This window comes from Muscardinus avellanarius (genome assembly GCF_963383645.1).
Source record: "Muscardinus avellanarius genome assembly, chromosome: 10".
Classification (NCBI taxonomy): Eukaryota; Metazoa; Chordata; class Mammalia; order Rodentia; family Gliridae; genus Muscardinus; species Muscardinus avellanarius.
Genome location: NC_137796.1, coordinates 54,485,744 through 54,554,706, shown reverse-complemented (window position 1 = coordinate 54,554,706; position 68,963 = coordinate 54,485,744). Strand labels below are relative to the sequence as shown.

Sequence of the window (68,963 nt, the reverse complement as noted above, 5' to 3'; positions counted from 1 at the left end):
TGGTGATAGAAATGGTAGGTATGGCTTGAGGAAGCTTGACCATAGGGCCCTAATACCTGTTGTGAGGGGCCTTGAAGCTCTGCATCGTAGCAAAGGGGTTTCCGGCCCTTGAGGCTCCTCCGCCTCCACTGAACTCAAAAGAATCCTGGGGGCCCGAAGCCTACTTTGGGGACAAATGTTTGCGGTGGATGGGACAACTGGGGCGGTTAGGATGGATATGCCTTGTGAGGCCCTATTGTGAGGAGACAGATACTGGGGTTTACGTACTGAACTTGGAAGCCGAGTGTAGTGGCAGCTACTTGGGAGGCTGTGGCAGGAGGATCCCTTGAGCCTGGAAGTTCAGAACAGGTGAGCCTGGCCAACACAGCAGACCCTCTTGTACTTGGGAGGCTGAGACAGGAAGATTGCAGGTTCGAGGCTAGCCTCGGCAAGTAGTGAGACTCTCATCAACCTAGTGAGACCCTGTTTCAAAATAAAAATAAAATAGAGATGGGGTTATAGCTTGGAGATGGAATGCCCCTGGGTTCAACCCCCAGGTCCCACAAAAGTAAATGAATAAACAAACAAATAGAATAGGGCTGGGAGTGTAGCTCAGAGGTGAAATGTGCCCAATCTCCCCCCCACACACACAGAGATACTGTATTTGGGGTGACTGGAATTTCTCCTGCTGCTTGCTGGGTGTTTGGGAGCCAGGTCCCAGTGTAGACCGTACAAGAGGAGCTCTGGACAGCTTCCGTAGCGCACACTTACTGGGAGTGGGGGGAGTTACCAATGTTCACACGGTATTGACGGTTGATATTTAAATCAGAAGTGACTTCCTACACAGTGGTACACACCTGTAATCCTAGAATTTGGTAGGCTGAGACAGGAGGATCACAGGTTTGCAGCCAGCCTCAGCAACCTCATGAGGCCCTCTGCAACTTAGCGAGACTCTGTTTCAAAATAAAAAAATAAAGCCAGATGTGGTGGTGCATGTATGTAATTCCAGTACTTGGAAGGCTGAGACAGGAGGATCACAGATTCATGACCAGCCTCAGCTAAGTAGTGAGGCCCTCTGCAACTTAGTGAGACCCTGTTTCAAAATAAAGAATAAAGCCGGGCGTGGTGGCGCACGCTTGTAATCCCCGCGCTTGGGAGGCTGAGACAGGAGGATCGCGCAGGTTCGAAGCCAGCCTCAGTTGTTTAGTGAGGCACTCAGCAACTTAGTGAGACCCTATTTCCAAATACAATATAAAATGGGTCTGGAAGTATAGCCCGGAAGTAGAAAGCCTCTGGGTTCCACCCCCAATACCACAAATAAAGAATAAAAAATAGAGCTGGGGATGTAATTCAGAGGTAGAATGCTCCTGGGTTCAATCCCCAGTAACACAAAAAATTAATTAAAAATACAATTGGTGGCCAACTCCAATTTACCTCAAGCTTATGAGTAGCTGAGGTAAACAGCTGCCTAGTTTAAGGGCACCTGACTTGTGTTCCCAGATGTTTAAGTTGTACTGATCAAATCTGGAGTCCAAAAGCCAATTGTCAAATTCCACGGTGGCCACTGTGGCGGGTCCTGTGTTCAGTGGGCTGATTGTCAGCAGGGGTCTCCAGGGAACAGGGTGTGTCGTTCTTGTAAGGGTTTGGAGGAAAGTATTTAAGAGGCGGAGACTAGATGCCCGGTTTGGGAGCTACTGATTATGAGTCCTAATACTCTGATATAATTTGGAGGTCACTGAGCCTCAAAACCTAGCTTCTAGCTGGGCATGGTGGTGCATGCTTGTAATCCCAGTACTTGAGAGGCTGAGACAGGAGGATGGCAGTTTCACAGCCAACCTCAGCTATTTAGTGAGGCCCTCTGCCACTTAGTGAGACCCTGTTTCAAAAGTAAAGAATAGCCTGGAGTAGTGGCGTGCACGTGTAATCCCAGCATTCGGGAGGCTGAGACCGGAGGATCGTGGTTCATGGACAGCTTCAGCTACTTAGTGAGGCCCTCTGCAACTTAGTGAGACCCTGTTTCAAAATAAAGAATAAAAAAAGGGCTGTGGGTGCAGCTTGGAGGTGAAATGCCCCTGGGTTCCATCCCCAGTACCATGAAAGAAAGAAGAAAGAAGAAAGAAGAAAGGAAGGAAGGAAGGAAGGAAGGAAGAAAGAAAAAGGCTGGAGGTGTAGCTTGGAGGTAGAATGCCCCTGGGCTCAATCCCCAGTTAAAACAAAACAAACAAACAAACAAACAAAAAACAACCTAGTTGCTAAGGTTTGAGGTGAGCTGTTGCTGGGGTTCCTTGTGACTGGTTTAGGAGTGATGGAGTTTGGAGCATTATTGCCTAGTGTGTGTGGGGGTCTCTGAGGCTAGTCCCAGATGCCTAGTTTGGGATGACTCACTTGAAGGCTCAAATCCTGATGACCACAGATGTCTCGATGAAGGACGCTTAATTTGGGGGTCTTGATACCCAGCTCTTTGTGGTACTGGGGATGGAACCCAGGGGCATTCTACCTCTGAGCTACATCTAAGCCTTATTTTATTTTTATTTTGAAACAGGGTCTCACTAAGTTGCTGAGAGCCTCATGAAGTTGCCAGGGCTGGTCTTGAGCCTGTAATCCTCCTGTCTCAGCCTCCCAAGCCTTACATGTGTGGGCCACCATGCCCAGCTCCTTGGTGTGGTGTCTAGTTCTCGGTTTGGGGGGGGGGTGCTGACCTCTAGGTTCAGATGCCGAAGTTAGAGTTTACCAAGTGGGATGCACAAATGCTTATTTTAGGGATGTATTGGCTTTTCATCACTGTGACCAAACATCTGAGAAAATCAACTTAAAGGAAGGCTAAGTTCAACTCATGGTTTCAGTCCACAGTCCTTGGCTCTGCTATTTCTGCAGCGGGGCATCATGGTGGCGGGGCATGGCGGGGCAAAACTGGTCACCTCATGGTAGCCAGGAAGGAGGGAGAGGGAGAGAATGGGCTGGAGACACGATACAGTCTTAAGAGGTACAACCCCAAGGACCTGCTTCATCTGACTAGCTCCAACTAGACCCTACCTTCTAAATTTCTCCCAATAGCCCATTAATTAAGACTCTATCCACTAATGAGATTAGAGTCTTCGTGATCCCATCACCTCTTTTACTTAGGGGAATTCTGCCTCTAAGCTATACCTCCAGCTCTATTTTATTTTTTATTTGGCAACAGGGTCTCACAAAGTTGCTGAGAGTCTCACTAAATTGCAAATACTGGCATCGAACCTGTGATCCTCCTGTCTCAGCCTCTCAAGTACTGGGATTATAGGTATGCACTACCACACCCAGCTTCAAGTAGCTCTGAACACTGCTACCTTGGGGACCGAACCTTCAACACTCGCGCTTTTAGGGAACATTTCAGATCCAAACCATAACAAGGGGTGCCGGGCCTGGGGCCCAGCTGTCTCGTTTAGAGGCATCTGAAGGTCAGATGTCTGTTGTTGAAGGCTGTGGTGGTGAGCGGGTAAGAGGTCACTGTCCTGGGGATTGGGGGTCCCGATGTCTATTGTAGTGTGATGGTGGCTTGAATCCACATACATGCTGGGGGTGAATGAACCCCTGGACCAACAAATCTTGGGGTGACTGAGCATCCCTGCTGCCATAATGGTGGGCTGAGATGCAGAAGCCTAGTCTAAGGGGTTGAGGCACCTGAGGGATGTGATTGTGGGAGTCCTCACCCCTAGTTTCTGGAGTCACTGGCTTAGTCTAGGGGTACACAGGTGTTGTTTGGGGGTTAAGTCCAAAATTAAGATGTGGGCAGGGAGCACCCCTTGGAACACTCCAGAGCAGGTGTCCTCGCCCACTTCGTACAGCTTCTGGCTGCGCCCTGCATCCTCTGGCCTCATTTTCTTTTTTTTCTCCTCTTTTTTTTTCTTTTTCTTTTTCCTTTTTTTCCTCTTTTTTTTCTTGTTTTTTTTCCCTTTTTTTCTTTTTTTTTGGGGGGTGGGGATGAAACTCAGGGTTATTTGACCTCTGAGCTACACCCCCTGCCCTATTTTTTATTCTTTTTTTTTTTTTTTTTTTTTTGGTACTGGGGTTCCTGGAAGCCCTTCTACCTCCGGGCTACACTCCCAGACCTATTTTTACATTTTTATTTGGAAACAGGGTCTCCTAAGCCAGCGCGAGTGGCTGGCTTCAAACCTGCGCGATCCTCCTGTCTCTGCCTCCCAAGCGCGGGGATTACAAGCGTGCGCCACCACGCCCGGCTTTATTCTTTATTTTGAAACGGGGTCTCACTAAATTGCAGAGGGCCTCACTAAGTAGCTGAGGCTGTCCGCGAACCATGATCCTCCTGTCTCAGCCTCCCGAATGCTAGGATTACACGTGCGCGCCACCACGCCCGGCTTCTGGCCTCATTTTCACATGACTGGCTACTCTTCTCTCTGTCCCTGTCTTCTCTTCTCTTCCTTACCAGGACACACTGCAGTGAAGGTAGGTTCCAACAAAAGAATCCAGGGTGGTCTAATCTCAAGGGCCTTCCCTTAATTTTATCTGCAAAGACCCTGCTGTGGTTTAGGTCTGGAATATCCCCCAAAGCTTCATGTGTTTTTGTTTGATTGGTTGTTTGGGGGGGGGGGTTTGTGGGTTTTTTTTTTTTTTTTTTTTTTTTTTGTGTGTGTGTGTGTGTGGTACTGGGGTTCCTGGAAGCCCTTCTACCTCCGGGCTACACTCCCAGACCTATTTTATACTTTTTTATTTTTGGAAACAGGGTCTCTTAAGCCAGCAGGGCTGGCTTCGAACCAGCGCGATCCTCCTGTCTCTGCCTCCCAAGCGCGGGGATTACAAGCGTGTGCCACCACACCCGGCAAGCCTCATGTGTTAAAAGCTTGGTCTTCAGCCAGGCGCAGTGGCACACACCTGTAATCTCAATACTTGGGAGGCTGAGACAGCAGGATCACAGGTTTCAGGACAGCTTCAGGAACTTAGTGAGACTCTTATCAACTTAGCAAGACCCTGATTCAAAATAAAAAGGGCTGGAGCCAGGCGTGGTGGCCCACACTTGTAATCCCAGTATTTGGGAGGCTGAGACAGGAGGGTCTGGGTTTGAGGACAGCCTCAGCTACTTAGTGAGGCCCTTTGCAACTATTGAGACTCTGTTTCAAAATAAAGAATAAAAAAATAGAGCTAGGGGTGTACCTTGGAGGTAGAATGCCCCTGGGTTCCATCCTCAGTACCAGGAGAGAGAGAGAGAGAGAGAGAGAGAGAGAGAGAGAGAGAGAGAGAGAGAGAGAGAGAGAGAGAGAAGAAGAAGAAGAAGAAGAAGAAGAAGAAGAAGAAGAAGAAGAAGAAGAAGAAGAAGAAGAAGGAGGAGGAGGAGGAGGAGGAGGAGGAGGAGGAGGAGGAGGAGGAAGAAGAAGGAAAAGGAGAAGGAGAAGGAGAAGGAGAAGGAGAAGGAGAAGGAGAAGGAGAAGGAGAAGGAGAAGGAGAAGGGAGAAGGGAGAAGGGAGAGAGGAGAGGGGAGAGGGGAGAGGGGAGAGGGGAGAGGGGAGAGGAGAGAGGAGAAGAGAGTATATCTTAGAGGTAGGATGCCCTCGGGTTCAATCTCCAACACCACACACACACACACACACACACACACACACACACACACACACACAAATTTGTCCCCATAGGCAGCAGTGTTCAGAGGTGGGACCATTGGGAAGTGACTGGACCATGAGGGCTCCGACCTCATCAATGGATTAATCTATTCAGAGGTTCATAATCTGTGGTACTGGAGACTGAACCCAGAGCATTCTCCTACTGAGCTACACTACCGGCCTTTTTTATTAATTTACTTTTTTGGTACTGGGGATTGAGTCAAGGAACATTCTACTTCTGAGCCACACCTCCAGTCCTGTTTTATATTTTATTTTGAAATAGGGTCTTGCTGAGCTGGGCATGATGGTACATTGCTTGTAATCCCAGTACTTGGGAGGCTGAGACAGGAGATTGCATGTTTCAGGACAGCCTCGGCAAAGAGACTCTCATCAACTTAGTGAGACCCTGTTTCAAAATAAAAATAAAATAGACCTGGGGGTGTGGCTTGGAGGTAGAATGTTCCTGGTTTCCATCCTCAAAATAAAAAAAATAAATAAATAAAGGAAGAAAGAAAGGAAGGAAGAAAAAAGAAAGAAAGAAGAAAAGAAAAGAAATAGGGTCTTGCTAGCCAGGCTTAATGGATCATGCTTGTATCCCAGTACTTAGGAGACTGAGACAGGAGGATCCCAGGTTCGCAGCCAGCCTCAGCTAATTAGTGAGACCTTCTGCAACTTAGTGAGACCCTGTTTCAAAAAGAAAGAATAAAAAAACAGGACTAGGGGTGTAGCTCAGAGGTAGAATGCCCCTGGGTTCAAACCCCAGTTCTGCAAAAAAAAAAAAAAAAAAAAAAAAAAAGGAAGAAAGAGAGAAAAAGAAAGGAAGAAAGAAAGAAAGAAAGAAAGAGGGTCTTGCTAAGTTGCTGAGAGTCTAACTAAATTGATGAGACCAACCTCAAACCTGTGAGACTCCCAAGTACTAGGCACGTACTATGACCCTCAACCAGCCCTATTTATTTATTTATTTATTTATTTATTTATTTATTTATGGTGGTAGTAGGGTTTGAACCCAGAGGCATTCTACCTCAGAGCTACACCCCAGCCCTATTTTTATTTATTTAAAAACAGGGTCTCAGCCGGGCATGGTGTCACATACTTTTAATCCCAGTACTTGGAAGGCTGAGAGAAAGATTGAAGGTTCACAGCCAGCCTTAGCTGCTTAATGAGGCCCTTCGCAACTTAGTGAGACCCTGTTTCAAAATAAAGAATAAAAAATAGAGCTGGGGTCAGGCATGGTGGTGCATGTTTGTAATTCCATCATTCGGGAGGCTGAGACAGAAGGATCACTGTTCACGGACAGCCTCTGCTACTTAGTGAGGCCCTTTGCAACTCAGTGAGACCCTGTTTTAAAATAAAGAATAAAAAATAGGGCTGGGGGTATAGATTGGAGGTAGAATACCCCTGGGTTCCATCCCCAGTACCACACATACACACATACACACACACACACACACACACACACACACACACACACACACACACACACAATAGAGCTGGAGGAGTAGCTTGAAGGTAGAATGCCTCTGGGTTCAATCCCCAGACTGCAAATAAAATAACATAAGACTAAAACAAAACAAAACAGGGTCTCACTAGGTTGATGAGAGTCTCACTACTTGCTGAGGTTGTTCTGGAACCTGTGATCCTCCTATCTCAGCCTCCCAAGTACTGGGATTACAGGCGTGTGCCACCTAGCCTGCTAACCTCTTTATTTTGAAACAAGAATTCACTGAGTAAACTAAGTGTGGTGGTACACACTTGTAATACCAGTACTTGGGAGGCTAAGATAGGAGGGTTGAAGGTTCATGGCCAGCTTCAGCTACTTAGTGAGGCCCTTTGCAATTTAGTGAGACCCTCTTCCCAAATAAAGAATAAAAAATATATATAGGGCTGGGGGTGAGCCCAGAGGTAGAAAGCCTCTGGGTTCAATCCCCGATATGGAAAAAAAAGAAACCAAAAAAAAAAAAAAAAAAAAAAAAACCTCACTAAGTTACCCCACACTGTCCTCAAACCTGTGATCTTCCTGTCTCAGCCTCCTAAATACTGGGATTACAGGTGTGCACCACCGCACCCAGCTGGGGTTCCTAATTTGATGGACCACTAGGAAGATGGACAGTATAGGAAGCTGTACCTAACAGAAGGGTCCTGTGGGTGCGCCCATGAGGACTGTATCTTCATCCAGCTTCTCTCTCCCCCTCACTTTCCTCCCTCTCTCCTGGCTGCCAAGAGCTGAGCAACTTCCCTCCTCTACTTCCTGCCACTGTGACGTTTCTGCCTTGGAGCCAGCCGAGTATGGACTGAAACCCTGAGCCAACATGAATTTTTCCTCCTTTAAGTTGTTTTTGTCAGATATTTTGGTCGCAGTGACAAACAGAGGATTGCTATCAATGGATCAAGCCACAGAGGTCAGAGGCCTCACGACCACATCATTTCCCCGAAGCCCCCCTCTGTGGGGATGGAACCCAGGGGCATTCTACCTCTGAGCTACACCCTCAGACCTATTTTTATTCTTTATTTTGAAACAGGTTCTCACTAAGTTGCAGAGGGCCTCATTAAGTAGCTGAGACTGTCTACGAACCGCGATCCTCCTGTCTCAGTCTCCCGAATGCTGGGATTACAAGTGTGCACCACCACACCTGGTTAGGACCAAGCCTTTAACACTTGTACTTTGGGGATCACTCCAGATCCAAACCATAACAGACCCTTTTCCTGATTAAAAAAAAAAATCACATTAGCAGATTATGAGGTTAAGACATGGACAGCTGGGCATGGTGGCACACACCTATCGTCCTAGTACTTGGGAGGCTGAGACAGGAGGATTGCAGGTGTGAGCACAGCCTCAGCTACTTAGCAAGATCCTGTTTAAAAATAAGAAATAAGCCAAGTGTGGTGGAGCTTGCTTATAATCCCAATACTTAGGAGGCTGAGACAGGAGGATCACAGAATGGAGGACAGCCTCAGCAAATAGACTTTCCTTAACCTAGCGAGACCCTGTTTCAAAATAAAAGTAAAATAGGGCTGGAGGCATAACTCAGAGGTAGAATGGCCCTGGTTTTACTCCCCAGTGCTACAAAAATGAAATAAAATTAATAGGGCTGAGGATGGATCTCAGAGGTAGAATGCCTCTGGGTTCAAACCCCAGTACAGAAGAAAACAGGAAGATATGGACATATCTTTTGAGAGGGCCACCATTCCACCTGCTAAGGGTACCTGAGGCAGGCACCCTAAATTCCAAGTGTGAAAGTCTCTGTCTCTGTCTCTCTTTGGCAGTAGTGAGGATGAGCAAATCTACCTGATTGTGGGGTTCCTGAAATTTGAATTGGGATGACTGACCTTAAAGGTTAGCTCCAGATGCCTGATTTCAGGGTCCTTGACTTGCCTCATGAGGGCCTCTATCCAGTTCTAAGGGGGTTTTCATGGGTATGGAGATCACTGAGGTTTGATGCTGCAGTCCTAACTTTGAGGGTATCTGAGGTTGGGAGGCTAGATGCTGAGCTTGTGGGGTAACAGTCAGTTCTCAACTCAGGAGTGTGAGCATTTGAGGTGAAACTCAGATGTGTGCATTAAAGGCGGCTGATGCTGGAGTCCAGATGCCCAGATGGAGAAGCTATTAAAACTGCTATATATATATATATTTGTGTGTGTGTGTGTGGTACTGGGGTTCCTGGAAGCCCTTCTACCTCTGGGCTACACTCCCAGACCTATTTTATACTTTTTGTTTGGAAACAGGGTCTCTTAAGCCAGCGCGCATGGCTTAAGAACCTGCGCGATCCTCCTGTCTCCGCCTCCCAAGCGCGGGGATTACAAGCTTGCGCCACCACGCCCGGCATAAAACTGCTATTTGAACACCTAGTTAGGGTGTTAGTGCTCAAGTCCAGATGCAAGGCTGGGGTGATGGTAGATGACGGGTACCAGGATGACCTGCTGGGGGATCTTGGTTTAGTGGCAACAACAATGGAGCCAGATGCCCAGTTTTGGGGAGTCCTAAACTGGATTGGGCTTAATTCTAATTTTGAATGAAACCTGGAGATACAGTTGTCAAGCTTGGGGTCACTCAGTGTAGGAGCGATTGAGGAAAGCTCAATCCCATTTTCTAGTTTGAGTATGTGGGGAAGGGGGGTTTACATGCTTAGTGGGGTGATGAGGCCCATTTGTCCAGAATATGGGTGGTTTACCTTGGGGTCCGGATGTCTGCTTAGGGTTCAATGAGGAAAGCCTAGTTTAAGTTTGCCAACTTTGGGGTGTCTGCTTCCTAATTTGGGAGTGACCTAGTTTGGGGATGACTCATGACGTTACTGGTATTTGTTTTGTGGTGGCTAAGGCCCATTTCCCTTATCCTATGAGTGTCTTGGCCTGGAAGCCAAGGTGTTAGGTGATGAATGGGACCAGAGCCCAGCCTCTTTTGGGGGGGGGTGTCACGGGCCAGACTGGGGGTACCATCCTTGGCATTTCTGAGTCTGAGTAGCATTCATGTGACCTGGGATGACCTAGCCAGAGAGCCTAGGCCTGATTGCGGGGGAGCTTTCCAAGGGGGGCGGAGTGGGGGTTCCTGTGCCCGGCCTGTGGGTATCTACACACCTTCTTTAGAGGATCTGACACCTGGGCTAGGATTCCTAGAGACCTGACTCCCGCGTCTGGTGGGTTTTGGGGGTCGTTCCACCTCTAGAGCTGCCCAAGACTGTGGCCCCCGGGGGGCCACCAGGGGACAAGACATTTTGGGGTGACCCTGGCGGGGGCCGCGGGCCGGCGCGGGGGCGGTGGAGCCGGCTGCGCCCGGGGCTGGCGGCCTCGGAGGTTCCCGCGGGAAGCGGAGCGCGGCGGGGCGGCCGGCGGCGGGAGGGCGAGCGCGAGTGACAGCAGAGGAAGAAAAATGGGCCGAGAAATCAGAGTGGACGCGCGGGGGGCGCGAGTCCGGGAGCGGGCGGCGGGGGGCGCCGCTGCCTCGGGGGACGCGCGAGCCCCGCGCCCCCGCCGCGTCCCGCCGCAGCCCCGGCCGCCCTGCTCCGAGGGTCTGCACCGCCCCCCCCCAGCCCCGGCCGCCCTGCTCCGAGGGTCTGCATCGCCCCCCACCCCCCAGCCCCGGCCGCCCTGCTCCGAGGGTCTGTACCGCCCCCCCAGCCCTGGCCGCCCTGCTCCGAGGGTCTGTACCGCCCCCCCCAGCCCTGGCCGCCCTGCTCCGAGGGTCTGCACCGCCCCCCCCAGCCCCGGCCGCCCTGCTCCGAGGGTCTGCATCGCCCCCCCACCCCCCAGCCCGGGCCGCCCTGCTCCGAGGGTCTGCACCGTCCCCCGCCCGGCCTGCGTCCTCCGCCAGCCGTCGGCCGCCCCGTCCAGCTCGGCCCGCGGCCGCCCCCTCCGCCCCGACCCCACCCGGCCCCCCAGGGCCCCCGGTGCCGGGCTCGGGTTCGGAGCGGAAATGGGGCGCGGGCGGCGGGGGAGGGGCGGCCGGGGGCGGCGGCCAATGGAGCGGGAAGCAGGACAAATGAGGCCCGGCCCGCGCGGCCGACAGGCCCCTCCATCTTCCCATTAGCGCCTAATGGCCCCCCCGCCGCCGCCTGATGAAGATTTATCGGCCCCGGAACCCGCCCCCGCCCGGCCGCCGCCCGGCCCCGCCCCGCCGCGGGCACCTGATGAAGCCGTCACCCCAGACGGCCAGCCCGCGGCAGCCTGGAGGGAGCTGAGGAAGGGGGCTGACACCAATCCGGGGGCCCCCAACAGCGCACCCTCCATAGTTAGCTCCGGGGCACGCGTGGGAGAGGGGCCCGCAGAGGCAAACCGAGGCAGGGTTGTTGGACATCTGACTAGGGATAGAGCTGGGGCTCAGGGTGGGGGAAATGGGGTCAGGGGAAGGAGGCCTGGGTCTGAGGGAGGAGGGCTGGAGCCTGGGGTTCTGGGTCTGAGGGAGGAGGGAAGAGGGCTGGGGCCTGAGGTTCTGGGTCTGAGGGAGGAGCGCTGGGGCTGGACCCCTGGGTCTGAGGGAGGAGGGCTGGGCCTGGGCCACTGGGTCTGATGGAGGCGGGCTGGGCCTGGGCCTCTGGGTCTGAGGGAGGAGGGCTGGGTCTGGACCCCTGGGTCTGAACCCTTGGGTCTGAGGGAGGAGGGCTGGGGCCTGGGGTTCTGGGTCTGAGGGAGGAGGGCTGGAGTCTGGGGTTCTGGGTCTGAGGGAGGAGGGCTGGGGCTGGACCTCTGGGTCTGAACCCTTGGGTCTGAGGGAGGAGGGCTGGGGCCTGGGGTTCTGGGTCTGAGGGAGGAGGGCTGGAGTCTGGGGTTCTGGATCTGAGAGAGGAGGGCTGGGGTCTGGGGTTCTGGGTCTGAAGGAGGAGTTCTGGGGTTCTGGGTCTGAGGGAGGAGGGCTGGGGCTGGACCCCTGAGTCTGAACTGTTGGGACTGAGGGAGGAGGGCTTGGGTCTGGGGTTCTGGGTCTGAGGGAGGAGAGATAGGGTCTGGGCCGCTGGGTCTGAGGGAGGAGGGCTCTGGCCTGGACTCCTAGGTGGGAAAGGAGGACTGGGGGTTGGACTCTGGAGTTTTATGGGTGAGTGGAGGCTAGAGGCCTTGTTTCTTGGGTCCTGGAAGAAGCTAAGTCTGGAAGCCCATATCCTGGGCCCTAGACTGGGAGCTTGGCATTGGGGGGCTGGGTTGGGAGGCCCCTGATTGATTTCTGTTTACCGGCTGTCCCCGCAGGCGGAAGAGCGAATCGCGCCCCATCCATCAACAGGCTCGCAGCCTCCCTAATAAAAACATTTTACTCCTAAATGATCTCGAACTAATTAACTCAAAGTGTTAATTAAAGTTTGCGCAGACAGCATTGTCATCAGGGAGGGCGGTGGATCCATCTTCCTGAGAGAGAGAGAGACAGGGTTTGGGGGGGCACCTGGGGGAGGGCTCCCCCACTCCCCACTGGCTGAGCCCCGTCCTTGGCTCTGCCCCAGCATCCCCTCAGCCTTCCCTTTCGCTGCTCTCTTTGCTTCGGTCCCCACTTTTAGAGTTTTTCTCTTCTGTGTTTGGTCGGTTTCTCTCGGGTCTCTGTCACTGTGTCATTCTGTCTGAGTTTGTGGCTGTCTCTTTCTCTTCTCTTGCCAGCAGAGACCTCTTTCTCCCCATTGTTCCTCCCTCCCACAATGGCTTTGTGTCTGAGTGTGCTTTGGGCTTGTGTGCGGGGACACATGTATGTGTGTCAGAGTTTGTACAAGGGCACATACGTCAAAGGATATTGTGATATGTGTGGATGTATCAGAATTTGTGTGTGCATGTGTGTTTGAGTCCAGGGATGTGTGGACATACGTTGGACACACACGTGTTGGCGCTGTGTGTGTCAGGTGTGTATACCTGGGGATGCATGAGCCCAGGGCCTCCTGTATAGGCATGTGCATCTGGGTGTGGGCAACCAGTGTGATAGGCAGGCGGTGGAACTCCACCCAGGTATCCTGAGACAGCAGGGACCTCGGGCTGCTGCCGGCCCCTCTCAGCATTGCCCAGGGGAAGGCAGGAGCTGAGGCTACAGATGCACTAGGTAAGTGATCAGGTTCAAGTTCATTTGGCCTGTCTGCCTCCCCTCTGCTTCAGCCGGAAGCCTGAGGGGCAAGGGAGCTGGGGCCAGGACAGGCCACCAGGCCATGGGCATCAGTGGGGTGGCTGGCTGGGCGGCCCCGGTGTGAGCTCATACATCAGGGCTGACAGGCTCCGAAAGCCCCGGAATTAAAACCTAAATCGAATATTGATCACCCGCTCCGGCCGTGGCGCCCACGATGCCCCCCTCCCCAGCGCCTCCGCTTGCTCCCTGCTCCCGGCTGGGGCGGGCGGGTGGGCGTCTCAGGCCTTCCCTGTCTTTCTGTCTTCCTCACCTCTCTCCCCAGCTTCTCTCCACTCTGGCTTTCTGGTGACTCATCTTGGGCCCCAGCCAGTGACCAGAGACAGAGAGAGAGGAGAGACGCAGGGACCCAGAGACTTGCCGGTGCTCAGACAGGCCCAGTAAAACATAGACCTACAGAGAGACCCAGAACAAGCAATGCGCTTATAAACCCAGACTGGCAGGTACCCACAAATGCAGACATCGGTCACACACAGTCACACCCTGAAAGTCATTCTGATGCAGATCCACGCCACATAAAAACCCACATACAGAGCTGGGTGTGGTGGCGCGCCTGTAATCCCAGTCCTTGGGAGGCTGTGAGAGTAGGATTGCAGGTTTGAGGACAGCCTCAGCAAGTAGTGAGACTCAGCAACCTAGTGAGACCCTGGTTCAAATAAAAATAAAATAGGGATGGGGTATAACTCAGAGGTAGACTGTTCAATCTTGGTACAATCACACACACACACACACACACACACACACACACACACACACAGGATGGGCATAGAGAACATGACACTCAGGCCAGGCACTCAGGGGGAGTGCCCAACTGTAAGCCCAGCCTCTCAAGAGGCTGAGACAGGAGGATTGCAACTTTGTAAAATCTTGTCTCAAAATGAAAATAAAAAGGGCTAGGATGTAGTTCACTGGCAGTGCTGGCCTAGCATGTGGGAGGCCTAGGGTTCAAACCCCAATTAACACAGGCCCATAAGTGATGCAGACTCAAGCAGATGGATGGATACCTACAGGCCACAGAATTAAAGTCACACACAGGGTCACATAGGCACAGGGGTAAAATGAGAGACAGTCACAAAGCAGGTTACACCCACATGGGCAGAGAAAGACAGAAGTACACAGCCACCCAGGCAGACAGACACTGAGCTCCCGAGTGGCAAAGGACATACCTGCAATCCCTGTCACACATTTCCATTCACCCTGACATAACAGCCACCTCCTTCTTGTTCATATCACAAACACCACCCAACTCCTGGACTCAGAACCTTAGAAAGACACCCTGCACAGGGAAGAGGCTCCCCTACGTCACCCCCAACACTGGGAGTCTCTTCCACGCCCCTAAGTTCTGGGACTGGTCCAGAAAGAGAGCTGAGCCCCAGGGGGGACAAAAAGGGCTTCCCATTCTAAGAGAGGTGGGGACAGCACCAAGGTCATGCTGCCTAGACAGGCCACGAAGCTGAGGCCCCTGTCTCTGAGACCACCTGTGGGATGGAGGCCAGAGGTGGGAAGGACCTCCCTGGGCCATGATGGCTGGGGTGGTCAGAGTGGGCAGGGGTGCTGCCCCGCCCCGCCCCCACCCGGAGGCTTCCCTGCTGGGGCGGGCAGCAGCCGAGGCGGGAGGTGGCGGCTGCCGAGGAGAAGATGAATCTTTCATGAGTGATTTGCGGCCGCCTCTTCTCGTCCCGTGTTGTTTAATGTTTCAATTTGGGCGAAAGCAAAACATTCAATCAGGCGGATTAAGTGCGTAATGCGTCTCATCGCTCAATCTGTCGCCTCCGCCGGGCAGCCCGCCGGGTGGGGGGGCCGGGAGGGGGTGGCAGGCAGAGACCCCAGCCGGAGGAGCCCCATCCTCAGCTCTTCTCCTAAGCGTTGCCACAGGAGCCCCTCGGTCCAGGGCCCCGGTCTAGCCTCACCCCCACATCCAGCCAGCGCCCATCTCTCCATGTGACTTCTCTGGATCTTCCTGTCCACCTGCCACCTCTGCCCGTTTTTCTGTGTATCCGCCTGTCTTCCTCCATCCACCTCTTCCCGTGTCTGCCTCTCTCCTCAGCTCTGCCCACCTGTCCTTTTCTCTCTGTTGTCTGTACCTCTGGATCGCTGCCTGCCTGTCTCCTAGGTCTCCTCTCTTCTCTAGATCTATCCCTGTGTTACCCGCCTGTCCTGGCCCTGGTCTCTGCAGCCCAGCCTCTGCACCCTTCCACGCTGCCTGTGGGTGGGCTTTCTCTGCCCTGTCTTCCCCGTCCTTCTGTACTTCTACCCTGTCTCCACGCCCTGTCTCTGTCTCTTCTTTTTCAGCCAGGCCTTCAGTCATCTATCCACCGTAGCCTGACCCGCTGTCGCCTTTCTCTGCTCCCTGATCATTCCTGCCCCATCTGTGTCCACCTGGCCTCTGTCCATCTCTCCTTCCTTCAGTCTCTGTCTCTGTCTCCCTCCCTGTCTCTGCTCCCCCTTGGGTCAGCACCTCTGGCTTCCTTCATCTGTCCTTCCTTTTCCCTTGGCCGGCTCAAATCCCGAGTCCACTAGGGGGCAGCAGGTACAGGCTTTTCTATTAGGGAGGCCAGGAGCTTCCCGGCCAGCACCATGGCCTGGCTGCAGACTTGCCAGGATGCAGACTATGCCACTTACCTGATGTCCAGGACTCCAAGCCTCCTCCTTCAGACCCAAGGGCCCATCCCCCAGCCCTCCTCCCTCAGACACAGGAGTTCAGCCCCTAACCCTCCTCCCTCAGATGCAGGGGTCCAGGCCCAGTCCTCCTCCCTCAGACCCAGGGGTTCATCTCCTAACCCTCCTCCCTCAGACTCAGAGTCCAGGCCCAGCCCTCCTCCCTCAGACCCAGTGCTTCATCTCCTAATCCTCCTCCCTCAAACTCAGGGGTCCAGGCCCAGCCTTCCTCCCTCAGACTCAGAGTCCAGCCCCCAACCCTCCTCCCTCAGACCCAGGGCTTCATCTCCTAATCCTCCTCCCTCAAACTCAGGGGTCCAGGCCCAGCCTTCCTCCCTCAGACTCAGAGTCCAGCCCCCAACCCTCCTCCCTCAGACCCAGGGGTCCAGGCCCAGCCCTCCTCCCTCAGATGCAGGGGTCCAGGCCCAGCCCTCCTCCCTCAGAAACAGGAGTTCAGCCCCTAACTCTCCTCCCTCAGACCCAGGGGTTCATCTCCTAATCCTCCTCCCTCAAACCCAGGGGTCCAGGCCCAGCCTTCCTCCCTCAGACTCAGAGTCCAGCCCCCAACCCTCCTCCCTCAGACCCAGGGGTCCAGGCCCAGCCCTCCTCCCTCAGATGCAGGGGTCCAGGCCCAGCCCTCCTCCCTCAGACACAGGAGTTCAGCCCCTAACTCTCCTCCCTCAGACCCAGGGGTTCATCTCCTAATCCTCCTCCCTCAAACCCAGGGGTCCAGGCCCAGCCTTCCTCCCTCAGACTCAGAGTCCAGCCCCCAACCCTCCTCCCTTAGACCCGGGGTCTAGACCCCAGCCCTCCTCCCTCAGTCCCAAGGGTCCAGGATCCAGTCCTCCTCCTTCAGACCCAGGGGTCCAGACCCAGCCCTCCTCTCTCAGATCCAGGAGTCCAGACCCAAGCCTCCTCCCCCAGGCCCAGGGGTACAGGCTCCAACCCTCCTCCCTCAGATCCAGACCCTTGCCTCCCTCCTTCAGACCCAGGGGTCCAGGCCCCAGCCCTCTTCCCCCAGACCCAGAGCTCCAGACCCCAGCCCTCTTCCCTCAGACCCAGGGCCCCAGGCTCAGCCCTCCTCCCTCAGACCCAGGAGTCCAGACCCCAGCCCTCCTCCCTCAGACAGAGGGGTCCAGGCCCAGCCTCCTCCCTCAGACCTAGAGGTCCAGAACCCAGCCTTACTCCCTTAAAACCTCCACCTCATCCATCCTTCTCCAGTAGACCCAAGGGTCTAGGCCCTCCACCTTCAGACTCAGGAGTCCATCCTCCAGCCCTCTTCCCTTAGACCCAGGGGTCCTGGTCTCCCATCCATCCTCCTTCCTCAGACCCAAGGATCCTCTCCTGGAGAGCCCCCATCCCATCTTTCTTCCTCCTTGCAGCCTGAGACCTGCTCAGGGATAAATGGAGATTTCAGCTGGGGGACTGACAGGCACTAACCAGAAACGTTGTCACCACTGCCTGCTGCTGAGACCCATGGGGCTGCCAGGCCAGGGCCCCACAGCTTGTGCAGGCGCAGGAAAGGGACACACACAGATGGCCTCCAGGAAGCACACAGCAATGGAATTCAGCCAACACGCAAGCACAAGAGACTCCAACACAGGAGTGCACCAGAGGTCAGACACAGACTGACCCTAGCCCACAACCCAGTCACCCTCCAGCCGCCAGGGACACACACACACACACACACACACACACACACACACACACACACACTTGCTTTGCTTTCACCCATCTGAATTACTTTGGGGGACAGCATGGGTAGGACAGGAGGTCTCCCCAGACCCCCAGCTCTGCGTTTGCCCTCAGCCCCGACCTCTATCCCTCTGCCCTCTTGGGGCGCCTCACCTCCTCCCTCCCTCGCCTGCCCTTCCCTGGCTCCTGGGCCCCGCTCCCCTCCCCTTTCCTTCCTCTGGGGCTCTGGTTCCCCCAACCCCTAAGTTTCTCACTGTCTGTCCCGTGGCCCGTCCCTTTCTCCTGCCTCTGTCTCTAGCTCTCTGAGTTTGTCTTTGTCCGTTTCTTTGCACCTCTGTGGCAAGTCCCCAACGGATTTTCCTCTGAGACATTCCCAATTTGTCGCGGTGCTGCACTTTCTTAGTATCTGTCTGTCTGTCTTATCTTGTCTCTGGATCTTTGAGTCTCTGGGTCTCTGTCTCCATTTAACTCCAGGCTTTACTGCCTCCAAGTTTTCCTCTCTCTCCCTCCCTCCTTCTCTCCTTTCCTCCCCCATCTCTGTGTTTCTCTTCTCTCCATCCCTCCCTCTACCTCCCGTCTCTGTCTCTCTGTCCATCCATCTCTCTCCCTCCCAGCCCCTCCCTCCCTCCCCCTCTCTCCCTCTCTGTCTCACTCTTCGCCTCTCTCTTTTCTCTCTCAAGTGTTTTCAATTTTATTCTGAGTGGAATTAACTACCCCTGATGTCAAATTGCCGCCGAAATCGATAATAATATCTTTACAAAAGAGGATATTCTTCTCTCGGAGAACGGCCTCTGAAAAATGGAAAATTTAGTCGAAATTGATTCATTACTTGACACTTTATAGAACGGCTGCGTATTGATCGCACCTGTCATGTCCCATCTCCCCTAATCGAAGCTGAAGGCCGGCTCCGATGCCTGCTATTTTTCATAATTCCACCGCGGCCGACAGCTCCACAAACACCGCCGCTCGCTCAGCCTCCGCCTCCCGCGCTGGCCGCCACCGCGCGCCCTCGGCCTGGCCCTGGCCTCCCTGGCCGGTGGCGCTGCCGAGACCTCTGTCCATCTGTCCACCGATCCCTCGCATGCCCTCTGTCTGTCTGTCCTCCTTCATCTGAGGCCACTCTCACTGCTGTCTGTCCGTCCTCTGGGGCCCCAACCCCAGCCCTAAGTCTGTCTGTTGGTCTTTTTCCTGGTACCCCCTCCCCATAGGTCCACCAATCTCCTCAACACCCTCACCTATCCTTTCCCAGGAAACTACCCCCCCCCCGAACAGGCACCTGATCCCCCTCCCACACACCCCAGGCACCCCACGGCTGTCTGTCCACCAGCCCAGAACTTCTTCCCTGTCTTCATCCTTCCCCCAGCTTCCAGGGACCCTCCCAGTCTGTCCTCTTGGGCCAGGGTGTGAGGGGGCTGTTTCTGCCTGCTATGCAACCCCCAGCAGACTCCATCCCCCTCCCCATTCCCTTTAATCTCCCAACATCCACGTTCTGGCCTGGCCCTGTTCCAGCTGGTTCCCAGCCTTGGCACCCCAGGAGCCCAGGGCTCTATCTCAGCCTCCCTCCACCCCTCATCTTCCCCCTGGGCCTGGATGTGCCCTGGGGGGCCCAGAGGAGAAGCAGATACAGACCCTGCCCTCCGGGAGCCTTGAGCCCACGGGATGGGGAGGTCAGATTGAGCCTGAGGACGCAGGGTGGGGTGGACTCTGTCCTAGGAGATGGGTCTCCACCACAGAGGGGGTGCAGAACTGGTATAGGGGAGGTGCTTGCCCCGAGAGCTCTAGGCATATGTGGTGTTGGGCCTGGATATTCACCAGGTAGGATAGCTGGGTGGTTGAAAACATAGAACCCCACCCCATGTCAGGCTGCCTGCTTCCAACACCAACTAGCTGTGTAAGAGTGGGCATGTGACTTCTGTGCCCCAGTTTCCTCATTGGTTAAATGGGGCCGACACTAATAATGGCACCTATCTCATAGGTTGTTGCTGAGGACCGGGTTGAACTGTCTAGTGTAGGCCAGCTGCGGTGCAGGGCACTGAGACCCCTGGAGTCTCATTGCTGTGAGGACAGTGACAACCGTGTCGTACACGCCCATTCAGCCGCCCCTGTGCTCTGGGGCTTCCAGAAGGCTGTGGGGGTGGGGAGGTGGGTTCTTGGGGTGAGAAGTCACCTCACCCCCACTCTGATTTCACCTTCAGTCACCTTTAGCGCCAAGCAGCTGCTCCCGGAAGCACTTTCGAGGCGTTAAAAGCACGCTCAGGGATGCAGTAGCCCTCCAAGGGGTTCTCTCACCCCTTGGGGGTCTGGAGTCCAGTGGATTTTTACAGACCGGGGATGTTCTCTCTCCTTCATGGGTAATAAAGCCAGTCCCTTGGGCGCTGCAGGCTGGGGAGGGTGTCTCCTCTCGCTCTCTCTCCTCCCTCTCTCTCCTAGGGGGCATTAAACACCCCGAGGGCGTCCTCTCTCCGCGGGGTATTAACTACAGTTTTCTGTTCCTGCAGCCTCCCTGGGGATGTTAACTACAGCTTAATGATCCCCCTCCTGCGAGAGGCTTCCTTCAGTCAAGTGAGTGTCAGCGCTACTGCTAATGAGTGAGTGCTGGGGAGCCGGCCCTGAGCGGGCACCACGCCCCACCCAGGAACGGGCGAGGCCGAGGCTCGCCTTTACTGAGCACCTACTATGCGCCTTACCCACCACTACGCACTCCTAGATTTGCCTTTTCAAGGATGCTCCCGGCCCTCCAGGGGCTCTGAGAGCAAACTACCCACAGATGCACAGCATAGAAGGTGTTACAGAAAGAAGAGGGGTGCCCGGGGCGGAGGGGACAGCAGGCCGAGGGTGTTCAGAATGAAGGGATGGGTGCTGATCGCCTCCCAGGGGTGTGACGTGCTGGTTAACGGGCCTTGGCCTCCAAGAGCATCAGAGCTCTCCTGGGCATACTTCAGATCCTGATTAGGCATTGTAAAACTGCTCCAAGGTGTTAGGTACAGTCTAAGGGGCTTTCCCACCTCTCCTGGGGATAACTTAGTGATAGTGTTAAACCCTCTTGACTGGTGTTCTCCTAAGGGGTCTACCGTTCCAAGGGCTTTCTGCTTAACTAGAAGGGTGTGTGTGCGCGCGCGCGCGTGTGTGTGTGCGTGTGCGTGTGTGTGTGTGTGTGTGTGTGTGTGTGTTCCTGTCTTCCCAGAGGGTGTCCCCCTTATGGGGAGGTGGTTATCTACAGGGTGATATCTACAGTTGGACAACAATCTTCTCTTCTCCGGTGTCTTCCCAGAGCGCAGGGCAGAGCCAGTCTTACAGTTCAGCCCAGTCGTGTTCTCCATGCCCTGGAGTTCTAGCTTTCCGGAAGGGTAGAGCCTGCAGATCCGGGAGTAACATTTACCCAGAGGGTGTCTAGTACCGATGAGGAGGGAGTCCTACACTACAGACAGTTCTAGAATCACCTCCATGGCCGTCAAGGCCATGCCCTGGATGGCCTTGGGGATTCTCCCTGGAAGCAGGTGGGTGTCCCAGACACGCTGAACCCCCGGGACCAGGAGTCTCCCAGGGGGAGTCAAACATAGCCCAGCAAAATGCACTGCATACGGGCTTCTTGCTGGCTCTTCCAGGGCTCCACACAGTCTAATGAGAAAAGGCAGAGATAAGTGTATGGATTCTTGTTTTCTAGCAGAATCCTTAGTATTTTAATAAGATTCTGAAGTAGCAAAGCCCACAGCAAGTGTGTGCTTGCTTGCTTGAATTCTTGGATGACTGCTGCAGCAGTTTCATCCGCTCAGCCCCACTAGGATGTCCTTTCCACTATTGCCCATTTTGCAGATGAGGAAACTGAGGTCCAAGGATGTTGAGAGATTAGCCCAGGGCGGTGGCCAGTGGCAGCAGAGATGGACCCTCCCAGCTCTGCAGAGCTGAAATTCTCTTCTGGCTCCTCAGCACATTGGCTTTGGCACCTGGGGGCCGGTGGGGCTCGTGAGATCCCACACAGGTGTCTGGCCACAGCTGGGCCACTTTGCCCAAGCTGTCTTGCCCGAAACACACAGGCTCCTCGGGAGAGAGGCAGGTGGCCCCAGGGACTGTCCAAGAGAGGACCACCTTTCCCCAAATGCTGCACTGGGGCTTGGGGGAGCAAAATGGAGGGGGGGGAGGAAAAGGAGAAAGAGAGGAAGCGTGGGGGAAGGGGGCAAGCGAGGGAATGGGATGGTGGGCAAGGAGGGGCAAGGTCAGGCTGGGCCAGGAGGTCCCACGGGGCTCTGAACTGCTCTCAGGTCCAGAGGCCGGTCGATATTTACTTATTTCAGTGGGAGCGCAGCGGGCAGGCTGGGCCCTTCCCTGTCGTGTGTGTCTGTGCGTGTGCCTGGGATCCGTGGGGTGTGAAGGGGCTATGGGTGTGCCTGCCTCCGTTCTATGATCGCCATGTGTCGCTGGTGGGTCAGTGGACCCAGAGGTGACTGTGAGCTGGGTACATATGTGTGCAGGCTGTGTCAGTTTCCCCGTGGGCATGCGTGTCTGGGCATGGTTCACGTTTCCACTTTATTACCTTATCCGCGTGTGCGGCCTGGACCAGGCGTGTGTGTGTGTGTGTGTGTGTGTGTGTGTGTGTGTGTGTGTCTGTGCACTTCAGCGTGTACCTCACGTGCTCGCCGGGCTGGCCCTGTGTGTGTGTCTGTGTCCGCGTGTCCCCGAGTCGGCTTTCCAGGCTGTGCTCGCGCGGGCCGTGTCCCAGGCCGGTCCCAGCTCTGCGTGTCCTGCAGGGTCCAGGCCACCTCGTCGCAGGCTCGACCTCGCGCCTGTCCGCCTGTCCGTGCGTCCTCGGCAGGGGCGGGGGAGGGAAGGGAGAGGAAGGGGTGTCCTGGCCCCCGCCCCACCCCCACTCTCCCAGTCCCGGGGATCGAACCTTATTTAGAGTCGCGATTCGACATCTGTTTTCAAATTTGATCAGCTCTGAACTTTATTTTCCGAGTTTGAGGAAAATTATATTCCATCGATCGCGCTCCCGCCCCCTCCCCCGCACCGCCCGCCGCCGCCGCCGCCTCCATATATCTGCGCGTGGAGCGGAGCGGGGCCGGCGGCCGGGAGGGCGGGAGGCGCGGAGGAGGAGGAGGAGGAGGAGGAGGAGGAGGAGGAGGAGGAGGCGGCGGCGGAGGCTGGGCCGCCGGGTCCCGCTCCCCGCGTCCCGGCCCCTCTTGGCGCGCCTCTGCTCCCGGGGTCTCTCCGCCTCTCGCCGTCTCTGTCTCCCTGTCTCTGGGTCTCTCTCCATCGCGGTGTCTCAGGGACTCCCCGCCCTCGCCCTCTGGGTCTCGGGCTCGGCGGACTCCGGGCATCCCTCCCCCGCCCCGCCCGGGGCCCCCTCCCCAGGACGCCGCGGGGCCATGGCTGCGGGATCCGAACTTTAAACACTTCTCTCCGGACGGGAGCGAAAGCGCAAAGCCCAGAAAGTGAGTGCGCGGGCCGGCGCGGGGCGGGGTGGGGGCGGGGCTCCTGCCCGCGGCGGGGGAGGGAGGGTCCCCGGAGACCCCCGGGCCGCCCCGAGCCCGCGGCGGGCCGGGAGGTGGGCAGCGCGGGAGGAGCGGCCTCGGGATGGCCGGCGGGTGGGCGCGGGCGGCGCGCGGGCGCGGGGAGCTGGGGTCCAGGCACTCGAGCCTGAATATTTGGGAATGGGCTGGATACTTGGGGCGAGGGTCCGAGTGGGGTTTTAGGAATCAGGGTTGAAGACTTGGATATTTGGGATCTGGGGGCTCAGAGACAAGAGACTGGGTATTTGGAGCCAAAGTCCTAGTAGGTATTTGGGATTGGGAGCTGGCTCCTGGGGGTCAGGACTAGGGCGCCGATGCGTCCCCATGGGGATCAGCGTGGAAGCTTGGTTTCAGAGGACCAGGCGGTCTGGATTTGGGGCTGGAGTTCAAGGCTGAGGGTCTCCAAATTTGGATATTTGGGGTTTGGATATTTGGCTGAGGGTCTGTGAGGAGAACATTTGGAACAGTCCTGGGGTCTGCACAATTTGGGCAGGGAGTGTAGGGGCCTGACCTTTGCAGGGGGTGCGGAGTCGCTGTGGGACACTCTTCTATCATTCCACCACGGTCACAGGGCCCTGCTGGACCACGTCTGGCAGCTCTCCCTGGCTGGTCTCTCCTCACTGTCTTGCTGTCTCTGTTTCTTAAGGAATCTCTAACTCGCAGGAGATACACCTCTCTCTCTCTCTGTCTCTCTCTCTCTCTCTCTCTCTCTCTCTCTCTCAGCATTTCTATCTCTTTGGGTCCAACTCTTAAAACTATCTCTCCTTAAATCTGTGTACCTGTCTCTTCCTATATCTCTTTCTCCCTCAGCATCTCTCTGTCTCTGCCTCTCTCTGTCTCTTACTATCTCTCTGTCTCTGTCTCTCCCAGTATCTCTGTCTCTGTCTTCCCCTCGCTGGTTTCCGCTCAGATTAAGCCGGGGACCTAATTCCAGGCCCAGGATCGAATTTTCTGGCAACAAAGGGAAATAGCGAATCGATCGGTCGCTCCGGAGATTAAGAGACAAGCGGCGCGCGGATCTATCACGGCTAAACGGCCCCCCCGCCCGCTCCCCCCGCCCTGCCAGCCCGCCGAGGCCCAGACGCACTCCGCATCGCCAAGCAGCCTCAGGAGCCGGGGCCTCGCCGCCGAGCTAACTCCACCCAGGGCTGCGGCCATAGAAGGGACCAAGCGCTGCAACTGGCCCCCAGGGAGGGGAAGACAGGGGAGCGAGAGAAATTCAGGCGACAACCCCCTCTGCCAGAGTCACACTGCACACACCTGTGGCCTCAGGTAATAACTTCACCACACCTGTCTTTCAACACACCTGTCACGTCCCTGTTGTCTCCTCAGCTCCCACATCTGGACCTCCAGGTAACAGTAAAGTCTCCTTACACCTGTCCCTTGACCGATCTGCTCTTGTAGGTAACACGTGTTCATCTCACCTGCCCTCAGGTAACATGTCACCCCCCCACAAAACCTGCCCCAGGGATGCCAATAACAGTGTCTTTCAATTAACACGTCTGTTCTTACCTGCCCTCCAAGGAACACTTGTTTTCCAAACTCTTTCCTTCCACTGGAATCCCTACATCTATCGTGTGTGTGTGTGTGTGTGTGTGTGTGTGTGTGTGTGTGTGTTACTGGGGGTGGAACCCAGGGCCCTTTCTACCTCCGGGCTATACTCCCAGACCTATTTTATATTTTATTTGGAAACAGGGTCTCACTAAGTTGCCAAGAGCCTCACTAAGTAGCCGAGGCTGGCTTCGAACCTGTGCAATCCTCCTGTCTCAGCCCCCCAAGCGTGGGGATGATGAGCATGCGCCCGGCTTACATCTATCTTTTCATAGCACACTGTTCCCCTCCTACATGCACTGGCACCATCTCACCTGTCCCCTGAAGCTCTCAGTTCACTTGTTTCCCTTTTAGTCCACCCGGTATACACACACCTACCTTTCTTTGCACATATCACACGCCCATCCTCCTAACCTGTGCCTCCAGTTAAAGCCTGCCCCCTATCTGCCCTTCCAGAGCACCTTCCCTGCACCGCACACCCTCGCGCTCCATCTCCCATCTTTGTATGTCATCAGTGCCCCTGCTGCCAGCTGAGTCCCCACACCATCTTTGCCATTTGTCCCAGACCACAGGGGCACCATGCCCGCCTGTCTCCTAACCCCAAACACAGCCTCGACACTCGCCGTTCATGTGCACATGGGTCTTGGGGGTCAAACGTATCCATGTCCGTCTCAAGAGTTACACCTGTGCCACCCACAGCTGCTCACCTGTGCCCCACTCCTTCCTCTCTGCCTCTGCCTCCCTGGGGCCCTCACTACAACACAGTGCTTCATGCTGTTTCTGTTCCCTCACACCTGTCCCTCAGGTACTACCTACCCACTTCTTCTCTCAAATGAATACCGATTACCCACGTGTCTCACCTCCTCTTCCCTTGCCGCCCAAGGTCACACCATTCCTTACCTGCTTACCTCAGGAACGCCAGCTCCAGCACCACATCTATTCACTCATTTCTTCAGCAAACAGGTACTGAGACTGGAGGGTCATGGGTTCACCGCCAGCCTCAGCAACTTAGTGAGACCTTGTCTCAAAGTTAAAAATAAAATAGGGCCAGGGGTGTAGCACAGAGGGAGAGTGCCCCTGGGTTCAATCCCCAGTACCGCGCACACACACACACACACACACACACACACACACACACGGTACTGAGGCCTCCACACACCTGCCTACACTATCCTTAACCCTTTCGTTGTGCATCCCTGCACTGCCAGGCCTGGCTTCCCTGACCTGTCCCCCTGCTTCTGGACAGGCCCCTGTCCCACAGACATGCACCTGGCTCCCTGTGCTGGCCCCACCTCTCTCCTCTTCTTCCCCCAAACGTCCTGGTGACTGCCATCCCTTCATGAACATTGTGGGTACCCTGAGCCCCCGGCAGAGCACCAACCACCTCGTCTTCAGCTCTTCTCAGCTTCACTATCTGCCCTTGCAGCCTGTTTCCCACACCTTAAAGGCAAACCTTCAGCTATGTCACACCTGTCTCCAGCCTGCTCTGTTCCAGAGGCACCTGTCCCTTGTCACGGTGTATGTCTCCAACCAGCTAATGCACTTCTTGGTGAGCGTGAGCAATGCCTGTAGGTGTTGTGGGTGTGTGTGTGTGTGTGTGTGTGTGTGTGTGTGTGTGTTGCTGGGGGTTGAACCTAGAGGTATTCTATCTCCAAGCTACACCCCCAGCCCTATTTTATTTTTATTTGGAAAGAAGGTGTCACTAAGTTGTGGAGGGCTTCACTAAGTAACTGACACCGGCCATGCACTTGTGATCCTCCTGTCTCCGCCTCCCAAATACTGGGATTACAAGTGTGCACTACCACGCCCGGCTTTAATTTTTATTTTAAAACAAGGTCTTGCTAGGTTGATGAGAGTCTCACTACTTGCTGAGGCTGTCCTCGAACCTGTGATCCTCCTGTCTCAGCCTCTCAAGTACTGAGATGACAAGCATGCACCACCATGCCGGGCTCTGTAGTTTTTTTTTAAACACACATGACACCTGTGCAGCAGATACACATGTTCCCCAGCCTGCTTCATCACACACACACACCCATGCATGCCAATGGCGACGATGACAGCTACTAATTTCAACACTGTCTCTGCAACTGGACATCCATTGTTTCACTCATCCTCATGGGATCCTATGAGGCAGTTTGCGTAGTTACCCACAGAGAAGGAAACTGAGCCCAGAGAAGTGAAGCAATTCCTTTGAGATCCCAGAAACTCGGAGCAGTTAGAGAGCTGAGTCAAACAAAGGCCTCCTAACTTCAGAGACTGTCTTCCCCAGCATCCAGGTGTCCTTGCTTCCCACACCTGCCCATCAGGCCATCCTTCTTCCATGGACATAGTTGTCCACCCGGTCACCTTGGCAACCCTTGCTGCTTTGCCACCAGGGCCTCCCAGCCTCACGCTCCGCCCCCACTGCTGCCCCCGTGTGGCTGCCACTGGCAGCGACTCCTGGGGCCTCAGCCCCTGCCCCCACCCGCCTCTGGAACTGCCCCTCTACGTGGCTAGTGCCCTTCCTCCCTTTTATTCCCTTTCTCTGCATCTGCCTTTGTCTCTACCTGCCAGTCTCTCCTGCTACAGCTTCTGTTGTCTCTGAATCCCAGTCTCAATCTCTCTGTAGCTCTGTCTCTCACACTCACCCTGTCCTCATCTCTTTGTTCTCTGTATTTTTTTATCCTCCCTTCTTTTTTGGGGTACTGGGTATTGAACTCAAGGGGTGTTCTACTTCTGAGTTACACTCCCAGCCCTATTTTTATTATTATTATTTTTGTGTGTATGCCTTTGGTACTAGGGATGGAACCCAGGGGCCTTCTACCTCCGGGCTACACCCCCAGATCTATTTTATATTTTATTTGGAAACGGTCTCACTAAGTTGCTGAGCGCCTCAATAAACTGCTGAGGCTGGCTTTGAACCTGTGCGATCCTCCTGTCTCAGCCTCCCAAGTACTGGGATTACAAGCGTGAGCCACCACGCCCAGCTTTTATTATTATTTTGAAACAGGATCTTGTTAAGTTGCTGAGGCTGGCCTCAAACCTGTGATCCTCCTTTCTCAGTCTCCTGAGTGCTAGGATCACAGGTGTGCCCCCCCCCATTTCTCTCTTCCTCACATGTCTGTATAGCGCTTTCTAGCCCCCTGGCTCACGTCTCTGTGTCTTCTACCCTCTGTCTCATCCTCTCTGTGTTTCTTTTCTCCTTTTTTAAAATTGCTGTTTCTTGCTTTCCCTTCTGACAGCAGATATTGGGTGGCTTGAAGTCAGACTGGTGGCCATTCAGGTGAGGCTTCATTCACCCTTGTGGGACTTTGGCTAAGTTACTTGCCCTGAATGAGTCTCAGTTTCCACATCTGTGAAATGGGTGTCATGGCAGTGGTGAGGATGGGGTGCTGAGCCTAGGTCAGATAGGGGCTGGACTCGCCTCTGTGGGTCCCCTTTTGGCCGCGCCTCTTCCTGGGGGGCCTCTGCCTGGCCTGGCCACCAGGGAATGAGTGTGTGGTGGGGGAAATGGAGGGAGGTGGACAGGGGCGCCCCAGCCGGCAAGGCCTGGGCATGGGACCCGGTGTGGGGCTGGGGACAGGGATCGATCCGCCTCGGCGGCAGTGCGCGGGCCAGGATTGCATCTTGTCACAATAATTTATTGCTCTCATCCCGTCTGATCGATGGCGCTGAATTAGCACCGCGCCTGATGCCCCTGGAGCCCTGAGCCTCCCCCAGCCCAGGCCGGACCCTGGCCCTTGTGGGATCCCCTGCAGCCCAGGCACCCAGCTCCAGCCGGCCCAGGCCCTCACCGCCCCTGCGCTCTGGCCCTGCCTGTCTCCTTTCCTGCTTCCTTTAGGTTTCTCCCCCCTGTTCCTTTGACTTCTTGGCCCTCTGGTTTGCCCTCTTGGGTCTTTGGCTCCATTTCTGTTCCCCACCCTCTGTCACCCACCCTCTGTCACCCACTTACTCCCTTTTGCCCCCTCTTCCTGTCTCCCTGTGTCCCAGGTCTCAGTCCCTCTAGCTGTCTGCTGCACCCTACCCCCCCCCCCCCCGGTCCTCTGCCCCTCCTGACTTTCCCAGCAAAGGCTGTCTGTCCCTTAGATCCACATCTGTCTGTCTCTTGGCTTCCCTGCTGTGCTGTTTCCTCCAGATTCCACTCTCAGATTATTTCCTCAGGATCTACCTGGTGCCAAGCCCCCGGAGCAGGACACACAGAGCCCTTGGCCCTGGCGAGCAAGAGGGGCTCTTGCTCTTCAGCATTCCGTCCCTCCAACCCGCCAGCACCACCAAAGGACAGTTTCTCTACGAAGCTTTCACTGTGGTGGAGGGCTTGGGCCGCCAGGTTGGGCCCAGGAAATAAGGCCTGGTCTGTGGGCAGGAGCTGGGGAGGGGGCTGGTAAAGATGGGGCTTGGCCGTGTAGAACAGGATGAGGTCAGGGTTGGAGTTGGGGGTGGACCAGGTGGAGACGGGAGGAAGAGGAGGAGGGTTGGGTTTTGGAGTTGGGGTGCCCCCCAGGGGACATGACCCTCCCCTACAGGCTGAGCAAGCCACAGTGTGTCCTGTGGAGGAGACAATAAGACATCCCAGCTGGGCCCTCACACGCCCCCCTCTGGCCATACCCAGGCTCTGCCTCTTCCCCTCTCTGGCTTGGGCCCTAATCCCTCAATTTTCCGCATCCCTGCCCCGTCTTTGCCTTCCTCCCTGCCCTGGGTCTCCGGTGCCCTGGCCCCCCACGACCTGAAGCTCTCTAATTTACTTTATCTCAGCCTTGCCCTCACTCCCTCTTCCTGGGTTTCCCTGATTCTGGTCTGCCCTCTCTCTTTGTCTCTGTATCTCTCTTGGTCTCACTCCCTTCTGTCTCTGGGGGACTCCCCACTCTCTGGTTTTGCGTCTCTCTCTCTCTCTCTCTCTCTCTTCTCTCTCTCTCTCTCTCTCTCTCTCTCTCTCTCTCTCTCTCTCTCTCTCTCCATCTGTCTGTCTCTCCTCCCTTCCTCTTCATCTCTCTGGCTTTCTCCCTATCGGTCTCTCCTTCCCTCTCTACATGTTTCCCAGGCCCTCTCAGCCCCCACCCCCTCAGCTGCCAGCCTCTTCCATCTCTTTGGGGCTCTGCAGGGAGGGCTGTGGGTGAGGGATCAGCAGAGGAGCCTGGGCGCAGGGCTGGTGGAACCTCCTTTCCCCTCCCCCAGTGCTGTTTGGTAGGCGGGGTGCGTGGCACTGCAGCTCCCACCTCCCTGGGGATGCTCCCTCGCCGCCACCCCCACTGACACCATTGGAAGCGCTGGCTGCAGCCCCCGGGGACATCTGTGCAGAGACTGGGACTGGAGGAGAGAGACCCAAAGAGACAAACATGGCCCCCAAAAGAGATACCCAGAGAGAGGAGAGATAAGAGAGAAGATGTAGGTCTGCATTCCGGTCCTCTGCAGCAGACACTGGGCCTCTCTGGCCTGGTGCCTCCCAGTCACCCCAAACCTGGTATCAGACAGCCCTCTTCCTGGCTGGAGGCCCCTGCCCTGTCCTGCACAGTACAGCCTGGGCAGATGTCCTGGCGTGTGTCTGTGTGACTTGTGTTGTGGCGCATGTAAATGTGACATGTGGATGTGAATATCCCTGGGCACAGGGGCCCAGATGTGGGTGTGTGAGGCTGTGGACTGCACGCGCCGTGAGCATTGTGACCAGGAGCGTGTCTGCCTGTGGGACACATGTGGCTGTCCCGAACTGTGTCCCAAACTGTGGAGCTGTGCTGTGCTTCTGCGTCCTGTGGTCCTGTGGCTGCGTGGGGCTCCCTGAATGGCCGGGGCAGTGCAGATGGGTCCATGTCCCCAAAGGTGGGCGAGGAGGAGGAAAGGCCCGGTGCAGGGGAAGCCAGGCAGGGCAGCGGGCCTGAGAGGCCCCCAGGGGCTGGTGAGCGTGGCTGTGAGAGACCCAGCAGGCGTGTCACACACCGGCTGTGCACCTTCATTTTGCAGGGTGTTTGAGAGTGTTTGTGCAAAGGGGTTGCTGTGTCTCTGAGCTTGTATCTGAGTCTGGGTTCAGAAGTGGATGGTGGGGTGTGTGTGTGTGTGTGTGTGTGTGTGTGTGTGTGTGTGGTCATTTGGGGAGCCAGATGCAGCAGGCTGGATGGAATGTTGGTCCACAGCCGTGAGCGTGCACGTGACCAGCCTTGAGGAGTGTCTGTGGCAGTATGTGCCTCCGACTGTGTGTGGCTACTGGGTATGATACCTGTATATGCAATGTGTATGAACGTGTGTCCCAGCCTGTGTGTGAGGCTGTGTTCTCTGATGACATGTGAGTTTTGCATGGCTCTGTGTCTGACTCCGTGTGTGTGTGTGTGTGTGTGTGTGTATGTTCTGTGGGCCTGTGTGCTGTGTTTTCTCTTCCTCTATTTGTGTATCCATGTGACGGTGACACTGTGTGGCTTTGAAAGTAGTAGGGGTGTGTATGTTATGTGTGTGGTTATGTAGTAGTATGTGGAATGTGGTGTCTGGTATGAGTACAGCGTGTGTACTCTGTGTTGTGTGTGTGCTGTGTGATGTGTGGGGGGTATGGTGTCTGTACCATGAGTGTAGTGTGTGATATCTGTCGTGTTTGGGTATAGTGTGTGGTGTGTGTGTGGTTTGGTATCTGTGTGTGGCATATAGTGTGGTCTGTGTGCAGTATGTATGTGCCATGTGTGGTATGGTATGTGCAGTGTGGTATGTGTGGTATGGGTATGGTGTTTATGATATATGTACAGTATGTGGTGTGGGTGATATGTGCTATAGTGTGCTTGTGGGGTGTGTGTGTTGTATGTGTGTGTATGCGCATACACTGAGTCACCCCTCCTAGGGCCGGCCAGAGTGTTTGGTTGATGTAGACAGGTGGGTTGGATGGCAGCTGGGGTTAGGAGGGCCAGGGTACTGGCAGGACAGCACCCTCCCCTGCTGACCCCTTCCTCACCAGGACAGCCACAGGGACTCCTCGCGCCCATGGTGGGACACCCCTGAGGCTGCCTCGTATATCCACGGAAGAGACCCTGCCTGGCTGGACAGGTGTGTGAGAGCACAGGTGTGTTGCAGTGTGTGATAGCGGGGTGCGTGCCACATGCCGCGGTGTGGTGAGGTGGGGGGCGGGGACCAGCAGCATACCCATGTTGCCGGGCATGTGTGGTGTGTGTACCTGCTGCGGGGCATCATTGTGAGCCTCTGCTGCGTGCACAGATGTGTCCTGCATGGGCTTGTGGCACGGGCAGGGTGTGTTGCCAGATTGTGTCTGAATACGTGGCGGTGGGTGCAGTGAGGGAATGTGTGTGTGTATCTGGCCTCAAGTGTGTGTGTGTGTGCTGATGTGTGTGTGCACACGGGGGCGGTGATGGGAGAAGGGTCTTGGGCCGCGTCTCTCTCCTCTTTAGACAGAGCCCTGGAGAAGATATGAAATTTAAAAAAAAAATCAATTTTCATTCCACTTGTGCAGATTGTGTTACTGGGAGGTGGGGATGGGGGGGCTGGGTGAGGGATGAAGGGGCTGGGGGGGGGGCGAGGCCCGAGGCGGCTCCCGAGGCGGCCAGCGCAGCTTAGAGAAATCAAAACAACTGGTTAAACCCAGCCCAGGGGGCTGGGGTGATGGGGTGAGGAGCAGAGGCAGAGGCGGACAGAGAGGCCTGGAGAGAGCCAGAGACACTAGAGACAGAGGCACCCGGAGATGGAGACAGAAAGAGAGGCCGACCAAGAAGCCCTCAGTGAGAGACAGACAGACAGACAGAGGGATTGACACCCAGAGGCACTGGGAGACAGTGATACAAGCAGTTCTGAGATAACAGGCACATTTCACACACACACACTCACACACACGCACATACACGCACACACATACATATGCATGCACAGGCATGCTTGTGAAGTCCATAGATGGATGGACGGACAATCAGACACATGGACAGATGTGACCCCGGTCCTGACCTGCGTCTCTGGGCGGAGGTGCAGGCTCCACGCTGGTACTGTGTGTGACTGTGACTGCATGTGTGAGCAAGTCAAGGCCACTGAGTGCTCTCTGTGCTGGTGGCGTGCACCTCTGTGTCTCCGCGCACGGTCCCTTGGGTGCATTGCGTTTGGGGGTCTCAGGCTTGTCTGTGTGACCACGCTTTTGTGTCTCGGGTGTGGCTGTGCTGCTGTGTGTCTGGTTCTGCAGGATACTTTCTCAGTGTACAGCTGTGTGCTGTGTGCTCCGAGGTCTGACTTTCTGTATCTGGCTGTGAGACTTGGTGTGTGATTAGTGTGTTTGTGTGTCTGTCCAGGATTTGCGATTGTGTCACTGTTTCTGTGTGGGATTGAATTGTGGTGTCTTGTGAGTGTACCTGTGTAAAATGGCGTGTCCTTTTCTCTAAATGTCTGACTATGCCAATATATGTGATTTTGTGTGACTTGTGGCTTTGTTGATGTGTGTACCTAAGTGTGTGCTGTGGGGCGTGTAGTAAAGTGTCTGAGTTTGTTGATGTGTGGATCTGTGACAGCGGGGGCTGTGCGTGACTGTGTGTGATGTGTGTTGTGGGGACTGTGTGTGTGCGTGTGATGTGTTGTGTGTGATGTGGGTGATTGTGCCTGGGTAGGTGTGTGGGTCTGTGTGATTGTGCTTGGCAAGGAGAGGAAGGAGCAGCGTCTGCCCGCCCAGCCTGGCTCTTCACTGCTGCCTCACACGCACACATTCAGTGCCATGGCTGCGGGCGGTAGAGATGGGGGCGAGGGGGGGGTGGAGGAAGCAAAATAAAATTAAAAATTAAAGCTTGCCCGGAGTCCCCATCCGCACCACACCGGCCGGTGGGGAGGGGTGAGGGAGGGGCCGGGCTCCTCCCCCTCTGCAGCCACCAGCTTGTACCGGTGCTGTCTGTCCATCTGTCCAAGTTGCCCTGCCAGGCCCCTGCCAGCCCTACAGCCCCGGGCCCCCCAGGCCCTGCTCCCTCCACAGGTCGATCAGCGATCAATGGGGCCAGGGGGGTGCCAGGGGCAGGGTGAGATCAAAGGGGCCCCAAGAGAGGGACACTGGGACGGAAACTGAGACGCAGAGATGGAGACCTGGAGAGAGACCCAGACATGGAGAGTGGAGACCAAGACAGGAAGGCAGAGACAGAGACGCAGAGATGGACTTTGGGAGAAGTGGAGAGGCAGAGATGTGGAGACCCAGAGACATGACAGAGAGACGTGGAGACCAGAGATGCGAGGAGCAGAGCGGGACCCAGATGGGGCCGAAGCCGCGGGCTTGGCGGGATTGGGTGGGTGGGGCAGGGGAGGGGACCTCAAGGGCGGGGCCGGGGACCCACGTCCCCGTGGGGCCTGACACAAAACAGAGGGCAGGCAGCAGAGACCTGGAGACGGCAGAGACGAGACGGCAGAGACGCCTGTGAGAGACGGCGGGGGGGAGCGTGGGAGCAGGGCCCGGAGCGCCGATCCCACGGCTCCTCGTTATAACGTGTCCGGAGGAGGCGGCGGGGAGTTGAAAGCATCGGGAAGAGAAATCAAAACCAACACGGAAATGAGAGGGGCCAATAGGGGGTGGGGCGGGGGAGGGAGGGGGGCCCAGAACCCAGAGAGAGCAGGGGAGGTGGGAGAGGTGGGTAGAGGAGAGTGCGGAGAGGGGGCGGTGGAGAGACTGGCCAGGGTGGGCGAGGCGGAGAGGGGAGAGAGGGAGGGAGGGAGACAGAGACGGTGGAGGGAGAGATGAGAGACAGAGACGGGTGAATCTCAGAGACTGAGATGTGTGGACTGGGCAGATGGAGAGGGAAAGGAGAAAGGGGCGCAGGGGGAGACGGAATAGAAAAGGGGATGGTGCGGGAGGCCGGGGATCAGGATGAGAGAGAGAGAGAGAGAGAGAGAGAGAGAGAGAGAGAGAGAGGAGAGAAAAAGAGAGGGTGAGAGACGTCCAGGTGGAGGAGAGACCAGGGAAGAGGAGAGAGGGAGGAGGAATAGTGGGAGACACCAAGTGACAGAGAGGCAGAGATTTACGGAGAGAGGAAGACAGGGTGGGGTGTGGGGTGGCCTGGGCAGGGGAGAGCCCACGGGCAGGGTCAGGGTTAGGGGAGCTGTGGGGGGCAAGGGCCTGTGTGGAGACTGGACACATCTGAGGGGACACAGAGAACCTGTGTCCAGGCCCCAGGGCTGAGGAGGAGTTTATGGGGGACAGAGTTTCTGGGAAGTCTGAGTGTTCCTGAGGGCTAGGAGCAGCAGGTATCCAAGAGGGATGTCTTGTCTAGGTGTCTGAGGGAGTTGGAGGACAGAACCAGGTGGATCTGAGGGGTGGGGTGGGGAGGGGTCTCTGAGGGCACAGGCAGGATGCACTTAGAGGGGTGTGATGTGGAGGGGTTAGTGGCTAAGGGTGCAGGGGTCTGAGGGGGCACCAGCTGTCAGAAGGGGAAGGTGCAGAGAAGAGGTGAGGGGATGGAGCACCTTAGGGCCATCCGAGGGAGTGGGGGCCAGAGGGGAGGGGCTGAGGGGGAGGCAGATGCAAGCGGCAAGTCTTGGGGTGAGCAGCAGGTTTGAGCAGGGGGCCTGCGGGCTCCTGAAGGGGCTTGGGCTACTCCTCTCGGCCAGGCCAGCAGGTGCCCAGCAGCTGAGAGCCGGAGAGTGGGGAAGTAAATCTGGGGCAGTTGGAGAGAGACACCCAGAGGGAGACCCCTAAGCCGCAGGGAACACACCGAGAGGTCAGGCAAGGGATGGGGGACCGACGGCGCCGGCGCTGGGTGCGGGTGCTGGCGCTGAGGGCGGGCCGCAGTGAGAGCTGGCGAGTGAGGAGTGAGCAGCCAGAGAGGGCGAGGAGGGAGGCTGAGGACTGGGAACTGCGAGGTTGGCGGAGGGAGATCTAGGCTCCAGAGTGAGCGGAGGCTTCAGGGAGGAGAGGCTGGGAGGGGAGGTCTGTGTCTGGGCTGGGGACTGGGGGGCACGGCAGGCGGGGAGGGGGCTGTGGGAGGGAGCGGGCAGGGAGGAATTGGAGGGTGGAGGGTGGCAGGCACCGGGCCCAGGCGGGGGGACGACCTGGGAGAGGGAGAGCCCTGGCGGCACCCTTCTGGCTGACCCCTGTCTGTCTCTCCCACCGTCCCTGTCCCTGTGTGTCTGTCCTGGACTCTGCAGGGCCAGCTCCGCCATGGACTGTAGCTGCGTCTCCGACCTTCTCTTCGCCCCGCCTGCCCTGCCGGCTCTCTGGACCCCCGGTAACTGGCCTGGACTCCCCCACTCCCCGCCCCTGTCCCTGCCTTCCCTGGGGGCCACACCCTCTTCTCTCTCTGTATGTCTCCCTTTCGTCCATTGTGAATCTGTCTCCCCTGGTCTCCATCGGAGTCCCTTGAATAAAACCCCTTCGTGAAAAACTTGGTTGAAAACTTCACAGCCAGCTTTCCCTGCCACCTGCCCGCGGGAACATGGGGCTCTTTGGGGGGGGGGGCAGGCAAGGTATTCAAGTGGGAGGCAGAAGAGAATTGAGGGGCCTGAGGTCCCTGGTGTCTGCCCTGCACACCTTAGCCTGCACCCACCTGGTACCTGTGCAGGGAGAGCAGGGCCTGGGGCTGGAAAAGTCACTGGCTGAGCACCGGGGACAGAGGGCACTGCCCAGGCAGCCTGTGCTCCAGCAGGGAGGACCGCTTGCTCGGCACTGGCTCAGAACTGGGGATATGGACAGTAAGGCTGGCTTGGATGTGGGTTTATCTGAGTCACAAGCCCACAGACAGCGGCAGAGCGTGTGTGCCTGTGGGGAGGGGAGAATGTGATGGTCATTTGGGGTCTCATCGTGGAGCGTGTTCAGGGCTTCCGGAAGAGGGGTTCACACTGGGCAAGTGTCTGCATGGTCTGCCAGTCTTTGTGTGAGCTGGTGTCCTTGCCCCTGCTCTGGAGAGGCCACCCTGGATGTCTCTTGGCTGGCATGTTGACATTTCAGGATCCTGCGTGGGGCGTCTGCCGCTGGACATCTTGGTATCTCATGGGTTGTGAGGGTGGGCGCACCCCTCAGTCTCTGTGTTGGGGTTATGTCTAATTCCCAGCCCGTGGTCTGTGCCTGTGTGAGCGCCTGTCCGTGTGCGCGTGTCTGTCTGTGGGTAGGGTCCCCTCTAGCTATGTGTCAGTGTTTTAGTCGCTTCACCAAGCGGACTGGGATGTGCTGTTCAGGGACAGGTGGCTTTTCAGAACTGGGGCCTCCCTTGTGGCCCTGGGGCTATGCAAGTGCATCTGTGATACAGTTGCTTCCCCAGGAGGATGTGTTCTGGGTGTGAAAACCACTGGAGCTTTAGTGTGTGCGTGTGTGTGTGTGTGTGTGTGTGTGTGTGTGTGTGTATGGAGGAGGTACTTGGGATTAAACCACAGGGTTTCTACCTCTGAGCCACACCCCTAGCCCTATTTTACTTTATTTTGAAACAAGGTCTCCCTGTGTTGCTGAGGCTGGCCTCAAACCTGTGATCCTCATGTTTCAGTCTCTTTAGTACTGGGATTACAGGTGTGCATCACCCACCTGGCAAAGCTTTATTCTTTTTTTTTTTTTTTTTTTTTTTGCGGGTCTGGGGATAGAACCCAGGGGCGTTCAACCTCCAAGCTATACCCCCTGCCCTATTTTTTATTCTTTATTTTTTGAAAACGGGTCTCACTGAGTTGCAGAGGGCCTCACTAAGTAGCTGAGGCTGTCCGTGAACCGCGATCCTCTGGTCTCAGCCTCCCAAATGCTGGGATTACAAACGTGCGCCACCATGCCCGGCTCAGAGCTTTATTCTTGATTGAGCCCTGTCATCTGAAATGAGAAAGGCCCTAAAATAATAGAGGCAAAAATTCTTCCTTGAGGAGGAAACTGCCCGGCAGTGTGCGTTACACCAGGGAACCTGGACTGGGTGGGGCCCTGCTCTTCCTCACCTCCCACCTTCTAAAATCCAGAGAAGGTAGGAACTTGCTTGGCATCCTCACAGCAAGTGGATGCAGGGGCCTGCGTCCATGCCTCGCATCCATGCCGCAGTCTGGGGTTTCTGAGCAGGGGGGATAGAGGATTTGGCATTGGAGATGGCCCCGAAGCTGGACCAGGGGCCTTCTGGGTGGGAGATGAGATTTGGGGGTAAAAAGACTCTCCACTTGCACCCAGCTCTGGGTGCATGTGGACGATGGGGCCCAGACACTGAGTGTGTGATGCAGAGTGAGTGTGGTGGGTGTTGGCATATGAGTGCTTGTGGGTGGGTGTGAGGTGGCTCTGGGTCCACCCGTCGGGCTATGTATCTGACGACCAGGATGTCCGGATGCTAACATTCACTCCCTCCGTCACACCGGTATTATCTGTCTCTGGGCTCCTGTCTCCTGTCACAAAGCTGTGTTGCTAGTGGGCGCGTTTCTGAGGAGCCTGGGATGTAGTGTGGTGTGTGTGTTGTTGGGATGGTATGCCCTTGTGTCTTGGGTAGCTTGTGTCTGGTGCATCTGCCTTGGTGGCCCTCTGCAGGAGGGTGGCACTGTGCACCTGTGCCCCCTGGTGTACCTGAGTGTCGCTTGGGGTAGTGGCTGTGTGGCATGTCCTCTGCAGTGGGCACCTGTGAAAGTGCATGCACAGGCATGCACATGCACAGAACACACGGACATGCAACTCCACTCTTGACGGCCCTGAACATGGATGCACAGGGTGGGGACACGGCAGACGCAGACACAACTGTGCACCCAGGCTTGGTCTGGGTGTGCTGGAGGTGGTGGGGGACCTGGGGGTATGGGAGATGGAGCAGGGGTGGAGGGCAAGGGACTGGGAAGAGGGGAGACGGGGACAGCTGGGAGTGTCTTGAGGTACAGAAGATAGGAAGAATGACAACTGGGGGGAGGGCAGACATTCCTTACCAGCTCCTCCCCACAGTAGTGGGTGCAGGAACTGGGTTCCTCCCACCCTGGGTCCTCTATTTGTACCATTTGGGGACTAGATACCAGTGGGGCAGGTCTGGGGAATGGCAACCATGTCCCTAAAGATGTCTGATGCTGGGTGGCTGCTCTTCAGAGCTCTGGTCAGGGAAGCACTGGAGTCCTGCCGGATGCTGAGCTCTTGCACCCCCTCCTGCCTCTCGTCCCCAGGGTTTGCCTTCCCTGATTGGGCCTACAAGCCGGAGTCTTCCCCTGGCTCGAGGCAGATCCAGCTTTGGCACTTTATCCTGGAGCTGCTACAGAAGGAGGAGTACCAGGGTGTCATCGCCTGGCAGGGGGACTATGGGGAATTCGTCATCAAGGACCCGGACGAGGTGGCCCGGCTCTGGGGCATCCGCAAGTGCAAGCCGCACATGAATTATGACAAGCTGAGCCGGGCTTTGCGGTGAGGAGCGGCTGCGGGCCTGGACTCCCACCCTGCCCTTCTCCTCTCGCCCCTGCCCTCTGGGGGCTTTCCCTCCACATCCTACAGGGCTGCCCTGTACCTATGAGTGGACAGGAGGCAAGGACTCCACGTCATGAGCTTTGGAGCCACGCCGGCAGGGTCCCGACTCCTGCCTTACCCATCTCTTGTCCCATAACCTTGGTTAAGGGACTTCCATGAGCCTCAGTTTGCCAAAAGAGCTGGCCCAGAGCATGTGCTAAGCAGCCCAGGCCCTCCCTAGCACCTCCACCTTCTCTCCCCACAGCTACTATTACAACAAGCGTATCCTCCATAAGACCAAAGGAAAGAGGTTCACCTACAAGTTCAACTTCAGCAAAGTCGTGCTTGTCAATTACCCACTGCTGGATGTGGCGGCCGCTGGCTCCCCACTCCTGTTGACTCCGGGTCCCTTTGGGGGGGCTCCAGGGCCAGATGCTCCTCCCCTCACCCCTGAGGTGAGTTTCAATACTGGGACCCCAGAACCGGGACTGGGATGTCTGGCATCTCGCTCTGCCATGAACCCCTGGGAGGGGGCAGTCTGAGCAGTGCTGCCCCTCCCACCCCCCTCTCTAGACCCTGCAGACCCTGTTCTCCGCCCCTCGCCTGGGAGAGCCAGGGGCCCGGTCACCCCTGTTCACTCCTGAGACTGAGAAGCTGCGACTAGACAGCCCCTTTCCATTCCTGGGCTCCGGTAAGAGCCTGGGGATCCTAGGAGTGCCAGGGGGAGATATGTGTGTTTGAGGGAACAGGGGGTGGAGGGAGGAGGCCCGGGCTAGGCTGTGCATGCGTGCCCCTGTATGTATACATGTGTGCCTGCCTCTACAAGTCAGAGGATGGAAGAAGGGAGGAGGGTACTGAGGAGTAAGCTGGGAGGATTCCAGGGACACTAAAGGAGTGGGGAGGGGAGGAGGCCATGTGAATAGGAATGAGGATGGGGAGGATGCCTGCTCCCACACAGGCAGTCCCCAGCCCAGAGCAGTCCAGTCTGACACACCCCTGTGCCCCGCAGGTGCTGCTGGCTATTCCAAGCCCCCCGGCCTGCTGGGTCCTTACGGCCGCACATTCCCCGACTACCCCTGGAACTTTAACCCGTATTTCACGGGCCCTTTCCCCAAGCTACCCCCCTCTCTCTACCCCCCACACTTCTACCCCAACTCTCTGGCCAGTTCCCTAGGCCACCTGCCTGCCACAGGGGCAGGAGGAGGCCCCACAGCTACGCCCCTGCTGGCCAGCACTGGGGAGAGTCTGAGCCCTGAGCGCCCCCCAGGCCTGGCAGCGGCTCCTCGCCTGGCACTGCCAGGGGCTGGAGGTCCAGAGACCACGCTGGGCGGGAAGGAGGACAGCGACTCAGAGCTGGAGATTACAGATGTCAGCGGCTGCAGTTCTGACAGCGAGGGCGATGAGAGCCTCCCAGTACCCCCTAAAGCCAAGGCAGTCAAAGGGGGAACCGGCAGCTGAGCCAGTGTAGTGAGATGGATTCTGCTGAGGCGGGCGGGGACCAGGGTGGCCATCTGTGAAGCCTCTTCTGTCCTGTCTGCCCTCGATGCCAGCCCAAGGCCTAGGACCAGGCCTTGGCACCCTCCCAGGGCCCAATCCCCTTCCCTAACCCCAGAGTTGGGGGACCTCACCTCTCTCTCCAGAGAGCAGGAGAGAACACAACAGCCTCCAGCCTCCTCCCCAGGCTCCAGTTTGAGGGGGGTCCCTACTCGGCCCCACTCTCAAAGTGCAATACGACGTCCAGCGTCCCCTGCCCGCCCACCCCTGTGCTGTGACCTGTGTGTGTGTGTGGCCGTGTCTCTGACCCCCTGTGCTGGCCCCCATCCTGACACCCTCTCACACAGGCCCCCCTGGGGACAGGGAGCTCAGAGCAATAACCCCGCCCCCAGCCCCCACCCAGGCGGGGCCCCCTCCCCCCAGCTCCCCAAGAAGCCCCACAGCCACCTCCAGAGAGTTTACTACAAAAATAAAAGAACAGAATAAGATGTGGGTGCCCAGCATTTCGCATGACCTTGGGGGCAGGGGGCTTCTCATATCCAGTGGGGGGGGGGGGTGGCGGGAACAAGAAGGGATGAATGAATACCAGTGGGAAGCAGGAGGCAGAGGCAGCAGGTGAGTCAGAACTGGGGAATCCACGCTGGAGAGCCACAGTCCTGGGGGACCCAGAGGCCACGGCCTGCCCTGCCCTCCCTCCCTCTCTCACACACACACACATACACAAACACACACACACACCTCCTTAGATAATATATATTAAAAAATAAACCTCCAATTCGGGATATAAAAACAAAGCAAAGGCACTTGGGGGTGGGGAGTGGAGGAGGGGTGGCCCAAACAGGCAACACTGAGATGGCCTGGGAAGTGGGGTCATGGCAGTGCCCCCGGGAATGAAGCCCTGAGTCCTCCGGCAGAAGGCAGGAGGGAGAGAAGGCAGAGGCCCGTGGGAGATGACTCCAGCTGGGACCCTCCCAGGTGTGGCCCCTGCAGTCCAGCTCCCTCTCCTTAAGCCCTTGGGATGTGAGATGCCGGTGGCAGCTGTGGGGGTGGGGGACCCCTTCACGTCCTTGCCCCCATTCCTCTCCTTGCAAAAGGCCTGGGGATGCAGAAGGGAGATAGGGAGAGACAGATGCAGGGAGAGGGGAGAGAATAGGGGTTGAGAAAGCAAAAAGGCAGAGACCGAAAGGCAGCGAGGGAGACATGGGGAGAGACAGGCGATGGGGCTACGGGGACACAGGTGCCCACCCGCGCCCTGGCTCCCCAAGTCCCCCCACTCACTTGCCTGGACAGAGCCCTCAGGTACAGCCGGGCTGGGGGACAGAGCTCCCCCCAAGCTGAGACAGAAGGGGTCGCAGGCGGCAAAGTTCTTCTTCCAATTCCTGGTGAGGGGCCATGGATGAGAGGGGGCCCTTTCCCTCCCCATAACTCGGGGTCCCCCTCCCCCAGCCATACCTCTAGCTGCTTTATGGCCTCTTCCAGGCTGAGCAGGTTCTCCTGAATTTCCTGGGTCTGTGCTGGGCCTGGGAAGCTGACACCTGGCACCCCGTCCCCATCCCGGGGAGGCTCTGCCCCGTTGTCTTCCTCCAGAGGCAACAGGAGCTGCTTTAGGGACAGCACTGAGGGGGAGGGGACAAAGGGGACTGAGTCACAAGAAGGCTCTTTAGGCTGGGATGCAGGATGGGCAGGGAGGGCAGAGGCCAGGGGCCTGCTGGATGAGGCTGAACAGATGGGGCTCGGAGACTCCAAAAGGGGTGCAAAGGTGAGGCTGGGATCAAGGCTGGGATCAGGGCTGGGATAGGAGGGTACTGAGCACAGAGCTGCTGACTCAGGGTCAAGGCAGAGATGGTGGCCACAGGAGGAAAAGGACCTGGGCCCCCGGACGCTGGTGCAGACTGGGTGGAGGTAATGCCTTTGCTTTCCAGCCCCTGGCCATGAGGGAGGCCCCTCTAGTTCCAGCAGAGGCACCATTTGGCAGGCGGGTGGCTGCCCTGGAGGGGGCAGGGCTGGGCTACCTTTCTGAAGGGCTGTGGCAGCGAGCTGGCCCTCAGGGCCTGGTCTGCAGAAGGGTAGGAGGTCACTGAGGATTCTCTCGGTCCGGGCTGTGGGGGGTAACAGAGAGGATGCTCGGGTCCTGCTGGGTTTGCTGCAGACCCCTTCCATTGCCCATCACCTCGCAGCGGCTGCCCTGGGGTCTCACCATCGGCTGGAGGCATCTCTCGGCCACAGTTGCCATTCTCAGAGCTGCTGAGCAGGGGTTCTCGGGTGCTGGGAAAGGAAGTGCTGGGTGACCCTATGCTCCTGGCCAGGGGTGGGGTGGTGACAGCAGGGGCAGGAGACAGAGTTGGAGGTGGGGAGGTCCAGAGACAGGAGACAGAGACAGGATATACGTGGGCTATGGCGGGGTTGACACACACGCGTGCACACTGAGACAGGGCTGGGGCTTGGTTATGGCGATGCAGAGAACCCCCCCATCCCTCCCTGGCCCCCTTACCTGCTTGGGCTAGGCCGGGGTTTAGGGCGGGAGGCAGGGGCAGGGACCTTCAGGGATCCAGCAGTCTCAGTGATAAGGGCACACCAACTGGGGAGAAAGGTCAAGGCCCAGGGCAATCAGCACCCCTAGGCCCTGTGTGTGGGGGCCTCCTATCCCCACAAGGTCCCCAGGGACCCCCCCTCACTTCTTCCGCTCGGATACGGTCTGTGCCACCAGCTCGTATATCTGGGCCTCCTGGTCCCAGGTAAAAATGACGTAGAAGGCTTTATGATCTGCAGGGATTGAGGAGAGAGAACTCAGAGCCAGGGTTCCCCAGTGTGCACCCCTACCTCAGCACAGGCTGGAGGCTGCGAAGCCCTGACATGCATCTCACCCCTCACTGTCCTGCTGTATCCAGGGCCCAGTACCCTCCACTAGCCCCTGATCCAATCAGCCAACAGCTGTCTGGTTCCACCTAGAGAAACACTCCAGCCCACCCTCCACGAAGCTACTCCTGTTATCCGCAATCTTGTGCAACTTTTTCCGGTACTGAGGATGGAACCCAGGAGCATTCTACCTCCAAGCTACACCTCTAGTCCTATTTTTTATTCTTTATATTGAAACAGGGTTTCACTGAATTGCAAAGGGCCTCACTAAGTAGCTGAGGATGTCTGCAAACCATGATCCTCCTGTCTCAGCCTCCCAAAGGCTGGGATTACAAGCGTGTGCCACCACGCCCGGCCTCTGTGCAACTTCTTGGAAGTGCTTACACATCCCTCCTCCCTGGGCTTCTAGCTTCTGCCCCTGCTCCCTAAGCCAGACAGGGTGTCTTGTTAAAATACCCATCAGGGCAGGCCACTCGTGGCAAACACTGGGGCTACTTTAATATGCCCCCCACTCAGCTCTGTATACCTCTACCTCGGCTGGCCTCAACCTCTGCAACAGTCACCCCTGCCCTCTGAGGCCCTGCTCCCCAGGAGGCCACTCTGCTCAGAACTGCCCTGGGCCACGCCAGTGCTGTGCTCCGCTCACCGGTGGCCACTTCACGGGTCATGGCAGAGGTGAGCCGCAGCACGGGCCGCAGCATGGTTTTGCCATCTGGCGTGGGCGTCAGTGTTCGGCTGTGTGACTTGAGCAGTAGCCGCTCATCCTGACGCTGGAGCAGCAACAGCAGGTCGTCCAGCAGCAGCACATGGACCTCTGTGGGGCGAGGCCAGAGGACCCTTACACCGGCTCCTCCCGCTGCTGGCTGCCCCCACCCCCACTGCCCTGGCACTCACCTACAGCCTTGTCCTTGGTCACCCGCCACGTCAGTGGGCCCTCATGGACCAGCTTCTTCTTGGTGATGTCCAGGTTCTTGAGATAGGAGGGAGTGATGGTCAGCCGAGGGGAAGGGAGGGGAAGAGAAGGGGACAAGAAGATGACCACCAGTATGACCACAGGAATCAAAGTCAGGGGTTGTAATGAATGCCCGGCTGGGAATGAAGTGTGGGTAGAGGCTTGCTGAGTGCATCAGTGGATAGGTCAGGTGGGCTGTGTCTGAGAATCCCGCGGGGCCAGGGTAGGCCACAGAGGCAGAGGGAGGGAGGGGAAGGCAGGCCAGGCCCACCTTGAACTCGCTCAGCATAGGGTCACTGCTCTGCCGCAGATGGGACAAGTCCAGGCGCCGCTGATAATCCTTGAGCCGCTGGGGCAGAGACGGGTGTGTTATGAGGAAAAACCAAGCTCTGGGGCTGCACTCAGTGACCACGATGCGGGCAGGCAGAGGCCCAGCCAACCTCTAAGAGACAAGCTGAGGGCCCAGCCTGACCTCCTGTGAGCCCGAGGGCTTACTGTGGGGGCCAGCTTGGTCTGACCCCTGGACAGAGCGAGAGGAGGCCTGGCCCCATACCCACAGCATACTGCACCCATAATACCACACCACGCACCCCCATCCCCTCCACTGGGGCCATGGACTCACCAGCAGGTCCTCCATGTCACGCACGGCTTGGTTGACATGGTGCAGGATCTCCCGGCAGCACTCGGCTGCCAGCTCCACTTTCTCCCTTTCCGCAGGCTCTTCTATGGGTGAGGGTGACAGCAGCTCTGTGAGGCCCCACCCTGGGAGCTGAGGCCCCACCTGGGGAAGCGTGGCCCACAGTACCTGTGTTCTGCCCGATGCTCTGCAGGAGCAGGGGGTACTTGGTCAGCCGCTGCATCTCAGTGGGGATCATATCCTTCAGCTGTAGGCGGCGGCACCGTGGCCGGCTCTCGGCTTCCTGAGGGGAATTGGCACTGGGTAGTCCTAGCTTTAGTGCCTCCCAGGGCTGAGACATCAGCACTATTCTCCCCTGGGACCCTGGAGTCCAGCTTTAGCCCCCCTCCCTCAGACCCAAGGGTCCAGTCCCAGTCCTCTTCCCCAGACCCAGGAGTCCAGTCCCAGTCCTCCTCCCCCAGACCCAGGGGTCCAGGCCCCAGCCTTCTTCCCTCAGACCCAAGGTTCCAGATCTCAGACCTCCTCCCTCAGAGCCAGAACCCCAGGGCCCAGTCCTCCTCCCCAGACCTAGGAATACAGCTTCCAGCTTCTCTTCCCTTAAACTCAAGGGTCCAAAACCCAACACCCCTCTTTCAGACCCAGGGATCCAGGACCCAGCCCCTTACCCCTCAGGCCCTGGAGTCCAGCCCCCACTTCACCTGCACAAAGGCACAGAATCTAGGCTCCTTGCGCTGTTTGGCTTTAAGCTGCTCTAAAGCAAATGACTGGCGGCTGCAGAAGCGGGAGGAGATTTTCTGGAACCAGGAGCCCTCGGCACCATCAAACTACAAAAAGATTTAGGCCAGAGAAAGTTTCAGGTGGGATTGGTAAGAAAAGGGTTGCAAGCAAGGATGGGATTCTTAAGTAGAACAGGCCTGGTGACCGGACCCTTGGGACTTAAGGGGGGAGTATCAAGACCGGCTGCCTGCAGGCCTGCACCCTAGGTCCCTGACTGGGATGAAGGGCTGGGAGACAGGCAGGGCATCCTCACCCGGGCCAACAGCACATCTCCAATCTCCTCAATGAGGTAGCCACTTTCCTGTCTCCGCTTCATCAGGCGATCAAGAAACAGGGCTGTGGGGGGTAGTGAAGAAAGGTGGGTACTGTTAAGGCCTGGAAGATCATCTGTTGTACCTGGGTGGGGGTTGGTAGGGGTCAGGTTACAGGTGTCTGATCCTTGGGGACAATAAGCCTATCTCCCACCCCTCATCTGATTACTGTATGTCTGTCCCACTGAGGCATAAGCCTTGAATCCAGGACAGGTACTCCCCAGAGCTGTCCATGTAGCTCTTCTTCAAAGAGAGCAGGCTGGGTTCTGAGTGTAAGGAGGCTTAAAGGAGGGTAACGGCGGGCGAGTGCGGAGGATCCACGGCCTGTCACTCACAGTGCACCTCGATGAGCTCATCCAGGCTGGGGAAGATGTTCTGCAGCTCTTCCAGCGGGAAGAAGCCCCCATCTGCCATGGGCTGGTAGAAGAGGTCATGCAACACCCGCAGCATGCGCACGTGGGCCGCCTCTGTCACCAACAGCTCTGTGGAGGTCCCCAAAGCAGGAGGCATAATTGGGGAGAGTACAAACTCTAGAGGATGGCCTCCGGCCTCAGAAGAGGGCTGGAGAATGAGGAGGGAGGACAGGGCCAGAGGGGGCAAGGAAAGGGTCCTAGAAGTGGGGCACATACTTTCTGGATGGGGTCACATGCCTCTTACATAACCACAGAGGATTCCTTAACCCACACTGTCTTCCCTTTTGCTGTGGCTGCCAGCTGGAGTGATAGGCAGTCCTAATTTGTTGGTCATGAGACTTTTGGTGGTTAAATTGGGAAAGTCCTAGGCAAACTGGGAAGAGGTGGTCTCCCCATGGCCAGCTAGCCTGCAGCTGTGCTTACTAGCTGACTGACCATTTTCTCAGCCATGGTTTCTGGCACAATGATTCCCAATAGCTCAGCTCCAGAGAACCCCTGTCCCCCACAGGGTGTATGTGCAAATACCAGGGGCCTTAAAAAAGACTGCTGAGACAAGCTGGGCATGGTGGTGCACGCTTATAATCTCAGTACTTGGGAGGCTGAGACAGGAGGATCACAGGTTCGAAGCCAGCTTCAGCAGCTCAGTGAGGCTACTGGCAGCTTAGTAAGACCCTGCTTCTAAATAAAATATAATAGGTCTGGAGGTGTAGCTCGGAGGTAGAATGCCCCTGGGTTCTACCCCCAGCACCACACACGCGCACGCGCGCGCACACACACACACACACACACACACACACACACACACAGACTGCTGATACTGAATACACAATTTTGTGTATTACATGGATTTTTCTGTGAGAGAAATTGCTATGTTGTCCAGTGGGGTAGCCACGTATAGCTGTTTAAGTTTTAATTAATTAAAATGCAGTTGAAGCTGGGCATGGTGGTGCACACTTGTAATCCCAGCATTTGGGAGGCTGAGACTGGGTTTGCAGACAACCTCAGCTACTTAGTGAGGCCCTTTGCAACTGAGACCTTGTTTCAAAAAAATAATAAAAAACAGGGCTGAAGGTGTAGCTCAGAGGTAGAATGCCCCTGGGTTCCATCCCCAGTACCACAAAAGTAGCTAACTAACTAAATAAATAAATGTGGTGGCGCAGGCTTGTAATCCCAGTACTTGGGAGGCTGAAAAGGAGGATCACAGGTTTGAGGACAACCTCAGCAAGTAGTGAGACTCATCAACCTAGTGAGACTCTGTTTCCAAATAAGAAATAAAAAATTGAGTTAGGGGTGTAACTCAAAGGTAGAATGAGTTCAATCCCCAGTACTACAAAAAAAATGCAATTGAAAGCCAGGCACGGTGGCATACCCTTGTAATCCCAGTACTTGGGAGGCTGAGACAGGGGGATTGCAGTTTTTGGCCAGCCTCAACTACTTAGTGAGGCCTTCTGCAACTTAGACCTTGTTTCAAAATAAAGAATAAAAAACAGGGCTGGGGTTATAGCTTGGAGGTAGAATGGCCCTGGGTTCCATCCCTAGTCACACACACACACACACACACGCGCGCGAAACATAAGAATTTAGTTCTCAGTTATATCTATATATATATATTTTTGCAGTACTAGGGATTGAACCCAGGGGCGCTCTACCATTGAGCTATATTCCCAGCATTTTTTTTTTTTTTATTGGTGGTACTGGGGTTCCTGGAAGCCCTTCTACCTCCGGGCTACACTCCCACGGGCTACACTCCCAAACCTATTTTTTAACTTTTTTATGTGGAAACAGGGTCTCTTAAGCCAGCGCGCAGCTGGCTCCGAACCAGCGCGATCCTCCTGTCTCAGCCTCCCAAGCGTGGGGATTACAAGCGTGCGCCACCACGCCCGGCCTACCAGCATTTTTTTTTAAATAGCCTCAGCAGCTTAGTGAGGCTATGGGCAACTTAGTGATACCCTATTTCCAAATAAAATCTAAAAATAGGCCTGGAGGTGTATCTCAGTGGTAGAAGGCCTCTGGGTTCCATCCCCAGTAACTAACTAACTAACTAACACACACACACACACACACACACACACACCAGGATCTTGTTAAGTTGCTCAAAGTCTTGCTATGTTGCTGAGGCAATCTTCAAATCTGTGATCCTCCTCTCTCAGTTTCCCAAGTACTAGGATTACAAGTGCACTCCATGATGCCAGGCTCACCTGCTACATTTCAAGTACTCAAAATCTTTGCTGGGCCTGGTGGCACACACCTGTAATCCCGGTACTTGGAAGACTGAGACAGGCGGATGGCAGGTTCCAGGCCAGCTGTAGCAATTTAGGGAAGTCTTTAGAAATTTAGAGAGACCTCATTTTAAAAAATAAGCCAAGTGGTGGTGCATGCCTGTAATCCCAGTACTTGGGAGGTTGAGACAGGAGGATCATAGGTTCAAAGCCAGCCTCAGCAATTTATAGTGAGGCCTTCTTCAACTTTGTGAAACCCTGTTTCAAATAAAATACAATGAAATAAAATAAAATAGGGCTGCGGGTATAACTCAGTGGTAGAATGACCCTGGGTTCCAACCCCTAGTACCATACCAATAAAAGTAAAATAAAATAAAATAAAAATAGGGATAGGGCTCAATTTCCAATACCACCAAAAAAAAAAAAAAAAAAAAAAGTTCTTTTTTGTGGCTGGCCTTACAGTACTGGACAGAGTAGGTCATATGTATTCCCCATCACTCCAGAAAGTTCTATTGGATAGCACTGCCTATGGGTTTTTTGGTTTTTTGTTTGTTTGGTTTTTTTTTTTTTTTGGTACTGGAGATTGAATCCAGGGCACTCTGTCTCTGAGCTATACCACCAGCCCTATTTTTTATTCTTTTTTGTGTGTGTGGTACTGGGATTCCTGAAAACCCTTCTACATCCAGGCTACACTCCCAGACCCATTTTTTTTTAATACTTTTTAAATTTGGAAACAGGGTCTCTTAAGCCAGCGCAGCTGGCTTCAAACCTGTGCGATCCTCCTATCTCTGCCTCCCAAGCGCGGGGATTACAAGCGTGCGTCACCATGCCCAGCTTTATTCTCTATTTGGAAACAGGGTCTCACTGAGTTGCAAAGGGCCTCACTAAGTAGCTGAGGCTGTCTGCGAACCTGTGGTCCTCCTGTCTCAGCCTCCCGAATGCTGAGATTACAAGCATGCGCCACCTTGCCCAGCTTATTGCCTATGTTTTTATTATATTCTTAGAGGATCTATGACCCAAAAAGTATTCACCTATTGCTATTGCCCAAAAAATTATTTGAGTTTTTTTTTTTTTTTTTTTTTTTGCAGTGCTGGGGATTAAACCTAAGATTTTCTATATACTAAGCAAGTGCTTTATCACTGAGCTACACCCCTGGGTTCCACCCCCAGTGCCACCAAAAAAAAAAGAAAATGCAATGTTATATACTTGCTTTTTTTGTGTGCATGGTGCTGGGGATTGAACCCAGAGCCTCACTCATGCTAAGTAAGCATTCTACCACTGAGCTACATCCTGGCTCCTAACACCAGCACTGTCTGCACTGCTATAAGTTCTCTAGAAATGTCACTTTGACAGCTGCATTCAAGTGTCATCCAGTGACTGTTCTGCAGCTGTCCTGTGCTGGGAATGGGCTGCCTTTAAACGCTCTCTACGGCACATAACACCAGGACAAGCAACTCCCTGTGTCTGCCTGTCTCTGCCCTCTCCAGAGCTGAGAGTTCTTGGCCACAGTGGGGGGGCAGGGCTGGCACTTACCGCTGATGACCTCCTGGCGCTTCACCTGGCTCTTGGGCAGGCCGAGCAGAGTGTCTGGGGGCACGAGCTCCCGCCAGCCAGGAGGCTCTTCTGGTTCCAGCTCCAGTCCTGACCGTCCCAGTTCCCCCTCATCTCCAGGCTCAGGGCTGTGGGAAGAGGCTTCATTATGGCCCCCGCTTGGGATACCATGGGGAAGAATCTTTGACTTCTTAGTGCCCAACTTCTCTCCGTGGCCTCAGCAGTCAATGCCCCCAGGGTGGTCCATGATGCAGACCAGTCCCCATATCTAGCTATCTTTATTTATTTTTTAATTAAAAAAATTTTTTTTGGATGGAACCCAGGGGTATCCTACCTCCGAACTATACCCCAGCCCTATTATTTATTTTTATTATTTTTTTTCCAGGTCTAGGGATAGAACCCAGGGACATTCAACCTTTGAGCTACCCCCTGCCCTATTTTTTATTTTTATTTTGAAACAGGGTCTCACTAAGTTGCAAAGGGCCTCACTAAGTAGTAGTTGAGGATGTCCGCGAACCACAACTCTCCTGTCTCAGCCTCCCAAATGCTGGGATTACAAGTGTGCGCCACCATGCCCAGCTCCTTTTTTTTTCTTTCTTTTTTTTTTTTTGGTGGTACTGGGAGTGGAACCCAAGGGCATTCTACCTCCAAGCTACACCTCCAGGCCTATTGTTTATTCTTTATTTTGAAACAAGGTCTCACTGAGTTGCAAAGTGCCTCACTAAGTAGCTGAGGTTGTCCTGGAACTGTGATCCTCCTGTCTCGGCCTCCCAGATGCTGGGATTAGAAGTGTGTGCCACCACGCCCAGCCCCAAATCTTTAGACCCAAGTGTCCCACCCCTCCTCTTCCCAGGCCTGTGATTGGATTTGGCCTTCATGGCCTCAGCATCCCATCCGCTGCCCACTTCTCTATGACTCTGGTAACAACCCCCTCCCTGACTCTCCAAGCTGCCTCACTGGATAGGGGCAGAGCAGAATGACGTACGTGGCTCTTCTGGCAGGGCCAAGCACAGCCGTGGCGGAGCTGGGGTCCATGTCCACGTCACTCCGGGAGCGGCCCCCTCCCCGGCCCTTAGTCCCGAGGCTGCCCCGGGAAGGCCGGCGGCGGTCACTCACCCGCAGGCTCTCTGAGCGCCCCAGACGCCCTGATAGCCTGGACCCCAAGGCCAAGGACAGATTCAGGCAGAGGACAGGACCGAGACAAGGACAGACCAGGACAGAAACAGAGATGGGGAGAGACAAGGACAGGGGCAGGGGAGACCAAGACAGCGACAGGGACAGAGGAGACCGGGACAGAGACAGAGACCCAAAAGATGAGGAGAGACCAAATCAGAACAGAGGAACCGGGACAGGGACCAAAAAGACCAGTAAAGGGACAAGGAGAGACCAGGATAGGGACAGAGGAGATGGGGACAGGGACAGAGAAGACAGTAAAGGGACAAGGAGAGATAAGACAAGGACAGGGGAGATCAGGAAAGAGACAGAGGAGACCAGTAGAGGGACAAGGAGAGACAGGACAAGGACAGGGGAGACCAGGACAGGGATCAAACATGCAACAGAAGAGAGAAGAGAGTCAGGAGCGGTGGAATTTTGGGGTGCTGGGACAGAGGAAGGTGGTCAGAAGGGTATTAAAATATGGTGGGGGAGGGGGACCCAATGTGGGTGGCACATAGGACTGACCCCCTCCCTACCCTGAGGCAAGAGGACGGGACAGTGTGGGGAAGGAAGATTTCCATACTTAACTCTTCAACTGGGAGGGTGATGTCCCCACCCACCCCTCACAAGGGGTGAAGGGAAGAGGTGGCCATGGGGGGAGGGGCTGGGAGCAATGGGGGAGGGGCTAGCCTCCCCCCAACTGGGGCCCAGGCACCCACCTCTTCCACCTTCTGGGGAGAGAGGGGCACAGGGTCAGAAGAGGATTGATGGAACCCAACCCACCTCCCCACACCCCCAAGGGGGTCCCAAAGCAGCAGCACAAGGACAGGCAGGGGGCAGAGCCTGCCCCCCAACTGTGAGGGAGACAGGGCCCCCTAGGGCAAGAAGCATGGAGCACAAGTGGGGATGAGGGACACCAGGAACAAGCAAGGCAGGTGGGCAGGGCTTAAAGAAAAGGGGAAGGGGTAAAAATGGAAGGGGAGAGGAAGAGGCTCAGGAAGAGGAGGGAGAGCTGAGGAAGAGGAGAAAGAACTGATGAGGGAGAGCTGAGGAGGAGGAGGAGGAGGGAGAGTGGAGGAAGAGAAGGGAGAGCTGAGGAGGAGGAAGAGCTGAGGAGGAGGAGGGAGAGCTGAGGAGGAGGGAGAGCTGAGGAAGAGGAGAAAGAACTGATGAGGGAGAGCTGAGGAAGAGGAGGAAGAGCTGAGGAGGAGGAAGGAGAGCTGAGGAGGAGGAGGAGGAGGAGGGAGAGTGGAGGAAGAGGAGGAAGAGCTGAGGAGGAGGAAGGAGAGCTGAGGAGGAGGAGGAGGAGGGAGAGTGGAGGAAGAGGAGGAAGAGCTGAGGAGGAGGAAGGAGAGCTGAGGAGGAGGGAGAGCTAAGGAAGAGGAGGGAGAGCTGAGGAGGAGGGAGAGCTGAGGAAGAGGAGAGAGAACTGAGGAGGAGGGAGAGCTGAGGAAGAGGAGGGAGAGCTGAGGAAGAGGAGGGAGAGCTGAGGAGGAGGAAGAGCTGAGGAAGAGGAGGGAGAGCTGAGGAGGAGGGAGAGCTGAGGAAGAGGAGGGAGAGCTGAGGAGAAGGAAAGAGAGCTGAGGAGGAGGAGGAGGGAGAGTGGAGGAAGAGAAGGGAGAGCTGAGGAGGAGGAGGGAGAGCTGAGGAGGAGGAGGGAGAGCTGAGGAGGAGGAGGGAGAGTAGAGGAAAAGAAGGGAGAGCTGAGGAAGAGGAGGGAGAGCTGAGGAGGAGGAGGGAAGGCTGAGGAGGAGGAGGGAGAGCTGAGGAGGAAGAGAGCTGAGGAGGAGGGAGAGCTGAGGAAGGGGGGAATGCTGAGGAAGAGGAGGGCGAGATGAGGAAGAGATGAGAGGCTGAGGAAGGAGGAGGGGCTGAGGAAGCAGAAGGAGATATGAAGGAGAGAGAGATAAGAAGAAGAGGAGGGGAGAGATAAGGAAGAGGAAGGAGAGATGAGGAAAAGGGAGAGGAGGGGCAGAAAACCTGTCTGGAGAAAGCAGGAAGAAAAAACAAAGCAGGATGAGAGAGAAAGCTGAGAGCAGAAACAAGTGAACAAGGCTGGAGAGGAAGGAGGAAGAAGAGAGTGGCGAGGCGGTGCAGCGACTGAGCTGAGAGGCAGGGCAAGTTGCAGAGCGACCGCGCCCTCCCCAGCCCCAGGGAGCTGCCCCTGCCTGCCCAGCCCTCCCGCCACCCCAGCCAGGCACCTCTCCGTCTCAGCACCCTCCTCTGTGCTCTCCGGGGGTGCTGGGGGCTCCAAGGTTATCGGGCCCTGGGGGGGCGGGTCCCCTAGCTCCGGGGGGGCGTCAACACCTGCAGAGTGGAGAAGGGGGCTGAGCTGGCCGGAAAGCCCACTCTCTAGGGACCTCAGTTTCCCTTGCTGTGGAATGGGGGGCTGAAGTACCCAGTGCCCAACAGATACCACTTGGCAGGCAACAGATACCCACTGCAAGCGCTCTCTGGTGGCGCTACCTCAGAACTAGGGTCCCCTGCACATGCCCAACCAGCCAGCCTGCAGCCCCGGAAGGCAGGAGGGGACAGGAGGCAGCAGGGCCTCTGCGTCCATCCCCCGTCCCCTGTTCACCCTCAGCAGGGGCCTCATGGGAAAGAGGCAGACCCCACCTAGAGGTGAGCAAAAGGGCTCAGAGAGGGGGTGATTTCTCAAACAGCACAGTAAGCTGCTGAGTGGGGATCTGCACCCAAGCTGGCCAGAGCACCGTCTGGGAGCATGAGAAAGGGGGCTGCCACTCAAGGGGGCATAGAAACGTTCAGGGGTGACCGGCCTCTACCCAGACAGGTTCTGGCACCAGGAGGGAAGTCTAAGCCCAGGAAGAAAGATATGGAAAGGGTAAACCAAGATAAGGTTATTTGTTTTTCTTTTTTCTTTTCCTTTTTTTTTTTTTTTTTTTTTTTTGTCTTTTTGGAACTGGGAATTGAACCCAGAGCGCTGCACCTGCAAAGCAGGCATTTTGCCTCTGAGCCACATCCTGAGGTTAGGCTATTAATAATACTGGTGACCAGGAACAGGGAGAAGCCAATGCTGAGGACAAAGGAGAGGCTGCACTTGGACACGCGCTCCCATCTGAGCAACTGCTGCGAGGGCCTGCCAGCACTCCTGTCCTGGCCCAGAAAACTCTTACCTGGGTCCCGGTCTGGGCTCTCCCCAGACAGAGGATACGGAGAGATTCCGGGGCTGTCCTGACCAGGAACCCCAATATTCCGGTCCCGAGAGGGCACCACCAGGCCTCCCTTCCGGTCTGTAGGGCCTGGCTTCTCAGCTGGAGAGACAGCAAGCAAGAAAAGGAAGAATGAGAAGGAAGCAATTCTAATCCACAACTGCCTGCGGGATCCAATACCCTATGCTTTGCCCCTTCTCCCCATCACAGGGGGACCCTTCCTCCTCCCTCAGGGGTCCAGGCCCAGCCCTCCTCCCTCAAACCCAGGGATCCAGGCCCAGCCCTCCTCCTTCAGACCCAGGGGTCCAGGCCCCAACCCTCCTCCCTCAGACCCAGGGGTCCAGACCCAGTCCTCCCTCAGACTCAGAAACTCGACCCCAGCCCTCCTCCCTCAGACCCCAGGGGTCCAGGCCCAATCTTCCCCTCTCAGGCCTGAGAGTCCAGCCCCAGCCCTCCTCCCTCAGACCCAGTACAGATACTATGACTATAGGTCCGTTACCATCAACCTCGCTTTTGAGATGTCGAAAATCTGGAGCTAAAACAAGAGAGTGGGACAGTAAGGTAGGGGGGAGGCCTGGAGAAGACAGGGCAGGGCCGAGGCCAGGCCACCTTACCCTGGGGCTCTCCCCGGTTCCAGCGGGCGGCATCCAGAATACTGCTCAGTCCTTTCTTGGTCTTGGGAGGCTCATCAGACCGTTTGTTCCCCATCACCTGGGGGAGATGGGGGGAAGGGAAGGTCCACAATTCCAAAATGCCACAGAACAGAATCAGACCCCGAGTATACAGGGTCTCGAGGCTCCCCTGGGTAGGGCAAGGGTGGTGTCCTTGGAGGTAAAAACACCAACTTTGGCCTCAGTACCTTTTTCCGGAAGAAGTTCCTCCCAGACTTCTTGTCCCCGCTCTTGGTCCGCACCCCAAGGTGGCGCATGTATAGGCTGATGGCGGTGACCACTGCAGCGCTGTGGGCAGGGGACGGTGAGAGCCCGACACAGACACACGTGTGCAACCGCCACAGGGCAGAGGTACAGCCTAGACCCCCCCAGCCCCAAAACCACTTCCTGAATCTAGGGAAAGAGGGCAGGCTCCACAGGACAGGGACCAGGGATGCTGCTGCAAGGCCCGCCCTCCCAGGCTACCTCCCCCTAACGCTCCCCACCCTCGTCACCTTTTCTCTTCATCTGCGGAGATGGTATGTCTGTAAGGAGAAGGAAGAAGTTTGTAACACAGCAGTGAAGCCTGGGGTCCCTGTCCACCAGCACACACCTCCAGGTTGCTATTGCTGAGATAGGGAGGGTGCGGAGTGGCAGAGGGGGCAAGTGCTGAAACACCTAGAAAGGCTCATCACAGGGAGGGAGGAGCATCCCTCATCCGGGAGGATGGGAGTTGCCAAGACAGAGCACCAGGACCAAGCAGGGGACCATGGACAAGACCCGGAAGCCACAAAACAACCCCAAAGCTGGAGAGGGAAGACCCAGGGGCAGGAAGAATGAAAATGGCATGGTGGAGGGAGAGCAGCTCAAAGGCTAGCAAATCCCAAGGGAGCCTGCGAAATGGGGCGGAGCCTGCCAGGCAGCACAGGGTGCCCACTCACTGCATCTCCTCCAGGTGGGCCAGCAGCCGCTCAGCCACGTGCCGCTCCCGGGCCTCGTAGCTGGCCCGGTCCCGCCCAACCCAGGCCTCCAGCTGGGCCAGCTCCTGCTCCCAGGGCGTCATGCCCATGAGCCGTTTAGAGCGGAAGTCCTCCAGCTGCCGGCCCACGACTGCCTGCTGGCTCTGCACCACGTCCTGCACGAACCGCCGCTGGACATCTTCAGAGATGAGGTCGGGCCGTGTGCGGTCTGCAGGGACACACATGGGGCTGAGGGACATTGCCTGGGCCCCAGCTCCAAACTGGCCTGGACCACAGTCCATGCCCACTGGTAGACTCCAACAGCCATATTTCCTTGGGAGGCACAGTCCCTGCCAGGGACCCTCCCTCATCCCTAGTCCCTCCTCCTCTCCTTACCAAGTTCAAAGGCCACGTTAGCAGGAACTGGCACACGTAGGACCTGCTCAGGGAAGAGACTGGAATGAGGGGGTGCAGCCCAAGAGGCCTGGTGGGAATGAGGGTCTGAGGAAGGGCAGGAGGGGGCCCAGGCTGGCAGTCACCCCAGGCCAGGCCTCAGTGGGTGGAGTCTGTGGTACATGGTAGCTCTCCAGGGTCAAGCAGGGGTGGGAACAGGGTTGCCGTGGAGGTATCTCTCACCGCGGTCTTCTCCAGGAAGCTGTGGTAGAAGTCGAGGAAGGCCTTCTTGGCCTCTTTGGGGCCCAGGGAGCCCAGCATGTCTGCATGCAGGCAGCAGAGCTGGGGAAGACGCACAGTGTGACTTCCGTCCTTCCCAGCCCTCCAGACACACTCCTCTCTTTGGACAGCAAAGGGGCTTCCCCGCTTCGCTGGCAGCCCAGAGCTATGGGGTTCAAGCACGCCCCTTCCCTGACTTCCACCCCACCCTCAACCTTATTTCCCTTACTATCTCTAGGGCTACCACCATGAGCACTTTCCAACTCTCTATCCTATATGGTTGTTTCCTCACTACTGCTCCTAATTATACAGACGGTTCAGTATCAGATGTTCTCCTAAGTCCCTGGTGTGTATTAGGCAACTTGCTCAATCACAGGGACCATCGTTACCCCACTTTCTTGCTTAATCGTTTTTTTTGTGTGTGTGTCCTGATGATGGAACTCAGGGGTACTGTACCATTGAACTACCCAGACCCTTTTTGTATTTTGAGACAGTCTTGCAAATTTGCCCAGGCTGGCCTCAAACTTGTGATGCCTCCTGCCTCAGCCTCCAAAGCAACTGAGATTACAAGTGTGCATCACTGCATCTGACACTTATTTTTACTTTTTGTGGTACTGGGGATTAAACCTAGGGGTATTATAAATCTGAACTATACTCCCAGCCCTTTTGATTTTGAAATAGGGACTTGCTAAATTGCTGAGGCTTGCCTTGAACCTACAGCCTCCAAGTTACTGGGATTACAGCCATGCACCACCATACCTGGCTTATTTCCCTTATTTTCCAGATAGAAAAACTGAGCTCAAGATGCCTATTCAAGGTCACATAGCTGGTAAGTTGCAGGCAGCCTGAAGCCAGGCACGGTGGCACATGCCCGTAGTCCCGGTACTTGGAAGACTGAGACAGGAGGACTGTCGGTTCAAGGCCAGCCTCAGCAACACAGTAAGACCCTCAACAACTTGGCAAGACCCTCTTTCAAAATAAAACATATACAAAGCCAGGCGTGGTGGCGCACACTTGTAATCCCAGCATTCAGGAGGCTGAGACGGGAGGATCGTGGTTCGCGGACAGCCTCAGCTACTTAGTGAGGCCCTCTGCAACTCAGTGAGACCCGGTTTCAAAATAAAGAAGAATAAAAAAATAGGGCAGGGGGTGTACCCCAGAGGTCGAATGCCCCTGGATTCCATCCTCAGACCCGCAAAATAAATAAATAAATAAATAAATAAGCCAGGCGTGGTGGCACACGCCTGTAATCCCCGCGCTTGGGAGGCGGAGACAGGAGGATCGCACAGGTTCGAAGCCAGCCGCGCTGGCGTAAGAGACCCTGTTTCAAAAATATTAAAAAAATATATAGGTCTGGGAGTGTAGCCTGGAGGTAGAAGGGCTTCCAGGAACCCCAGTACCACCAATAAATAAATAAACAAACAAACAAACAAACAAACAAACAAACAAAGACAGGCGTGGTGGCGCATGCTTGTAATCCCAGCGCTTGGGAGGCTGAGACAGGAGTATCGCACAAGTTCGAGGCCAGCCTCAGCTAATCAGTGAGACCCTGTTTCCAAATAAAGTATAAAAATAGGTCTGGAGTATAACCCAGAGGTAGAAAAGCCCCTGGCTTCCACCCCCAGTACCACACACACAAAATAAATAAATAAATAAATTAATTAATTAATTACAAAGATCTGGAGTACTCAGAGGTAGAATGCCCCTTGGTTCAATAAAAATAAAATAGAAACGCAAACAGCCTGTCCACACTGTCTACAAATATTGTGAGAACTCAAGGGTTTGCATGTGAATGTGGTAGTGAGGGGTAGGTTCTGACTTTGGTGAGAGCTCAGTGGATAAACGGGTGGACTAGTGGGGCTCACCCATTCATCACCCAGCACCTCCTGAGCAACCTGGGCTGGGTGACACCGGCAATGCAGCGGGGACTCCAACCGGCCCTGGATCCCAGGGGGCACTCTAGCCTGGCAAGTGACATGGCCACAGCGTGCTAAGGACTCACTCCAGTATCGGCAGGACTCTCCCTACTCAGAACAATTTCAACAACTCTACATCCACTCTCCTCAGCCCCACCCCCAAAGCCTGAGGTGAGGGACCACACAAGGACAAACGTCAGAAGACCGCAGGCCACCTGGGTCACAAAGGGCAAGCCCCTGACCCGCTAGGCGGTTGGCAAAATCCCTGGGCTGAGGCCCAGGATCTGAAGTCCTCGTGTTCTAGAAATCCAGGCCTTAGGTGGGACTCCGTGCCCAAGGGCCAGAACCTCTATATACTGGGGGATGCCACTTTTCTGGAGAGTGCAGAGAGGGAAGGTGCTAGCAATTTCCCAATTTTCCACCAATTTTTGAAGCTTTGGCATCAGGACATCTGGCTTCTGTAATCGAGGTGCCCCTCCTTCCGCACTCCTTGGTGCCCCTCTGCATTACTTCTTCCAGTCTCTCAGTGTTTGTTTTTGTTTTTGCGGTACTGGGGATGGAAGCCAGGGGCATTCTATCTCCAAGATACACCCCCAGCCCTATTTTGAATTCTTTATTTTGAAACAAGGCTCTCAATGAGTTGCAGAGGGCCTAAGTAGCTGGGGCTGCTCACGAACCGCAATCCTCCTGTCTCAGCCTCCCAAATGCTGTGTGCGCCACCATGCCCAGTTCTCCCGGTTTTTAAAAAGGCTTTACTGTCCATTTCCATGCAGTACAGTGCCTGGGCTATCCCCTGGGCTGGGCTGCACTGGGTCTTCTGGGGATAAGACCCTGGTCTACAGATCCCACTACCTGGTCTACCAGATCCAAGCGTTGTAGCTTTTTCCTCTATCATCTACTGGGTGTTCTTGACTCTGCAGGTGTTTCTGGACAACGTGATCCTGCATTTGCAACACTCAGGTATCTTCTGCCTGGTACAGGAGGTTTCTGGACTAACAATTAAACCCTGCCAACCTGGTGGGCTGCTTGCAGTGGCTTCCCTATTTCTGGATTGAGACCTATGGTGCCATCTAGGCCTGGGATAGCTAAGAGCTTACTCCCAAGCACCAACCCCGAATGCCCAACTGCTGACACTTGAGGCCCTCCTTGCTCAGTCCCCCTCCAGAGTCCGTGGAACAGTACCTGCGTGGTGCCGCTCCAGGCCTGGAAGGGGATGACCGTGCTTTCTGCCAGGCTGCAGGGCAGTCTGTTGCTGGCTGCATGGCCTACGACGGGTGCTATCCTGTTCTACGCTCACTGTTCACTGAGGTTTCGGTGGGGCACCCGCAATTTTATCTAGATTTCACAGCGTGCCCTCTGGCTCTCACCCGCAATGCTGTTTCTAGATTTTATGCTATGCGTTCTGGCTCTGGTTCTCCTGACCCTCCTCAGCGTATTTCCAGTGGTCTAGCTTGCTGAAAGGCATGGCCTGCCCAGCTTCACTTTTCCCTCCCCTCCCCAGCTGTGTGCTCACCAAGGGTCCGGGCTCAAACTGCAGTGCCACATGCTGTAAGAGGGCCATGAGGTGGGCCGGGCGCCTCTTCACCTGTTCCAGGCTCTGGAACTGGCTGTTTTGCTCTTCTGAGTTCTGAGGTGGGGAGAAGGGGAAGCTGAGTGCCATGGGGCAAGGTGGAGGGGCCTTGGCTTGACCCTACCTGATCCCTGGCCCCTCGCAGTGGATCCCAGCTGGGAAAGATCCCGGGAAGTCAGGGGTAGTGAGGGGCCTGTGCCAACATGGTGAGACTATGGGCAGGTGGTTGGAGAGAATGAACGAGATGTGATGTTATATCCATGGGTGACAAGGACAGAAATTAGGAATGGGGATCTGTGGTGGGGGAAGTGATAAAGTGGGGGTAGTGTAAGAAAGGTGGAAGTCTACTCTGGAACTGGGGCACTGAGGATGGGGAGATGAGGAAGGGGGTGCCAGGGAGAGAGAAGGAGAGATAGGCAGAGTGGACACATCTGACGACTGGCCCTGTGGTGAGAGGGATACGGACAGAGGACGGGACAAACACGTTGCCACCCCCTCTCCTACTCACCGCTTCCAGCTCATTCTCAAAATCCTCATCTTCAGCCCCGATGATGCTGACAGGCACCAGGCCAGGCCGGGGGTGCCCTGGAGCCTGCAAAAGGGGAGGCCTGGCTCCAGTCCACAGGCTCCCCACCTCGCAGCCCCAGTCCCCTCCCCCTCCCCCGTGCTCTGCACTCAACTCACCACCCCTCTGGCGACTTCTTCCATCTCCAGGGCTCTGCAGGGCTGCAGGGCTGCGGTTAGGGGAGGAGGCACAGAGTGGTTACTCACAGATTCCTGGCCCAGGTGTGAAGGTGAGTAAACAGCCTCCCCCCAATGCCAGCTTCTGCAGCTCAATGGAGCCTCTGTGCAGGCACAAAGAGCCCTTCAGAGGCAGCGGAGGGGCGGGAGCCCAGGGACCAGAGCCTGAGGCCCAGGAGCCAGGGTCTACAAGAGGGCTATAGTGGTTGGCAGCTGGCAATTTGGGTCCCTAAAGGAGGAGGGACCAAGTGTCAGGGGGCTGGTCCCCAAGGGGACAGGGTCTCAGAGGCAAGTGGAATTAAATGGAAGGTTTGAGGGGAGGTAGGAAGAAGAGGTCTAGGGGTGTGGGGGGCTCTCCTCTGGTCTGTGACAGCCTTGGGCCAGGATGTTGCCTCTGAACCCACCAGCCCCACTTCCTGTGACAGGAAGTCACAACCCCCAACTCTCTCTACATAAGAAAACAAAACTGAACCCTCCTTCCTCAGGGACCCAGAGTCCCCTAACCTGGAGGTTCTCTCCCTCCAAAACTCCTAAGCTTGCCTGACTTCAGGTCCCAGAAAAAGAGGAAGGGGTCCTTGACAGCCCCCCCCACCCCCCGTCCCGTGTGTGCGAGCGAGGGCCCTCCACCCTGCCATCACACCCTGGGATCTGCCTCCTGTCTCTGCCTCTTCCCCGGGCTTCTTCGGCTCTCCTTCCCTCTCTCCAGATCTGTCTCGTCCTTCAGGGTCTATGCCTCTCTCCTCTCGGTTGCTCCCTGTCGCTCCTCTATCTCTGCCGTTTGTGGCCACAATCCTGTCCTCTCATCTCTCCCTCTGCCCCATCTCCAGTCTCCACTTTTCCCTGAGTCTTTCCAACGACACCTTCTGTGTTCCTAATTCATCTGACTAATGCTATGGAGCTGTGTCAGGTGGAAGAAGCTATGGGAAGAGGGGTGGGGTGGACCAGTGGGGAAGCAGCTCCCTCCATTCCAAAGCTACTTATAACCCTGGCAGCCTGAGACCCACCCTTCTCCCTCTTCATGGGGCACCTCCCCCAAAATAGGAGCTAAACAATGATGTTTTCTGGAGTGTCGAAATGACATCCTGTGGGTCCCCCTGAGCAGGGTTCATTCTTTTCTATAAAGTGCATCTGTCCTGTATGCAAGCTTGGCTAATTTCAAGATTTGAGCACAGTTGACCTGGGCGTGGTGACGCACACTTTAATCCCAGTATTTGGGAGGCTGAGCCAAGAGGATCCAGGTTTGCAGACAGCCTTAGCTACTTAGTGAGGCTCTCTGCAACTTAATAAGACCCTATTTCAAATTAAAGAATAAAAAATTGGGCGGGGAGTGTAGCTCGAAGGTAGAATGTCCCTAGGTTCAATCCTAGCACCACAAATATATATATTGAACACTGCTTAAATGGTCACATAAAAGCCAGGTGTGGTGGTACACACTTGTAATCCCAGTACTTGGGAGGCTGAGACAGGAGGATCACAGGTTCACAGCCAGCTCAGCTACTTAGTGAGGCCCTGTTTAAAAATAAAAAATAAAAAATAGGGCTGGGCCGGGTGTGGTGGCACAAGTTTGTAGCCCCAGCATTCGGGAGGCTGAGACCAGAGGATCGCGGTTCGCGGACAGCCTCAGCTACTTAGTGAGGCCCTCTGCAACTCAGTGAGACCCTGTTTCAAAATAAAGAATAAAAAATAGGGCTGGGGGTGTAATTTAGAGGTAGAATGCCCCTGGGTTCAATCCTTGGTCCTACACACACACGCCATATAGATTTGCAAACCAAGGCAGAAAATAATAATTATGAGCTAAATCCTCCTAGCACTTATAGTGTGCTAGGTAGGCGCTGCTCTGAGTGCTTCTCGTGTATTAACTCAGTTAAATCCCACCAATCCAAGCACCTAGTCTATTCTCGGTCTCATGAGAGATGGGGATGCCTTTACTAGGCCACCAGTTACAACTTGACACACTGAGTGATTGAAAGGTTCAACTGAGGCATAGATCTCAAAGGAGGGACAGAGCGTGTAGCCTAGAAGTCCAGCACTTGCTTAGCATGCATGAAGCCCTGGATTCTATCCCCATAGTACAAAAAAAACCAAGGAACAAAGGTGAAGAGGCACCTTATCTGAGCAAATGCTTAATGCCAGGCCCAAGTCGTTCACTTAACAAACAGGATTATCTCCTTACTCCTCATCACAATAATATGAAATAATAGCTAATGCTTAAAGTGCACTTATTATGTGCCAGAGACATTATTACTGTTTTAACTTGTTCGATCTTTTCAATAATCTTATGAGACCAGTAGTATTCTGATTTTTTCTTTTTTCTTTTTTTCTTTCTTTTTTTTTTTTTTTTGGTGCTGGAGGTTGAATCTCGGGGCAGTCTACCTCTGAGCTACACCACAGCCCTATTTTATTTTTTTATTATTATTTATTTATTGTGGGTTTGGGGACAGAACCCAGGGGCATTTGACCTCCGAGCTACACCCCCTGCCCTATTTTTTATTCTTTATTTTGAAACAGGGTCTCACTGAGTTGCAGAGGGCCTCACTAAGTAGCTGAGGCTGTCCACGAACCGCGATCCTCCGGTCTCAGCCTCCCAAATGCTGGGATTATAAGCATGCACCACCACGCCTGGCTTTTATTTTTTATTTTAAAACAGGGTCTCACTAAGTTGGGGAGGGCCTCACTAAGTAGCTGAGGCTGGCCACAAACCTGCGATCCTCCTGTCTCAGCCTCCCAAGTACTGGGATTACAAGTGTGCATCAACACACCCGGCTCCTGATTTGTTTTAATTTTGTTGTTTTCTAGGAGAAGTGTCAATATGGCTGTGTTTCACTCTTATTTTTTATCCCCCTTTTACAGAGGAGGAGACTGAGGCACAGCTCCTAAGGGATGGATGGAGCCGGGAATCAGACCCAGACAGTCTGGCTCTAGAGCTGGTGCACTTAATAAACTGTTATATCAGCACAAAGGTTGCCCATCCCAACCAACCCCTCAGGAAACTAAAATCTGAACCACAGCTCTCAGACACATGGTCTCCTACGGTGCCTGGGAAAGTCAGGGCTATGTGGCTGTTGTGACCTGAGCAGGATCCTGGCTGCTGCACAGAGGCCTTGAGGCTCAGAGAGGATTGAGACTAAAGTAGAAGCGGTGTTCTGTGTTTGAGAGAGGTATGAGGGGTCCCACAAAAGCTTTGGAGCTATAGGTGAAGCTGTTAGAGGAAGATGGATCTAAAGGCCACTGACAAAGCCTAGGAGCCAGCAGAGGGAGCGCTGTACGCATGAGGCTCTGGCCCTTTAGACGGTCCGCGGGGTGGGAGTCCTACGGCAAAACTCACACACATGGGCCCCCGGGTTTCATTTAGGACTCGGGGTCTGTTAGCTATCAAGCGGATGATTCAGGGTCTCCACAGACTTCCGGGAGACTTGAAGAATCTAAAAGGGACCCCTGGAATGTAGGCAGCCCCAGATTCTACTGACACACGGTGGGGCTAAAGAATGCAGGGGTCATTTGAATCATGAGTCTATAGTCTGGAGGACCTCTAGAGACCTGAAGAGGTCGCAGAATTCTACAAGGATGTGTGATGGGCCCCGGGACCGCGGTCCATAGGGGCCCGGATTCGAAGGGATGCTATTCATCTGCGAGAATCCCACGTTTCTAAGAAACCGGGCTTCCATGGGAGGCTGGCCAGAGCCCGGACGGTCTGTAAGACCTTGTAACCTGTACAGAGCCTGACAGGTCTTCATGAGCCCCAAAGCTTACATGAGACGTGGCGGGTCTACACGGGCCCTAAATCCTACAGGGACGTGGCGGTGTATACTGCCCGGGATGCCGCTCCGGACGGGTGGAGTTAGGGTCTGGCGCCCGCCAGGGGCCGCGTCCCTCACCTGCTCTGGTGGGAAGAGAAGACACCACGGCGGCCAGAACCGAAGCCTCCGCGCGCTAGCTCCAGGCTCCCCCACCCCGGCTGCTGAGCCGCTCTAGCCCCCGCAGAGGCCACCTTGAGCCCAGCTCCACTCCTCCGCTGGCCGCTCTAGCCAGGCTCCCGCCGCGCTCCTGCCTAGGCGACTCTACTCCTCCGCTGGCCGCTCTAGCGCTCCACTACGCCACGCTGGCCAGATAGGGCCGCTCTGGCCTACCTTGGAGGGCCGGCGTTTCCGTATCTCGACTGCCCCTGTCACTCCTCGGGGCCCCGCCCCCGCCCCCGCCCCCGCCCCCACCCCCGGCCGAAGATGAGGATGGTTTCAACTCAGGGCTAGGGCTCTAACGCAGATCGCCGGGTCACTCGTGCCTTAAATCTCCGGTCCTGGCATTGGGACTCCCCACCCTCTCTTCCTCCCTATCTCGGGATCAGCTGAATTTCCAACATGCACACATCAGTTCCCTCCGCAACCTCACAACCCCCTTCGGCTGGAGCTGGAGAGAAAAAAAAAAAAAAAAAAAAAATCACGGGTCCGAGCATATCTCTCCCTTTGACATCTGAGTAACATGCAAAAAGCAATTACTTGTCTCAGGTCTCAGTCTTCCCATCTGTGCGCTGCGAAGTTTCCAGCACTTTTCCCTACTCCCATCTCCCAGGGTATATAATTAACGACCCAGAGAAGAGCTTCCCGAAAGCGCTTTCAAACGCGCTCTGCAACTCTCAGCTTCAGAGAGGCCCAAAGAGTTCCTGCTGTTTTTCTTTTTGGGTGACCCTAAAGCATGCAGGGATGGAGGATGGAGCTTAGCGGGAGGCAACTTCGAGATCAAACTCCAACTGAACATGGTCTCACAAAGTGTCGCTGGCACAAGTCGGTGCGGCTCTCCAGGCCTCAGTTTCCTCATCCGTACAATGGGTGTGCTCCTCTTCCTCCACTTAAGAGTTGGGAGCCTCAACTGCAGCTCGCACCCTTCATCCCCACCTACTGGGCACTTGGCAAATGTAGTGCTCTTTCTCTGCCCCCTTTGACAGCTGGGAAAACTGAGGGCCCGGAGGGGCGGCCGCTGGCTCGGCGGGGCTCGAAAGAGGCCCCTCGGCGGCAGGAGCGGCCCAGCTCCCTCCCCGCTCCTCCCGCTTCCCCTCGCAGCGGAGGGGGGAGGCCGGGCGGGGCTGCGACGGTGTACCTGGAGTCCGCGCGGGGAGGCGACCGGCACGGCGCCCGAGGTCGGGCTCGGCGATCCCGGCCCGGAGTCCCCGCTCCCGCTTCCTGGCTGTGGCGGGGCAGGAAGTCAGGGCGTTTTTCCGGAGGCCCCCGCCCGGCGCCCCTCCCCGCTTCCTGCCCGCGCCCCGCGCCCGCCCGGCACCTCCGCTTCCTTCCCCCTCTGTGCGCCCGCCCGCCCCGCCCGGCCCTCCGGCCCTGACCCCGCCCTCCGGCCCCGCCTTCAGGTCCGCCCCGCCCTCCGGTCCTGACCCCGCCCTCCGGTCCTGACCCCGCCCTCCGGCCCGCCCCACCCTCCGGCCCCACCCCGCCCTTCGGACCTGACCCCGCCCTCCGGCCCCGCCCTCGGGTCCGCCCCGCCCTCCGGCCCTGACCCCGCCCTCTGGCCCCGCCCTCAGGTCCGCCCCACCCTCCGGCCCCACCCCGCCCTTCGGACCTGATCCCGCCCTCCGGCCCGCCCCGCCCACGCCGTCGGGCTCCGCGGTCCTCGCATCCTCGCCTCTCGCCCGCCCCGTCCCCGCGCGGTCTCCGTGCGCCTTTGCGCTTCCTCTTTCTTGGCCTCCCTGGGCGTGGTCCCCTTTGTGCCCGCTCCCCCAGTCTCCGACCTGACTCCCTCTCTGGTGGTTTCTCCCTCCCTGGCCTCGCTGCTCCCCTGTTCCTCCCCCGCCCCTCTCATCTGTCTGCATCCCACCTCAGCCGGCTCTCTCCAGTCTTAAGGTCACCCTCCAGGTCCAGTTAGGTGGACCCCTTCCTTCCGTGGCTCTTCCTCGTCTCTGCCGCCGAGTATCTGTCTCGTGGATTTCCCGTCTCTTCATCTTCCCTTCCTATCTCAGTGACTGAAATCATGCGCCTGTCACTACCCCCTGGGTTTCCCCACCATCCCCAAGTTAGAGTCACAAACTCAAAATACCTCTGCAAATTCTACCGCGGGGGAAGTCGACACTAGCCCCCAAAGATGGGCCCTTGTGTTTCAAGGGCTTAAAGCCTAAATACACATAAAAAACTGTTATCTCGGTTCGCGGACAGCCTCAGCTACTTAGTGAGGCCCTCTGCAACTCAGTGAGACCTGGTTTCAAAACAAATAAAAAATAGGGCAGGGGGTGTAGCTTGGAGGTCGAATGCCCTGGGTTCCATCTCCAGACCCGAAAAACAAACAAACAAACAAACAAAAACTGGTAGTCACAATACCCCTCCCATTTCCCCACTTTGTTTAGGGACTGGAGGAGGCCAAACCAGACCTTCAGTTGAGCTGGGGACTTTCCCGAGACACTTCCGGCTTGGGGGAGGGGACACTTCCGGACACTTCCAGACACTTCAGGTCCCAGGTGTGGGAAGTAGACCCAAGATGGCTTGGGCCCAGGATCCTGGGTATGAGAAAAGTGGCCCACATCTGTAACCCCAGTACTTGGGAGGCTGAGACAGGAGGATTGCAGGTTCCAGGACAGCCTCAGCAACTAGGGAGACTCTCAGAAACCTAAGAGGACCCTGACTTAAAGGGGGGAGGGTTCAATCCCCACTATCCCTACCCCCACACACACACACACACAAGAATCCTGAGTCTGAGGGAGAAGGGGGCTTGGTCCTGGACTCCTGGATCCTAGGGAAGGAGGGAGGATTATCCTCAGGAGATCCATGACTCCTGCCAAGGTCTGCAGTTGGGAAGGATTTATTATCACTAAGTGGCCATGACGGATGGGGAGGAGGGGGTGACACTAACGAGGCTGCAGCGATTGCTCCCCTAGAGGAGGCAATTAAAGGCTCATTACCTACTGGGAGGGAGCCTGGGAAAGACAGGGGGGAGGGACGAGTCCTGGGGGGGGGCAGTCTGGAGGAAAGAGTGGGGCATTCCAAGGGAGGCAAGAACTCCAGAAGCTCTCAGGGAAGAGGAGAGACATTCCAGAGGAGAAGCTGGAGCTGGTACCCTGGAGGGGTGGCGGTGTGGTCACGGCTTCTCCAGCTGGACATCTCCAATGTGGAGGCTACCCACATCCTGGTAGGTGCCCTGGAGGCCCCGGGAGATGTCCTCATACATGGAGCAGTCGTCGAGGTTGAGGCCCTGGTGGGACACAGGGCAGAGGCATCAGTGCCCAAGGCCTGGGGTTGCTGCCCCCAACCAACCCCAGGGAGGGACCCATGTACAACCCCCACTGCACCTGTCCTACCTCATCACCACCCCCGGCTCACCTCATAGAGATTTTCATCTTCATAGTCATCCTGGGTCACCCCAAACTTCTCGTTCTGCCAGCGCTTCTGTGGGGTTTGGGAGGGTCGGGTTGGAGAAGCATCAATGAGCAGAAGTTGAACACTTTTTCAGACCCTCCTGAATGCCAGTGCGTGTTTCTCCAGAAAGCGTAAGGGACATGCCCATGGCCACATATGAGGAATGTGAACGGTCTCTTGGGTTTCAAAGATGAGTGCCCTTTTGATTGTCTCCACTTCCTTATTATCCTCCATGATTGATCACAACAAAAATAGTAAATAATAATAGTGACTGTGTAGCCAAGGAGGGGACCATGACTCTGGGAGGACACCAGCCCTCCTCCATCCTGTCTTGGCTATATCTGCAGGGGACTGTACTCCTGGGTGTGGGCGGGAGAAGCAAGAGACACCCTAGAAGGGCTAGTGAGACCCTTTCTAGAGGGGGACAGTGGGGACACAGTGGAGACACAGTGGGGGATACAGTGAGGCCAGCCCTCCCTCTGGCCCACTATCACTGTGCATTGTATGTTTTGTTGGTTGTTGGGTTTTGTGTGTGTGTGTGTGTGTGTGGTACTGGGGACGGAACCCAGGGGCATTCTACCTACAAGCTACACCCCTATCCCCTATTTTTGATTATTTACTTTGAAACAGGCTCTCACTGAGTTGCAGAGGGCCTCACTAAGTAGCTGAGGCTGTCTATGAACTGCGATCCTCCTGTCTCAGCCTCCCGAATGCTGGGATTACAAGTGTGTGCCACCTCGCCCGG

At 55.9% G+C, this 68,963-nt stretch overlaps 4 protein-coding genes across 4 annotated transcripts in view; 2 read left to right on the top strand and 2 right to left on the bottom strand.

Moving 5' to 3' along the window:
- ATP1A3 (ATPase Na+/K+ transporting subunit alpha 3) overlaps window positions 1-11,044 on the top strand; it is a gene marked incomplete at its 3' end in the record, with an annotated part of 43,156 nt that extends 32,112 nt beyond the window's left edge. Inside the window, exons 21-22 of the mRNA XM_080703604.1 lie at window positions 10,228-10,660; window positions 10,722-11,044. Of these exons, the coding sequence (XP_080559730.1) occupies window positions 10,228-10,660; window positions 10,722-11,044 (756 nt within the window). The remainder of the gene's footprint in view (window positions 1-10,227; window positions 10,661-10,721) is intronic.
- A 24,584-nt stretch (window positions 11,045-35,628) lies between these two features.
- ERFL (ETS repressor factor like) lies at window positions 35,629-40,287 on the top strand (the record flags this gene model as incomplete). The annotated part of the gene is made up of 5 exons (XM_080703112.1): window positions 35,629-35,695; window positions 38,556-38,790; window positions 39,095-39,284; window positions 39,403-39,520; window positions 39,839-40,287. 5 exons carry the CDS (start codon window positions 35,629-35,631, stop codon window positions 40,285-40,287), a joined length of 1,059 nt encoding a protein of 352 aa, XP_080559238.1.
- Window positions 40,288-41,618: 1,331 nt separating this feature from the next.
- On the bottom strand, window positions 41,619-60,839 carry ARHGEF1 (Rho guanine nucleotide exchange factor 1; the record flags this gene model as incomplete). The annotated part of the gene is made up of 29 exons (XM_080703091.1): window positions 41,619-41,702; window positions 41,776-41,939; window positions 42,336-42,422; window positions 42,521-42,588; window positions 42,815-42,901; window positions 42,999-43,086; window positions 43,826-43,993; window positions 44,074-44,149; window positions 44,403-44,480; window positions 44,754-44,854; window positions 44,937-45,051; window positions 45,467-45,592; window positions 45,799-45,881; window positions 46,192-46,338; window positions 50,022-50,167; window positions 51,025-51,192; window positions 51,914-51,925; window positions 53,396-53,501; window positions 54,329-54,466; window positions 54,864-54,899; window positions 54,979-55,075; window positions 55,224-55,323; window positions 55,530-55,559; window positions 55,956-56,202; window positions 56,370-56,412; window positions 56,610-56,708; window positions 60,075-60,188; window positions 60,640-60,723; window positions 60,816-60,839. The coding sequence occupies 29 exons, from the start codon at window positions 60,837-60,839 to the stop codon at window positions 41,619-41,621; spliced, it is 2,916 nt and encodes a 971-aa protein (XP_080559217.1).
- Window positions 60,840-67,940: 7,101 nt separating this feature from the next.
- The window catches only part of CD79A (CD79a molecule), a gene marked incomplete at both ends in the record, with an annotated part of 3,967 nt that continues 2,944 nt past the window's right edge, over window positions 67,941-68,963 (bottom strand). Inside the window, 2 exons of the mRNA XM_080703118.1 lie at window positions 67,941-68,054; window positions 68,183-68,248. Coding sequence (XP_080559244.1) covers window positions 67,941-68,054; window positions 68,183-68,248 — 180 coding nt within the window. The remainder of the gene's footprint in view (window positions 68,055-68,182; window positions 68,249-68,963) is intronic.